This window comes from Leptosomus discolor, chromosome 8 (genome assembly GCF_034619465.1).
Source record: "Leptosomus discolor isolate bLepDis1 chromosome 8, bLepDis1.hap2, whole genome shotgun sequence".
Classification (NCBI taxonomy): Eukaryota; Metazoa; Chordata; class Aves; order Leptosomiformes; family Leptosomidae; genus Leptosomus; species Leptosomus discolor.
Window position 1 is genome coordinate 26,927,893 of NC_141398.1, and position 72,089 is coordinate 26,999,981.

Here is a 72,089-nt window from a genome sequence, read left to right on the forward strand (position 1 = left end):
CTAGCCTTTTCTTAAAAGCTAAAAAAATTGAGATTTCACAGTTTCTATTAGTCATCTGTTCCAATAGTTCACCTACCTTATCCTTAGAGGTTCAATTTGCTTGTAGCCTAAAGTTCTCTTGCTTCAAATTAAACTTATTGCATCTTCACCTCTCCCTGGAAACTAAGAAGAAAAGTAGATCACCACTCTTCCTATTATGCCTGTTAGTATGTATTACACTTTTTCAAAGTCTGCTTTTATGCCCTCCCCCAAATCTCGGTTTTCTAGACTTGGCAAATACAATTTTTTTTAACCTTTTCACAAGTCCTCTGCTCAAATTTCTTGCTCTCTTCCTGGCAGAAGTTTGGTAGTCTGTCTATGTCTCCTTTAAGTTGTGATGTGCTGCCTTTCTGTACTGAGGATGCCAGTAAAAGTGCTTCACATACATGACATGAGCAACTTTCTCAACATCCTGTTGACACAGCACGGAGTGGCATTTTCCTCCTTTGCAACAACCCATGCATCAAAGTGTTGGCTTCTATTCAGTTTGTGGTCAGCTCCTTTCCTACAATGCTGACTCCTAGGCTGTTACTCACCTCTCTGTGCCTGGGCATTTGATTTTGCCATTCCAAGGCTTGTGCTTTCCACTTGTGCATATTGAATTTTCTGGTATTGATTTACTACCATTTGTCCAATTGATCAAGATCATTTTGAATTCTAACACCATCTTCCCAATGTCTCCCAGCCTGATGTCATCCTCACATTTTGTAACTGTATTGCACCATCCAAACTGTTAGTGTAAACATTGAATAGTACTGGTCATGAAGCAGGTCCTGCAAGACCACTTCATGTTGACAGCTCAGTTTGAGCTACTGATAGTGGTACTTTGAGTTGTTTTCCAGTCTATCTTGCTTTTATTTCACCTGGGCCATATTGCCTTATGTTGCCTTTGACAATGAGTTATGGAGTTTTGTGAAGCATTTTACAAAGGTTAAGATGTATTTCATTTTTCATATCTTGCATCTGCTAGATCAGTTATCTTACCAAAGAGAGGAAAATCAGGCTATTTTGTTGTCAACTTGTTCTTCACAAATCCATGTTGCCTATTCTTTAGCAACTCATTATCCCTCAGATCCTGAAAAATTGTTTTTTTGTTCTAGTAACTTTCCCCATATTGAACTTGGAATGAAGGCTCTATAATTCACTGGTTCCTCTTCCCCACTGCCCCCTACCCATTTAAATATAACAGTTTGCCAGTCCTCTAGGAACTCACTCATCTTATATAATCGCATGAAGATAATCACTAATGTTTTGGATATTGCTTTAGCTGGTTTCTGAAGTACCTGGAGGTAAATTCTGTGTGGACTGATTAATTTGACAAGAGATTTCAAACACTTAGGTTATATGGCTTGAGAGAAGACAGAACATAATAAGTAAATATCCCATCAATTTTCACTGGGCACTAGATAAGGCTTTTGGCCGAGATCAAACTAAGTTGATGAAGTGAAAATGGATCCATCCTATTTCTTCATGTTTCCCCCGAATTTAAAAAGAAAACATGTAGTAAAAGACTGAAAATCTGGGAGAATTGAAGGTTGTATTTATACTGCTACGTTTTTAAAGAGACAAAATTATTCTTCAGTAAAAAGGAGAAATCAAAACTCATGCTTCAGTGCATAAACCAGTCACAAGAGTCAAGCAAGGAATTCTTCTCACCATTTCCAGCATCTCACAGCAGTACAGTCTTATTTTTTATGATTAACTAAAGATTACATATCAAGCAGTATCACATTATTGTCCTCAACATTGAGCACTGGTGCTTATTCCCATTGTTCTTTATTTTCCACTTTTCCTTCCCTTCTCTGAAATGTCAAATATAAAATATTTAATTAATCAAATTTGTCCCACAAAGAGAAAGAAACAAAATTATACCCAGGCTGGATTTTTCAGCTTCACCTGGAAGCAAAGTTCGCTTGAGCAACCAACTTGCAAGCAAATTATTTAAGTTTCAATGCACATGTTTTTCAAGTCTCATACATTTTCTGAGCAACCCATAACTCAGTATCTCAGAAAAATACCTTTTTCTCCTTTTCTTACACCTTCTTTGGTTAGAATTTCACTTGTGTCAGACTAGAAGCCCATTCCATTTCCACTTGGGAAATACTATCTCTCCAGCTTCTTGGTATAATCCTCTTTGCTGCTATTAATCACAGCTATTCTGATGTCAAGTTGGTTTTGTCAGAATTTCCTTCATTTCTGAACTATCACCTCTAAAGCATACTGAGAGGGAGTTTAACTATTTGGATGTGTTGGTTATTGGCAATTTCCAAAAGCAAAAATCTCAACATTAGAGCAGAGATCTGGTTTGGCAGGGGAATCCTGATATCTAGAAAAGGTACAGTGCAGAACTTGCTAATAAAAATGCAGTAAGAAAGAACAGATTTAGCAGCGACATGGGAAAAATGTTTTTGCTGCAATGCACACACAGATGGGCTAACAGCAAAGCTGCAATCTCATTTGAGAAGTTCTTCTGCATTATATTTGAATTTGCTTTCCTTTAAGCCCTCCTGCATTTTCTGAATTTCCTTGCTGTCTTTTGATTGCATATTTGCAATTCTGTGTCTGAATTCTTTAGAATTAAGAAAGGATCTTCAAACTATTTGAGGAATTACATGAAGTGACTACTGACAGTAGGAGAAATGGGCCATGATGTCCCATGCACTTGCTGTCTGTAGGGTCTTCTTCACACACTGGCTGATCCCTCCCTACCTAAAGAGAAGGTATGCTAGATACTAAAAAGGCCCGAATGACCTGCTGGTGACCACCAGTGAAGAACAGTGAATGGAAGCCATACCTTACTCTCAGGTCCATACTCAGAGCTCGTACTGGTGTACACCACTGGATCGCTACGAAGGCTTTCAGAAGTGGGATGGTCCCTGGAATTTATATGTGGGTAAAATTTTCCTGTAAGGCTATTAACAAACAAGCAAAGAGGAGCAGAAATACAAAGCCTGGTTTATTATGGTTATGTCTTTGCCCCATAACTCTGCCTTCGTGCACAAAATAATTCCAGCTCCTTCCAGCTCCCTTGCCATACCTGCTAAAACACCTGAGTTACTACGCTGGAACTCCATGCAAGATGATCACTTGGTCAAAGAGATTGTATAACTGCCCATCCTTTCCTCAGTGGGGACATTAATCTGGGTCTCCCTTCCCTACTGTACCTGCTAATTCCCAGGGAGCAGATAGGAATACAGTAATCCTTGGGATCTCTATCTGGCTTTCACAGTATTAATGGAATATCAATGCAATTATATTACTGCAAAACCTCATTTTTTTGGGACATCAGACTCAAACCAGCTGCAGAAGATCCTGCCCTGTGAAGGACAGCAACCAGATGGCTCACAGCAGATAATGAGAGGATAGGAATTTTGGCCAAGAATACCTCAGCTCTTACAAAAGCTGCTATTACATCATCATCATTAGAAATTGAATACTAAGACAGATGGAACACAGGGTCTTGGAGTCTCCTTTGAAAGATTCACCTGTAACAAACTGCCAAGCCAAGAGTTTGCCAGCAAGACAAAGCCTAAGAAATCTTCTATATTCTAGTAAATGCTAGTTCTTCTTAGCCGTTAAGAAATCTGGGTAGAGGAACTGCTTCATCTAGGATACTCACCTTCTGAAATGAGAGGGACTGGGAAAGCTGGGAACATCTCCCAGCAGTGGATTATGAAGGAGATGGAAAACAGAGCCGTCTTCGTGAGGTGTATTGTTAGTGCAAGGGGAAGTGGTTAGTGGCCTGCTACACCCCTTAAGACACATACAAGTCTATCGTGCCAGATGGGATCCACCCAAGTGTACTGAGGCTGCTGGCAGAAGTGCTTACCAAGCCACTTTCAATCATTTATCAGCAGTCCTGGCTAACCAGGGAGATCCCAGTTGAGTGGAGTTTAGCAAATGTGACACCCATCTACAAGAAAGGGTGGAAGGAGGATCTGGGGAACTACAGGCCTGTCATCCTGACCTCGGTGCCAGGGAAAGTTATGGAGCAGCTCGTCTTGAGTGCCATCACACACCAATATAGAGGACAACCAAGTGATTAGGCCCAGTCAGCAGGGTTTTATGAAAGGCAGGTCTTGCTTGACTAACCTGATGTCTTTGTATGACAAGGTGACCCACTTAGTGGCTGAGGGAAAGGCTGTGGACATTGTCTGCCTAGACTTTGGTAAAGCCTTTGACACAGTTTCCCAAAGCATTCCTCTGGAGAAACTGGCTGCTCATGGCTTGGATGGGTGTACTCTTCACTGGGTAAAAAAATGTCTGGATGGCCGGGCCCAAAGAGTGGTAGTGAATGGAGTTCAATCCTGTTGGTGATCGGTCACAAGTGGTGTTCCCCAGGGCACAGTATTTGGGATAGTTCTGTTTAGTATCTTTACCAGTTACTTGAAGGAGGGGATCAAGTGCACCCTCACTAAGTTTGCAGGCAATACCACGTTGAGTGGGAGTCTTGATTTGCTTGAGGGTAGTAGGAAGGCTCTTCAGAGGGATCTGGACAGGCTGGAACAATGGGCTGAGGCCAGTTGTATGAGATTCAACAAGGCCAAGTGCTGGGTCCTGCACCTGGGTCACAACAACCCCATGCAACACTAAAAGGCCTGGAGAAGAGTGGCTGGAAAGCTGGCTGATGGAAAAGGGCCTGGGAGTACTGGTTGACAGCCAGCTGAACATGAGCCGGCAGTGTGCCTGGGTGGCCAAGGCCAACAGCATCCTGGCCTGTATCAGCAATAGTGTGGCCAGCAGGAGTAGGGAGTGATCATGCCCCCGTACTCGGCACTGATGAGGCTGCACCTCAAATACTGTGTGCAGTTTTGAGCCCCTCACTACAAGAAGGACATTGAGGTGCTGGAGCGTGTCCAGAGAAGGGCAACAAAGCTGGTGAAGTGTCCAGAGCACAAGTGTTGTGAGGAATAGCTGAGGCAAGTGGGGTTGTTTACCCTGAAGAAAAGGAGGCTGAGGGGAGACCTTATCACTCTCTACAACTACCTGAAAGGAGGTTGTAGTGAGGTGGGTGTTGGTCTCGTCTCCCAAGTAACAAGTAATAGGACAAGAGGAAATGGCCTCAAATTGCACCAGGGGAATTTTAAATTGGATATTAGGAAAAATTTCTTCACCAAAAGGGTTGTCAAGCATTGGAACAGGCTGCCCAGGGAAGTGGTGGAGTTACCATCCCTGGAGGTATTTAAAAGACATGTAGAAGTGGTTCTCAGGGACATGATTTAGTGATAGACTTGGCAGTGCTAGGTTAATGGTTGGACTCAATGATCTTAAAGGTTTTTTCCAACCTAAAAGTTTCTATGATTTTATAGAGGACAATTCACTAATACCTCACATACACTCCCTGTGGAGACTGCAACAACTGAGTTTGAAGATGAAATCTAGAGGCTGGCATGCAAAGCATCTGAGGTTGTTTTTCAGGCTTTATGAACCTTACTCTTGCTGTATTAGAATGATTCTTGGACAAATGAGGTCAGCATGTCTTTCTTCCTTCTTACTTTATTCTTTCAGCTTGAAAGTGTCCTATGAAGGCTAGGCAGTCATATTCTGTATTTCTAGAAACAATTTGAAGCTAGGTGCTAAGAACAAGGTAGACTCTAACAGTTCAGGTAGAGAAAGAGGCTGTAAGACTACTTTTTCTTTTGCTTGTTTGATTTCATCGACAGCAGCTTGAAGTTTGCTTGAAAGTGTTTGTCCTGTTGTTAGTAGCATGTGTTCGTGCTCAGACAAGGCAATCGGTGAAGTCAAGAGAAGATACAGATGCCAATGTTGTACAGCTGAAGCAATGTCAGACTCAAGAAATATGCATTAAAGATTTTCACCTCTTAGAGCACCTACAGCTATTTTGTAGGTTAAAGACAATCCTTTTGCTATGAATACAGAGAGTTTTAATAACAACAACAACAACAAAAAAACCCCCACTTTGTGCCAGTGGGTGCATACAATCATTATGAGAGATGGGCAAACATTGTTTTCTGGTTGGAAGAAGAGATGACCCATTCATTTCTTTGTCTTTAACAGCTGCTTTCAGAAGGGGGTTGTTTTGGGTCTGTTTCTGGTATGTCAAAACACTGTATGAAATGCCAAGTTAACCAGGAACACAGTTATAATGAAACTAGGAAGTTGTCTTCACCAGCACACAGGCCCTTACCTATCATTATTTTGGATCTTCAGGAATGGGAAGAAATGTTACCTCTTCCTGCTCCAGGCAGACAGCTTCTTCTCATGTCTGTCTTCAGACAGGAGGTAACACTTTTTCCATTGTTGGCATTTAGGGGGTATCTGAGAGCCTTATCATCTATCCAGGAGCTGTGGGATAAGAAAGAGTCCGGTTTTCACTGCTGCACAGAAATACGTCATTTTAGGGACTAGCATACCCAAAATACAGTGTTTTATAGCTAAAGAATGTGATTTGCTACCATAGCCACCATGAGCACAGACAGGGACACCTCAGGTTCAAAATGCATTCCAGGTGTGCAACAGGAACGGGAAATGGCAGATCAGGCAAGGCAGGAGGGTGGGAGTTGGACATGGGCAGAAGGAAGCAAATGAAAAATAGAGGGAAGGCATTAGTACATTTTTTCTCAAAGAGGATTGTAACAGTTGTGAGTAGATGCTGTTCAGGACATAAGTATTCCACTGCCTAGGGCCGCAGGCAGCATCTCTGAGCTTTATCCCTGCTGGCCTCTCAGCTTGCAGAGCTTAGGGGTAGTCACAGCAGTATTGACCATGTCATCTTCCCATTGCCTTTGCAGAAACCCTGGCTATCTGACAGGCAGCAGTTCTTTGCCCCACACCTGACCCATGCTTCTCCTTCTGCCTTTTATATAGCATGGGAAGTTTCACCCTTCCCACCCAACCCTCTCATTCTTGACAGGAAACTACAGATTTTGTTTATACTGCTTAGAAGCCTTGAGACAGATCTGAGCAAAGGCTCCTGGTACAGCTCCAAAGCAAGCAAGAAAGGTCATGTTTTGAGGGAGACAAGGGACTTTATGTTTTAAAAAAAAAGATATGTGCTTCAGAGGGTTATCACAGGTTACATGAACATCAAGTCACAATTTAGAGTCACTTGTACAGGGTCTTTCCTGACAGCGTGACAAAAGTAGTCAGAAGATTGTGAGAACTAAAAGGAATTTTCCCTAAATAATGAAAGTTTAATTGGTATGGTTTTCATACGTATTATATATTTTTGCACATCCTTCACTGAAGAGGGGTTGTTTTATCTAGCATTTATTTAGATTTTCCAATGTGTTTGCAATGCCTCACTTAGTTCCTATTGAGACTGACTTCAGCAGAGCTAGTTAGACCAGCATGGAGCTTTTGAAACCATCTTGTACTTCTGTCCTGCTCTTTTATGTTAGTATTTACAGTACCTCACATTGAGTAAAAGCTGGGGATCAGATCCTCCCTTGGTGTAAGTTATCAACATCATTTTCTTTGGAAATGTTTACTTTGTGATTGTATGTGTGCATTTCATTCTTTTTGATCTTTTTATGTGTCTATAATCATAGGGCTGGGATTTATACGATGGGACTCCCTCTGTCGTTCTGTGGGATTTTTCGCTCTGCAGGCACTCTGTAGCTTTGAAGAACTTCAGATCTTGAGCAAAATGAGTTCACTGATGTGTCCCAGGAGAGATTGTTGACTGGTCTGTAGATGTAATTTTATGACAATGAATTGTATTCTGAGTTAATGTTTATGCACCATGTGGTATGTTGTCAAGTTTCATTGTATTTATGAAGATCTCAATAAAATGAAGTAAAAATAAAAAGACATGTTCAGGCCCAGTCTATTTTCAAGAAAAGTAACAAATGCCTCTAGATTTTTCCTTTTAATTTAAACTTTGCCGGTAAGTATAAGAATAGGTAATAATGACAGTAGGACTGGCCTGGGCCAGAGATAAAACATGAAGTTCTGGAATTAGTTCAAAAACATTTAGGACTATAATCAGACAGCCTGTTTAGAGGTACCTAACTTAGGTACTGCAAGCATTAGGATTTCTAAAATGAGATAAGTATTGCATAAATTGCTTAAGAGATTTTAGGTCCTGGCTCAGCACAGCCTCCATCCCTGGAGGCTGGTGTTAGGCACCTATTGTGGGTGGTCTGCCTCATGCAAAATACAGTCTACACTGACTGGCGCTCCTGCGAGATTATTGCAAAGGCATTTTATGACGAAGCTGTGAGCAATGGAGTGTACAGGAAACCTAAGAAGTAATCTGTGGAAACATAAAAGAATAATACATTTACTGGGGGGTAAAAAACTGCACAATACTCACTCCCCCACCTTGGTTTTAAAATATCATAAGAAATCTAAGGAACAAAGTAAATAGCTCACTAAGAGAATTCTTTTCACTCAAATTTAATTTCTTCCTACTGTGGTCATTACTGAGTTGTTTGGTTTCTTTTGGCAAAATAGTGGGGGAAAACTCTTTAAATGTGTCATTAAACACAAAAATAATTTTCCATTAACATATTCCTAGTGCAGTGTATATGCTGCTAAGAAACAATAATATGTATATTAGAAATATCACATGTATTTGTGTATTTATGTACAGAGTAAGTGGAGGGGGGAGTTTAAAAGTCATTGCCTCTTTCTCCCCCTATTTCTGTGGTTAATATGCCTTCTGCAAATGAATTGCTTCCGCTCAGGCGATGTGCCTGCATAGGGTCCACTAAGGTCTGTAGAATTCTACGTAAGTGCTGGGTCCACACAGCAAAAGCCATGGGAAGGACCAGGCATAAAAGATATAAGCATGTAATTAATTTTATGAATGCAGATAGTCCACTCACTTTCTGGAAGACCACTTGCTCAACATGACAAATACAGTAAGTATGCGTGTAAGCCTTTTCAAGTCTGAGCTTTTTGACTATAAAATCCTTGGTGTTTATGTAAATATGTATCGAGCACAATACATTTCAATCCCAGTGGAACTCTCTGTATGCCCATATGGTCATCTAAACTCTTAATATTTTCATCCTTTCTTTGGAAGTGCTGTTCTCTTCAGAATTAACAATATAAATGGGTCACTTGCAAGAAATGCTAAAAGTTGGTTCTGGCAGATATTTCTTTTTCCTTTTCATCTCTGCCCAGAACTAGATATTCAATTAGGAATAGTTGAATTACAGTACAAATGTGTGTTGGGAGGGGTCTTTAAAATTGGAGCATGAAGAGTAGCTCACACGTGGAATATGCTTACTTTAATTCATAACATGGGCTAAGAGAAATTTATATTTGCATTGGTGGAAAGTGTATTATTGTGACTTTTGTGTAGAACAATTAGGTAGTTCCTTTCTACCGTGTATAGACCACAAGTAGCACAGAGTTCAATCAGATCTTCATGGGTCTTTATGAAGCCAAAAGCCATATTTGTAACTGTTCAGTGACAAGAAGAAGGGTTTTCAGCAATGTTTGTGAGGCAAGAACAGAAAAAGTAACCTAAACAACTGAGCTGATAATCAAATATTCATCACAAAAGCAGGGGCAAGAAAGGCATTCACTTTGGGTCAGGGATCTAAACTGCAGAAGCAGCTAAGCCTATTACAATGCTGTACTCAACTGTGGGTAACAAACTGAGTTCTGAAACATTGAATTTGTTCTTGAACAATAAAATACCCTCTGCAGAAATCCCACAGGTTTTGGTCATGCAGTCTTCCTGGGCTCAAAGGTTTTTTTTTTTTGTGTAAGGAAAAGATTTCTCTCCTTTTTACTGCCTTCAAATCCTTTGCGCATCCTCATGCTGAGCCATGAAACGTGTTTCTATAATGTATTTCATACGACACACAGAGGCTTATCAGTTCTGTCTTTGCAGATGGCCTTAAGAACCTGTTATGAAGGGCTCCAAGAAACAACTCACATTGAGAGAACATTAAAGGTTCAGTTCTGCCCCACTCAGTCATGCCACAAGCACCTTTCTGTATGACTTTCCCTGCAAGGGACTACCCAGCCTGAGACAAAACAGACTCTGCCTCAAAGCTTGTGTCATCCGTAGGCAGCAAAAACCAGTAAGGTCCACTTAAGGCTAGAGATCCCACCAAGCTAGCATGCTCAAAGCATATGGCTATCATCCTAACCAACTGTAATGTCTATGATCTAAGTGACCCATACTCATCCATCACACTCAGCTGGTGACAAAGCTATCTGCATGTGTCCTCTGAAGGACTCAGTCATCCATAACCTTAACTGTAGCTCAGCTGTCACTTGTGCTACCACACAATTCAAATCCTAAATGTATGTGAGTGCCTTTTACACTGCTGAGAAATACTTTGCTTGACCGTTAGGCCTTTCAGATCAAGAAACCAATAGTACGCACCTGGTGTTGGTGAAGCTGCAGGAAAAGAACCCCAGAGAGGTCAGCAGCACCTCAGGCCAGAAGTTAACAAAGGTCTTTTCCATTCTTTTAATACCAGCTGAGGACCTGAGATAGAAAAAAAAATCTCGTTCTCCTTCAGTCTCAGAGATAGAGGAACCATTCTTGATTAAATACTGTTGTTAATAGTAGTAATTTCCCTTTAGGTAAGAAGCAAAATGTATGAGTTTGAGCCTTCTACCTCACAGTTTTGGAAAAGCAGGAGATACCAGAAACTCTGGTATTTACAAAAAGATTCTGTGCCACCTCAACGCTAGTGCTTTCCTCCATTCCTACAAATATGTATGACATTGTTGCTGTGGGCTGGCAATAAATGGAGAAATTACTGGTACTCAGGGAAGGAACATCCTTTTACAAGACTTCGCATCATTTAATGGCAAGTTTCGTGATAGTTGCCATACCCCAGAACGAGACTGCATTGGGAACAGGAAATGCTCTTAGGGATGTTGCTCCTGGGGGCCACTGAGTTGTACACTGTTTCCAAGAAAGGTTCCTCATGGAACTGCACTGCCATCCCGAGTGACATTCAAATGACAAAAGCTGTTATCACAGAAAACCTGAAGCATTTATGTCCCTAGTCTTGACCTTTTGCTTTCTGCTGATATAATGCACATACACAGAAAAAGCATCCTGATGATCAGATTTCTTTTGCTATTGGCCTCATTACAGTTATACTGGTAACTGCAAGTTTATTTAACTATGTCTGGATAGTACCTTGCCTGAGCGCTGTTGATCCTTGTTGGCTAAACTTAATTGCAGGAGACATCTGGCATCATTAGTTTTGAATTTGTGGTTTGGGAGTTCACCTACAAACACAACTCTCATTGCCACAGGAACTGGTCCATCATGGTGTATCACCTCTTTTGTCACATGAACAAAAATGTAACTGACTTGTTCAGTAGATGGAATTTCTTCAAGTAAAAACTCCAGGCAGGACCTTAGCCACTGGATCATAGCGTGCTTCCCTTTTCCCTTCCTCCTGCATAGAAGAGGAGGTGCTGGGTTCACTCAAATCACGTTGAGGGGTGGTGGGAGGCCTTTCCCCACATTTACGCACCAGCAGAACATGAGTTGTCAATAATGTCCCCCTGACTTTGCTGAGAAAAACTTGCTGTTGACAACATGCCAAGAGCAACACGGACATACCTAGTACATGAAAAGGACTTCAGCCTTCTTTCCTCAGTGCAAATGTATATTGGCTATTGGGAGATAAGGATCCACAGAACAGAGACAAGCACTCCACACACAGCTCTTGGATTCCTTTGACTGCAGGTATCCAGCAAGCTGAGCCTTGTCCCTGCCTCTCACAAACAGCTGCCAGCTCCTTCATGAAGTGACAGACACACAGAGATTACTGTGGTCCTCCTAGGCTTGTACTGCTTAGATAAATCCCCATTCTTTGGCGTTGCAGAAAATAAGCCCTAGCACATTACATAGCCAATGTCTAAACAACTAGCAGTTCTGTACATTGCTCTGCTTAGAAGAGATTTACCATGTTACGTGCTTACAGTTTGTCCTTTCATTGTTGTATCTATTGAGCCTTTGGTTGTAAACTTTTCAAGGTAAAGGACCTGTTAGTTGTTTGCTACACTTCACAACTGTATGGACTAGCAACACTGTGTAGTCATATTCCTTCTGGGCTTTATACTTGGAAACATTATTTTGTGTAGAAATTAGTCTAAGATAGATAGGTATTTTGTCTTTACTTTCCCCGTGGACATCTATTTCAGACTTAAGCTGCCTTTTTGAGATTTCAGCCAACTTTTGGATTAAATTCTGAATTTCTGTTTCAGTAGATTTCTAAGTGTACCAAATTTTCTCATTGTACCAGCTTGGATGCTGGGGAATTTCCAAATGTTCCCTTCTTCTCTGTTGAAAACATTGCATTATCTTAGTCTTTGCTTCAAAGTATTATCATGCAAATCTTTAAAATATTTTTTATTATTTTGAAATCTGTCAAGGATTTCAATCAGAAATATTTGACAGACATCTCCTACTACATTTTATTTCCACAGGATAAAACAATTAATTAAGCCTAAAGACTTAAGTATAGAACAGCAGTAAAATGAAGTGTGAACCACTTGCTTAAGCCTCAGAGCCCCATATGCCTTTCCTAATGACTCTGTTTGTCCTAAAGTGTTCTTAAAAAGAAGAGCAAAAATACTATGCCCACAGAGGATATATGGAGTGTTTTGAGAGAGTAACTTAAGTGCAGCACCACATCATTAAACTCAGCAAAATGGTGAAGGAAAGGTATGCTACAATCCATAGCCTGTAGTGAGGTCACCAACTAAACTGACTTCATGGCAACAAAAGATCCTAGACTGATGAGAAAGTGTCCTCTGATAGAGGTCAGCATTCCTCTGCCTCAACAGGTCTTTCAGGCTTGTGGCAGAAAAATGTGTTAGCTTGACTTGCTTGGACATATTGCACAATAGCGTGTGACCACCAGCCCTATGAAACCTCTTGTGGGTTATAAAATGATTAACTGACCATTCAAATTCTAGAAATGTTGCATTTGTAGCAGCAATCAGCTCCTCAGAGAGGAGGCAGCACAGTGTGAAACCTGAATTCAAGCAACAGGGAGGTTGAAAGAATAATTAAAATTAGAAATAACTTGGAGCTGCTAGAAATTATATTCAAGGTTTGCAATATAGCAATAATATCTGTATTTATGCAGACGTGTGTGCATGCACGTGTGTGTAATGAAAATGACATAGTTTCCAAAAAGACAAATACGGTTGCCAAAAAGTGTACACCAGCTATTATAATTTTCCAGAGTGAACTGTTTTTAAATGTTCTCTAAGGACTTCTGGTCATAAATATTTCTAAAGAGTATGCACTTAACTCATGCCAATCAATACTATAAAGCAACACTACAGCTAAGTTAGCAAAGTACTCTTACTTATTGACTAAATCCTGATGATTCTTGTATCTAAGCCTCCAGTTCTGCAGCTTATATGGTAATTGTATTCCTAGTTTCAGAAGGTGTGCATTTTTATATAGATGATTAAATATTTTATATCGTATTTGCCTATTGAGGAAACTCTTTTGCCTTGGGGAAAAAAACATCCTCCTATGAATTTCTTTTAACTTTACAGGAGACTGCCATTCTCAGAACCAGGATCTCTCTTGGACATTTTAAAGGACTACACACAGGACCTACTTTCTTCTCAAGGGACCTAAGATACTCTGTTTTCACTTTTCAGTCAGCTCTAGTACACAGATGTGGACTTCAGGTAGAATGAGAAATGCAAAGAACTTGCTTGGACTTGGCATCTCCTTGTATTTTTGGGGACTGATGGACCTTACTACAACTGTGCTGTCAGGAAGTGCCAGATCCCTCACTGAAGGGCAAGAAGACAACCTGTCGGACAAGCTGCATCAGCGTATCAAGCGGAGCTGGGTGTGGAACCAGTTCTTCGTTTTGGAGGAGTACACAGGGACTGACCCTCTCTATGTCGGCAAGGTAAGACCCACACCAGGAGAATATCTGGCACAGTGTATACACCTGTGCAACTGCTGTGAAACATGGGAATTTTCCCTAAGTCTTCTTTTGTCTTCTTTCTAGCAGTGAAATTTTATCCACATTAATTTCAGTTCTGCTCCCAAAAGCTTTTGACCATCGTCACCTTAGTTTGGAAAGAATTTCTGTTTCAAGGAGCTGTCCATATATTTGCCTGTTTCAAAGAGATCTGCTGCATCAGTCATCATCTGTAGTTGAGGTAGTGTTAGAAAATCTGCAGTGAACTTTTCAGGGACTCTTACAATGTCAGGGCAAAGCAAGGTTATACTGACATATGAGGATTAGGAAAGAAAGGGAGAGTTTGTGATCATGCTTCTGTCTGTGATCAAGTCAGCTGGAAGCTGAAATTCACAATCAGATTAAATATCCAGTTTCTCTTGAAAACTGACATTTCAGGTTTTGTTTTCTGCAGATCTCTACAGTCAGAGTAGCTTCTTGCTTACCACAGTTTGACTGTAGGTTAATTCTATAGACTACAGAGAAGTTGCTCCAGATCTAGAAGGGTAGAGGGACAGCTCATTAAATCCAACTATGAAAGGTCCTATTTTTGGATCCCTTATACCCCAAGAACCTGTACATATCAGTACATATATGTGTAAAATGGATCCCTAAGCTCACCCCATCTACTTGGTATTTTGCATTCACTTTTCCATAGCTCCTTGAGGAACAAGCTGATGAAAATCAGACCAATGATGTATGCCATCACAATCTGCCTCACTATAACCATCCTGCATTTTCTGGGTTTTAAGTGTCTTTAAAGACTCTGAATTGTTTGAAGTATTGACCCTGTTATTCAAAGGGTTATGGTCAGCACCAAGTTTACTTCTAGCCTATGCCAAGGTGACAAATCTGGAAAAAGTGGGGAGGGGGAGAGTTAGTGTGCTTAAGTGTTTGAACAATACAATTAAGATTTTACATGCCTAGAATATCAGATACCGCTATGATGAGTGCAGTCTACATACATGGAGATGAAAAATTAAGAACTAAGAAAGGATGTCAGAGAACAATTCCTTCAGATTTCATTGCTTATTTTTACATCATCAAGGCTCCTTCCTTCCTCCCAAGCTATCCATCTGCAGAAAAAAAAAAAAAAAAAAAAAAAGAATCACATATCCAGATGCCCATTTTGGACTTGTATTTATCATTCTAAAACCCCACAGAGCTAAACTGTGCCCTCAGTCACACCAGTATAAATCAAAATGAATCCACGGGCTTCAAAAGACCTCCTCCTGATTTATCCCTGTGTGACTGACAGCAAGATGTGCTCTCCTTCCTCCCACAGCAATAGCATTACTAGTGATTGCTGCCAAATGAGACCTCATTAGTCTTCATTCATCTCTGCACCTAGCTTTTCAGCTCTTGATATCTCTATTGATTAAAGAAATTAATATTTGTTTTCATGCAATTCCCAGCTTTGGAACAAGGGCCAGACATACTATTTCACATATTTGGTTTCATCTGAAACGACTCCAGACTTGCACTGTGAGCTGAATTTTAGCTAAAGCAAGTGCTGGAAGAAACCAACCCATCTTTGTTTTAGACTTCATTGTGTCATTAGGAGCACAAAAACTTGGCGTGGTCAGCAGTGCTCTTGAGCTCGCTGCTGCTCAGCTCTGCTGAACGGGGGGAAGCAGATATGACTGTTCATGGTCTGCGTCCACCACACAAAGGCCCAAGCTGCCGCGTCTGAGCTCTCTGCAGGACTGCCTATGCCATGGCTGTGTTAGCATAGGGGTGCACAAGGGCTAATTAGCTCCCATGGTTAACAGGGCCAATTAGCACTGCTGAGCTGACATGGCTGGATCTCTCTGAAGACCTCCTAACTTTGCACTGCTCTGTGTAGACTAGACACCAGGGAACTCTGCTGCCACAATGGACCTCTGCGGGTCTAACAGTTCATCTTCTCCCGTCCCTGAACTGGGTGCAGAGCAGCCAGCCAAGCAGTGGAGTGAATGCAGTGGGGGCTGCCCTGACAGAGAGGCTTTCCCTCATCTCAAACAGCCAAAGCCACAGGCTCTCAGAAGAAGCTGCAGCCCAACATGATTCGTCACCCTGTCTGCGTTTGTGCTGCCCATGTCTTAGGGATCCCTAGGAAAGGGGTCAGCAGGGAATAGACTGTGGGCTGAATTAATTGTTCTGGCAGGCCAGAAATTTTTCATCCAAGTCACCCCAGCCTGACTCAGAAATAGCTCTGGAAGGGCTTGTGCAGAGCGAGGTGGAGGTGCAGAAGGACTCCCAGCCTACTGCTTGCTGCTAGCACCAGCCCTCCAAACAGCCCATGGCTCCCATGCCTGGCCAGGCAGAGCCTCTTCTAACTGACACCACCCACAACACCCTGAAACATCCTGCTAGCCAGACCTTGCTCTTATCCATCTACTCTCTCCAAGCCCATGTCAGAAGGAGAAAGAGTGCACAGCACAGATCCAGTTGTATATTTACTTTATACTCTAAAGGCATCCCATAACAGAGGAGCTCTTCTGATGCTTTTGTGCAGCTGTTTCTGGCTAGCTATGTATGACTGGAGCATCCCAAAAAGCACCTTGACTTGAACCATAGGTCCAGGCTTGCCTACTATGATTTTCAAGGTTGCTATGAAAGATGTACTTTCCTACATAACGGTAAGGCAAGGTGCAAAATATCTTCTGGACAGGGAAATGAAAAGAAACTTCCTGAGGTGAAGTCAGTACAATTTTTGCTTTTCGCCAGTGCTCATGATTCTAATTTGAAGTATTTTAGCTGCAGAGGGTTCCTGGTCCTGTCACAGATAAATACGAGGCTTCAGCTTTCCTAAAGGTGGCCATTATTGGCTAATAGGATGAATGAGGGAAACCAAAGCCCACACATTTGCTATAGCAGGTATTTTCCACACTCACCCAACAGCCTAAACTGTGTCAGTAATTGAACAGGGGACAGACTTCACCACTTTGCCATGTCAGACACGCTCTAACCCTGTTTCAAAGGAAAGAGGCATTTGAAGCACAGCAGCTGAATGAGTGGATAAAATGCATCCTTTCTACAATCACTGCAGATCAACGAAACTCACTCATGCATCCTCACAAAAATCCCCTGCAGGTGCTGCCTCCCTGGAGGTAGAGAAGGGAGAGCACATCAAGGATGGAGTCACAGCCTGGTTAGCGGAGCTGTGCGAGTCCTCCCGTGAGCTGCCCTCAGCAGCACCACTCTCTTCCATGTCCCCTTTGCTGGGAAATGTGTCGTTCAGTTGCAGATGTAGCCTCCTTAATCTTTTGCGCTGTCCTTATCAAAAGAAGCAACCCAGGTTGACACAGTTAACAATTTCTCAGGAGTTAATTAGCTTTATTCCTCCCATAGTCCATTCCTTAATATGGAGGAGAAAGTACAAATTAATTCTTCCTACTTCTGTGCCAGCCACAAGGCAGCACAATTTATTGCACCACCCATAAAAGACAGCCATCTTAAAACTAGATCACCTTTCCAACCCAGTAACTTCTACATACACCCAAACTGCAGCATCCTGATACTGGGTTTGGTGTGAGCTTCAGTCCCTTCAGACACCAAATTCTTTCAGATTTATTGCAGTCTGACAATATTATGTCTTTTATGCTCTTTTTTTGCTTTGTCTAGAAAGAGCAGGTTATATGAGAAGCTGCAAAAGTGCTGCTAGCATTTCTTACTGCCTAGCCTTGGTTGAGACCCAATGTTTTTACAAATCACAGTTAGACAGAGATCCTCTTGTACTCCTGATTTCTTATTAGCCTGCCATGTTCATTCCTTGTTTGCTCCCTACACAACCACATTCATTCCAAATAGGGCTTTGGACCGAAGATGTAATTTAACCCATGAGTTTGATTCAGTATCTTCTTCTAAGTCTTTTGAACTCTCCCAAACATCTTCTGCTATTTTAAAAGATGCTTTCTTTTTCTTTTTCTTTTTTCTTTTTCTTTTTCTTTTTCTTTTTCTTTTTCTTTTTCTTTTTCTTTTTCTTTTTCTTTTTCTTTTTCTTTTTCTTTTTCTTTTTCTTTTTCTTTTTCTTTTTCTTTTTCTTTTTCTTTTTCTTTTTTCTTTTTCTTTTTCTTTTTCTTCTTTTTTCTTTCTCTTTCTCTTTTTCTTTTTTCTTTTTCTTTTTCTCTTTTTTTCTGTTTTCTTTTTCTTTCTCTTTTTCTTTCTCTTTTTTCTTCCCTTTCCCTTTCCCTTTCCCTTTCCCTTTCCCTTTCCCTTTCTCTCTTTTTCTTTATCTCTTGTTTCTGTTCATTTGTTTCCTTTTCCTTTTTTGTTTCTTTTTCTTTTCCTTTTTTTCTTTTTCCTCTTTTCCTTTTTTTCCCTTTTTGCTATTTCTCTATCTCTTTTTCGTTTTTATTTGCCTTTGCCTTTTCTTTGTCTTTGAATTTGACTTTCTCTTCTTTCTTTTTCTTTCCTTTTTCTTATTTAACGAGGACATGTTGATGTTCCAAAACATGTTTTCTTCCATCAGGCCCAGCTCTAATTCCCCAATCTGTATCTATCTCAGCAGCTGCATTCTTTCAATGACACACTGGTGCACTAAAACAAATGCCTAAGATATAGCTTAGTGGTTCTGAATCAATTTGAAAAGCTTTAATAGTGTCCTCCTCCTGGAAGCATCCTGTTTACTAGCTCCTCCAGTGATAATCTCTGAGTTATGGGTGTTTAGGGTAAATAATGACAACCGCTATCTTTTTTTTAAATTAATCACAAGATGGTGTTTCCTGAAGATATGCCAGTTTGCAGTCCTGGCACCTGCATGTGAATTAATACACATGGCAGTCATCTAAATTTAACTGTTTGCCACTGCCAGATTTTTCTGGGCTGCTTCTTCCTCCATTTAGCTGACACATCACCTGAGAGCTGCCAGCATTCCTCTGAAGGACCGATGTCTCGCAGGTGCAGTAGCCACTGCAGAGACCAGTGGCAAAGCAATGAAATGAAATATCAATGACTTGACATGGCAGTTGTCACAATGTGCACCTTCAGCTCTTGCAGCCCCTTTGCAGTGCTGCTGCCCTTAACACTCAGAGTCCCAGCAGTCATTAAGATGGGCCACCTAAATACAGACCTGTCTGCAGGGTGAAACGTGCCATAGAAAACCATATAGATCCCACCTCACCTTACCCTAAAATCAGGAGTAAGCCCAAGTTTTGCATACGTCACGTGCTGCATTCTTGAGTGGCTAATAAGGAAACCAACCTCCAGAGAATGAGCATCTTCCAATGAGACCCTTCACTGGGGGAGATGGTCTTTCAGCTCCCAAATCAATGGGACCATGTGCCCTAAAACATTGAAGAGCTGGTCCACTGGCATTAGAAATGTTTAGGTCAGATAAACCAATTTCTCCACATCCCTATAAAACTCTTTCCTATGTGATAAGTCATTACGTAGTTTTCAGTGTGTTCTGAAATAGCTCAGAGATGAGCTTTCTTCTTTCTTGAGAGAGCAGCATGTAGTCAAAGGCATCAAGTTTGAGTTCTGCTTTTCCACACAAATCAGACATTTCTATTTGGATTCTTTCTTACAAATCCTACTAATCCTGTGTTCATATATTCAGATCATTATTCCGAGATTTTTCTCCCCAGTACAAATATTTACCTATGTTTGGCCCCATCCTCCACAATTATTCCCATATGTCCTTTGAGCTTACGGAAGCATTAAACACACACTTAATTCTGACCATATTTCTTGAGATAATTAGCTCATACATGCATTTTAAAATGTCCTTAACTGAATCCAGCCTACTTTGATGACTTTTTTTATTTATCTCTTCTTTATTCATCTCTCAAAATGATAATCACACTGGAAAACAGTATTCGCACCTGAACCATTCTTGAAAATCCCATTTTGATTATTGCACCTCAAGTCTATTGGCTTCCTACCTTTTGGGACTGAACCCATATCTGGGTATTGGTCTTTATGCTGCATTCCTCAAAAGCATGGAAGTATGAGCATACTGTTAAGTATCTTCATAGTATGAGTGAAAATAAGTGATTTGTTTGTCTTTTGATAGTCATTCCAGTATTTCATGGGAACCAGGTGTTTAACAGAATGGTAGTCCCCAGGATGATTTGTTTCTCTGTTTTAGATGATAATTAGCACTGCATTTACTTTTCTTCTGTTCTGTTGCATTCACAGCGATCTGTGGCTGCTCAGAACTAATTAGCAGTCATGCAATAAATCAGTTTTCTAATTCCCTGGGATGCCTCTCATCTTTATAGCCTGCCATGGACACAATCAAATATTCCTCGCTGCTTACCTTACATACTGTTTGATAATAATTCTTTCCTGAAGATGTACGTGTCCAGCCTAATTTTTATTGCTAAAATTTTCATGGGAAAACTTAAAAGATTTCTGAATCATGGCACTTACTGAGTAGCCCTCCCATCCTGCTTTCCCCTTGATCCCAAACAGATTTGCCTTATCTGCCCCAACATTATGCTACCTCTGGAATATCTGACTCCTCCTAAGCCATGTGAGCAAGCACAGTCTGTAGCTTTGTTGATCTCACCTTATCCAAGCATAGCAGTGAGGCCTTCTCAACGGCCATTGCAACCAGGCAAAAGATAATTATGTGTTGAGTGAGATTTCAAAAAGGCACAGAGCCTGTTCCTGTTTGGGTGTCTCTGCCATTTCTTCTGGCACAGCTGTGGGTGCAGAAATGGGAAGACAGGAGAGGGTTTTTAATTGCAACTCCATGACAGACTTTACTCAGTATTTGCCTCTTTCAGCAAAACAAGTTCATTAAAACCAGCTTGTGAGTCCCAACAGTGAGACCAAAATGCTCAGGATGCTCACGTGCTTAGTTTTCTCAGCAGCTGCTTGCCCAGCTCATAATCTAATTGAATCCTATTCCTTTCCACAGCTCCACTCTGACATGGACAGGGGAGATGGTTCGATCAAATACATCCTTTCAGGAGAGGGAGCTGGCATTGTGTTTACAATTGATGATACGACAGGGGACATTCATGCCATTCAGCGACTGGACAGGGAAGAAAGGTCGCAGTACACCCTCAGAGCACAGGCTCTGGACAGGCGAACAGGCCGGCCAATGGAACCAGAGTCGGAGTTCATCATCAAAATCCAAGACATCAATGACAATGAACCCAAGTTCTTGGATGGACCTTATGTAGCCTCTGTTCCAGAAATGTCACCTGTGGGTAAGGCAGATTTTGTGTAGCTTCTTCCCCACTATAAGCAAATTGGAGATGGTCACCAAAACATAAATGCCGTGACTCCTTGGACTCAGCTTTTGCCCCTTGAGCAGGAGCTGCAGGACAGGAGAGCTTCCCCTGGGGTGCCTGACTGCCACAGTAGATGGATAGCAGGCCTTACACCACTGTCAGCTAGGACCCTCTGAAAGAACACATGTCAAGAGAAGCCAGAGAGCTGAAAAAAGGATGTAATTCAAACATGCCATCCTCGGACAACTTGCAGTAACATAGTGCCCCTCCTCCCTTGCTATCAGATGGTAGCAATAGTAATGACTATTAGACAAGCATTACATTCCAGAAAATAACATGATTTTAGGAACCTATTCTAGCTCATACTGAAATACTGTCCAGGAGCCCTTGAAATCATGGAGACATTATAGCAATTATTAGCAGCTTTGCTCCTTCTAATCTGTGTTAGCCTGCACTAAACAGAGTTCAGTGGATCCCAAGATTCTGGTACTGTTTGCTCTCCACTTTTAGAGAATGGGATCATGTCAAAGACAGTCCTGTTATTGCAGTACAGAAGACAAACAGCAGCCTTCCTACCTACACGAGCCAGGAGAAATCATTTCTATATAACAAATCCAATAGTCACATAAAATACTGTTTTTCTGGACTTTTTTCTTTCTTTTGGAGTTACTTATTGCTTTTTGGCTCTGTGACGTCATTACAGAGATAATAATACCATATAAGTCTCATGCCCTGAAGTTAACAGATACGTTTCAACTTCTCATTCTTCAATATTATTTTGAAATAAAGCTAGAGACAAGCATCAAATACTATAGTTCCATTCAGAAATAATGTTTCTTAATGGTATTGGCTAGCTTGAATCCAGATTTATTTTCCAGTGCGTATCTAGTAACACTGGATTTGTTTCTAACACAAAACATTATGTAGAAGGCTAGATACATTCATACAGGCATTGTCTGACATTTTAAGGAGTCAAAATTCACATGTATTTCAAACAGTTATGCCTTACCTTCTCCTTGTTATTGATAAATTACATCACCTGCAAGTCATTATTAGCTTCAGAGGAAGCAGACCTTGAAAACCAGTTGAAGAAAAGAAATATATATGCATCTGTGTGAGTTCTAAAAGGCAGGGTGTAATCTCCAGGCGGAGTTTTCAATGTAAACTGCAATCCCACAGACAGATTATCTCAGAGATACAACCCTTCACACTCACTATTTGTGTACAATTTCCACCCCTTAGTCAACATACAGCATCCACGGGCCTGCTGCATCAGTTCGTGATTTTTGTCAGCACAGCTATAGATCTTACTTGAGCTGCCTTTAAATAACATTTAAAATCAAGAAAAGGGGAAAAGAAGCAAGCAATGTATAACTACCAGCTCTCTGTAAACCATAAAGAAGTACTGTTAGATCAGCAATTCTGTAACTGTGGTCCATAGAATACTTGCTCTTTTATTATCTTCATATAGATGCACTATGAATTTATGCCTATTAATTCCTTTAGTGCTAAAGAGATACAAGTCTGAGCAATAAGTACAAGCACTATGAGCATCAAATGAAGAAGTTCAGTGAGAGAAAGCTCTTGTTAAGCATTTCAATTTATTTTGAACTGTGTACTTTTCATGCCGGCTCTTTATCCCACAAGGTCTTACCTGATGGGTTTTTTTTGTCAGGCACCTCTGTTATCCAGGTGACAGCGACAGATGCTGATGACCCAACCTATGGGAACAGCGCAAGAGTAGTGTACAGCATTCTCCAGGGACAACCATATTTCTCTGTGGACTCTCGGACAGGTATGTTATTTCATCAGGAAATGAGGCGGTGTGAAAACCAAAATAAAAAGTTTCAAGCAGAAAGAAAAGGCAGTGCATCATGACTGTGGTCAGAGAAACATATTTCTATGGCTTGGAGCCAAATTAGAGCTGCACTGTGTGAGGGCTAAAGCAAGGCGGTGGTAATGAGCTCCAGAAGAAGGACGTGGCTTCTGCAGTGATATATTCATTTGAATGACCATATTCTGCAGCTCGGGATCTGAGTGGGTTTGGTGCCATAAATATTCCTATTGGATTCTATCATTGCCACAATGTCTTTAGCGGATCTAGTCGGTAACAAGACTTAGTGGGGAAAAAAGCAATCAATGAACCAACTAGGACTGGAAAGTGCAAGCTAAAGGATGCAGTTATCTGGAGTAGTTTTACCTAAGGTTGTTCTTGTTAATAACCTTAAATTTATCTACATGCCACCCTCTCTGTTTTGCTTGCTTTCTCTCTCTCTTTTTCTGTGTATATCCAAGGTTTATATCCAAAAGAGGAATCTGACAGGTTTTGACAGTTTCTAAAGGGCATCTGTAGTTCTGAGGTCAGAAACTCATGAGACGATAGTCACTGCTGAGCCCTAGGGGACAAAATAGAAAAAACACTGCATGATCTACTGAGAGTTAGCAGTTTATGGAGTAGGTGCTGTAGCCAGAGACAAACATGTGTGGCATGTTATTTCCTTATCTCTTTACAATATAAATAAAACAGTAATGTTCATTTTGTAATCAGGTTATCAACAACAGAAAAATAAAGGCATAAGCATAGATTTGCTAAGTACTGAATGATTTCTAAGAAAGCAAAGCAACAGTACTCAGGGTCAGATCCAGCACAGATTTAACCGCTAGAGTACAACATAGGCAGAAAATAAGCCCTGAAGTCCAAAATCATGTACTTGATTGGTATTTAACCCAGAAAAGGTCTTTTTCCCAAGCTGTTAATTTCCCAGTCACTTAGACCTGCATCTCTGGACATGTCCAGAGCTGCCTCAGCCTTTACAAGTGGGCAACGGGGCACCCGTGTAGGCTACATGCTGTTGTGAGCCAGAAACCATTTCCCCATCACAGGCACAGGACTCTAACCGGCTTCCCCAGTGCAAACCCACCTGCAGGGTTTGGTAAACCACAAAATGCAATTGCAACTCTCATGTTCTTCTAAAACAGAGCTAGAGCATAAATGGTCACCAGCTCCTTTATATTGCTGGGTAGTGATTAAAGCACCCAATGTTGGGCAACCCATTTCAATACACTCCTCTGCTAGAAGCATTTGGGGTCCTTATTCTTCACCTCCCAACACAACTTGGTTCCAGAAGTGTGCTCCTGTTCCCGTTCTGTCACTGGCCTCACAGGTGCTGAACAAATGTGTATGTGAAGGCACAGCTTCAAAGGAAAGCTAAGAGCCTCCTCCTCCCTCTTTCCAGCAAACTTTTACAGCCTGTCCATGATCATATTCCCCTAGAAGGTAAAAACCATGGATTTAAATCCCCTCAGGCAGAGTCGGCAAAGGCCTCTGAGTCTACTACTTCCCAAGAAACCAGCTGGCTGTTACAGAAAAGAAAGGACATCATCTCTGCTCTTTACTGCATTTTTTAAGAGAGCAAACCACACTGCATTTGATGAAAGACATGGTACCAGCACCTTTATTTTGGAAGATCTGAGGATTTGAGCTTTTCCCATAACCCTAAGAAAAGTTTTAAGGTTCATCACCATCCTCAGCATTTCCTTGCTGACCAGTTGTGCACAGCAGCATCAGAGGCTCCCTGCTCAGCATGGCTGCTCCTCTGGGTCCCATTTGAAGGAGTGTGAACACCCGGCCTAGCCTTGAATCCTGCTGTCCTGGACTGGCCCTCCTTTAGGGACCAGAGGTCCCAAACATGCGCATGGCAGAAGCTTTTAGGCACTGGTGTCTTTTTTTTAAATCTAGCCTGTTCGGTATTAAGGACAAGCCAAGAGTGGAAATTGCCTACAAAGTATTCGTATATGGAGAAAATACCTCCCAAAATGCTAAGCATTTTTGTATCTTATTTATATCTATGGGAGTTCAGGAGCTACAGCACTTCACAGGAGTCACTCAACTTTGCAGGATGAGGGTCTTAAGGCCTCCACATAGCAAGATGAAAAGAGTACACTGTGAATTATTCAGTACTGGTCACTATTTCTTCCCTTCTCCACAGTGATAATTGCCAATGCAATATCTTTTTACTGCTTTTTTACTAAACCCATACATCGTCTTTCTGCTAAAAAAAAAGACTAAATGCAGATCACTCAAGGTAATAGTGTCCTAATGTGCAAGTACCGCAGGTCGAGCCATGCGACTGGGACAGTGCCTGGGGCTGACACATACTTGCCCCCCACAGAAGGGCACCCCAAATGTGTCACAGCCCGGTCTAGCAAGGGCCGTTGGTGCCCTGGAAGGTGTCCCCCGGCAGCGCGTCCCCCGGGCTGCATCACCGGCCGCTGCTTCGCTGCCGCCGAGGGACGCCGGTGCGGCCGAGCAGCCTGTCGTGGAGCAGGGCAGGGTGTCGGAAAGGAGCGAGCTGCCGGCACGCTGTGGATGAGGAGGTGCTGAAGGCGTGAGGAATGGGCCGCGCTGGGAGGACTGGGAAGCTGTGAAGCGTAGGCCTGCGCGCCTCCCTCCCGGCGGACAGGCGTGGGGCAGGGCGGGCCGCGGGGGGCAGCCGGGTGGGAAGGACAGGAGGGCATTCGCCGCCGGGCCTGAGGCGCAAGGGGCAAGGAAAAGGCGCATCCAGACCCTGAGGCAGACACCCGACCGGCTCGGGAGAGGCGAGTCCACAGCGCCCGGCGGCGGTAGCCGCTTCCATGGTCCGGGCCGGCTCCTCGCCATCTCCGTCCAAGAAGTGTTGCTGCCACCTCATGTCCGCTCGCAGTAGTGTTACCCCGAAGGAAAGGGACGCCCTGCTGGGTGGGGGGAGCAGGGTGACGCCCCCCTCAGCCCCTCCCGGCGCGGAGCAGCCCGCCCGCACGAGCGGTACCTAACCAGATCCTGCTCTCGCAGCCCCCAGCGTGGGTCCCGACCGACCCCAGCGAAGCCCGCGGGATTCTTCTAGCTTGCCTCCAGGACTGCCTGGGTAGGGACACCCTGGAAGGCTCGCCCTGATGTGTCTAACTAGCCACATCACTTCCACCTTCTGTGCGGGCGTAGTTACCCTGCGCAAGGCCTAAAGTGAGCGTAGCGCACTCTGTCCGAAATGCTTTCCCAGCCGCCTTGGAACGCAACGTTCTAATTTTGGACAGACAGCCTGCCCCACAGCTGGTGCGTTTTAACTGGCCTTCTTTAAAGTTCACACCTTCTGTTAACCTGCATTTAATTTGGGTGAGTTTCACTCTGCTTGGAAAGGTGAGAGTGAATGCAGAGTCTGGTCTCTTTCCTGACACAGGGAACGCGATGCAGGAGCAAGACCACCCCGCCTTGTTTGTGTACTCTCTAACTGCCATTTCTTTTGTTCCCAAAACCCCCCTCAATCTCACAGGCTTAATTAGAACAGCTCTAATGAACATGGACCGAGAAGCAAAAGAATATTACGAAGTGATTATCCAGGCCAAGGATATGGGTGGACAGCTGGGAGGATTAGCTGGAACAACCACAGTCAACATCACCCTCTCTGACGTCAATGACAATCCACCCAGATTTCCACAGAGTGAGTAGCCGCTGCGCCAGGACAGGCAAAAAGGGGCGGCTGAATTGTATGGCTGCTGTTTGCTCTCATTACAGCCATTTTCAAACTCAGGATAATGACAATTAGAGATGGGGATAATTTCAGATCAATGAGGGAACTTTCATTCAGTCTAATGTCAACACGCAAGCATTCACCATCTTGTCTTCCAGAAAAGGTTTCTGACCTCCAAAATCATCAATAACAACACTTTTTTTTAAAGGTGGGAAATTAATTTACAGAAAAAAGGAAAGAAGGAGATCTTTTGTGTTCCTAGACTGCTCGTGGCCGTTGCCTTTGGCTGCTAATTGCTGCCCTGATTCTCTTTTCATCGTATCTCCAAAAGGATGACTGTCAAATCAGGGACATGTGGCAGTGCTGGAAGTTGAAAGATAATTCATTCAACACTCCAGCCAGGCCGCTGCAGGGGACTGTCTGGTAGCTGTGCTGCCAGCGTAGAGTGTGTTGTCATACAGGCTGCTCTTCAGGAAAGGTTCATCTAAAACTTGGCAATATACAGTTACACCCTAAGATATATAACAGCCACAGTTAATGGAGTGCAAAAATAGGCAACTCCACTCTTACCAGAAACATTATTTTCTATTCACAGAAGTGAATCTCAAAGCAACCTTTTCAGCATTTTGCTCTTTCTTTTTAAAATTCTTTAGATCAAATTTGTCTACATAATTCTATATTAGCGTTAAAAACTTAAAAGAAATTTTTTCAGGTTTGATTGAACTAAGTCTTTTAACGGATGTACTTGTTTTGTTGGGTTTTTTTTAAAGCAAGCTGATTCTTTTGGTGGTGTAGATCAGTCTCAAGCCATTTTGGTTTTGCCATTTTTCTCATCTAGCTGAGAAATGAAAACTCCTGCAGTTATTTGCCTTGCTCTTCCTCTTCTCCATCTGTTTCTGCACGTTGCACTGCTAAATCAAAGCATTCCACTAAGATCAGCAAGAAGACTCAACTTCCACTTTTCTTCTTCTGTCAGAGCAACTCATTGAACACACATTGCCAATCCTGTTTTGAAAGTGGCAGGAATTGTAACTATTTGATACCAAATTCTTGATTAAGAAAAATGAGAGTAGATCAAATCCCATCCTTGGTGTTATTCTGCAGTATAAAGCTCAGTAATTGGTGGAGTCAACAGAGAGAGTGCAGCGAGGAAGGTTTGAACATAAAGTGTGATGGCAGAGAAGTATTTTAGATACAACTTTTTTTTTTTTTTTCAAATGTACTTTTAAAAAAGCAGCTTGCTCTTTCCCCAGGCTTGCTGCTAAGCAAATTAGTGATGCACCAAATATGCTCAAGACAAGGGTTGTAGGGAGGGGTAGTATATTTTAATAGATTAACTGGTAAATTTGGAAGAGACAGGCAAGCTTCTGAGCTCTCAAAGCCTTGTTCAGGGCTGAAAAGAAGTTTGTATGGACTTGAGAAAGGCTTTGTGGTGCTTAAAACTTGTGTGCTTATTCCCACTGTACAAGCTCATCTAATAAAATATGCCTGTCCTATTAAATTTGTTTCATATCCTGCTTTGCATCATGGCTGCAACAGCACTGGTGTTAATTGCCCTATTTTTCTAGTTGAAGTTCCCATTTTCAGGTATATTGCTGTTTTGAAAAGAACTCGAACAAACCTGTAGATATGACAAACACCTAAATAAAACTTTCCTAGGCAAGTCAGTTTGGCTGTGGCTTTTTAAAGGAAATCACACCGCTGTTGCAGCTTTGGGAAGGGTACTAGAGACTCCCTGCAGGCAATGCAGTGTTGTGGCCTGCCCTGATCTGCTCTTTGCATCGCTGTGCAGTTTTTGTTTTCTTTTCACAGTCTGTTTTTTGCTCCCCTCTCCCTCTCTGCTGCTTGTGCCAGAGCATTATCAGATGAGTGTGCTGGAGTCTGCTCCCATCAGCTCCACTGTGGGCCGCGTGGTTGCTAAAGACCTGGACGAAGGTATTAATGCGGAGATGAAATACAGCCTTGTGGATGGAGATGGACTGGATGTCTTTGATATTAACACTGATCCTAATTACCAAGTTGGCATCATAACTGTGAGAAAGGTAATAAAAGTTTTCTTTTTATTGTAATTTATATGGCTAACAGTCCTGGTTACGTTTTATTTGTGCGATATTCCCTTATGCCTGTAGTAACTTGGTTCCTATTATATGACAGTAGCCCCTTTCCTGCTATAAAACACAATTTCTTTAACATTCATTGCTAAAATATGAAAGCAGACTGCATTCCAAGGAGCAACCTTTAAAAAGTGGGGACAGCATAAACATGTCTTTTCCCACCAAAGGAATGTTCTGATTCAGTATTTATCTATTTAAATATTCTCTGTAGCTTAATTATCCTACAATGCAAGAAATTAGATCAATATTTGCATTTGAACTGTACACATTTTTCACTCTGGTGTCCCACAAACAATAATAAAGCATGCCTTAGAATTATTTATAAACCAATAAAACCCAGGCAATTTTTTTTTTAATTGCTGCTTGAAGATCCATAAATGCTAATTAGGCTAGAAGAAGCTGTCTCTAAAATGGCAGCTGTGAAACTGCTAGTACTCTGTACTGCAGGCTATGCAGAATGGCAGAGAGTATTTTGCTTAGACTCCCTGCTATAGGACATTTATTCTACAATCTTACATAAATGCTGGAAGTTCAACTCTGTTTCTAGGTTATGAAATTGTAACCATATTTCTGCCTAAACATATCTAGTGTACTAATGAGGAAGTATATTCTCCATTTAAATAGCCTGGGACTAAATTGTGCACTAAAATGGAACAACACATGGGAGAGATTTGACCCTGCAAGCCTCTGTGCCCTACAGCAAAGCATTTAAGCATATATTTATAGTCACCTTTCTCCAACTCTTGTTTATGTGCACTAGTCCCTCAAGTTAAGCATGTTTTCTGGCATGAAATAGATGTTGAGTGCAAACTCTAATGTAATTTTTCACTCATTTATTGATGTAAGAAAATAGTTTCTTTGGAGAAAATTTGTCTTTTATTATTATGAACACAGTTTTACTAGATGTTCATGTATGTTATAAAAATTTATGGCATCAGTTGTACCAGATACGTACTGGCATTAGGTACATGCTGCTCAATCCACCTAATGTACATAAATTTTTGTAAAATTCTGTATATACGTGTAGTTTTTTATAGTTGTGATCATCAATAGCCAGACATTGGGAAAGTTGTCCTTTGGATCCACTCAAGAAAAAAAAAAAAAAATTGACTAGTGTGGGTAGAAAAAGATCTCAAAATGGGGGGAGTGGGGAGAGAGAGAATTTCTGAACCCAGAATGAAATCTTCTTTGAAAGAAAGCAGAACTTTCCCTTTCATTTTTCTAAGCAGATTTCCCAAACAAAACAACTAACACTTCTATCATGGGCATCAAAAAGTCAGAATTTACAGTTACAGAGAAGGTCACTGCTTGTGGTCTTGTGGCCGCTTATCTCAGCCCACTAATCCCACAAAATGTTGAGCAGCTCCTGAAGAGTTACGGCTCCCTCAGAGCTCCCTGCCTGTGAGGCTGATACTCACGCCAGTCACAGCCTCCCCCTTCTCCCTGCCTTGGCTTTTGCGCTGCCCGTGGGAGGCAGGGTGGTGGGTTACCCAGCCAGCAGAGAGCCCCGTGCCCAGGGAGCCCCGCACCGCCCTCCTGCCCAGCTGCTGCCTGATCAATTGCTCTCTCACAGCAGCTCTTGCTAAATCCCACCTGCATGGCACACCTCTCGGTGCCTATCTCAGCACTGGGGGAAGGAGGACGAGGACAAGGAGGGGTTTCCATATGTGGCCTCTCCTCTTGGCTGAGTTTTGCAGCATGCTCAGTTCACAGGAGAAGGCAACCTACTTGCCGTCTGCATGGGACAAGTGTTGGAAAGAGGTTTGAACGCATCCGTGGAAGACAAATCTGATGGGGGAGGGGGGCGTGCAGTGGTGTTGAGGCATTGGTACATGAGAGGATCACAAGGGAAAGCCGTGGTTACTGATGAAGGAGTCCAAAGCAAACTGAGGTGTCTGAACTCAGGAGCATCAAAAACGTGCTGGCCTTCCACACTTGTTTGATTTTCTCACTTTTTCTAACAAGGTGATTAAGTCTTTTCCTAATACAGTTGGGTTTTATAGGTATTAAGTGTTTCTGTGATTTAACTGCTCTTTTTATAACTTAGCTTTTTGGTGTATGTGTAGTGTTTCTTACACAGTTTTCTCCACATGAGAAACCATGAGATATAATGGCCTCTTTCTTAGTATATGTTTAGGTAGCTTTGCATTGCAGTCCTTGCCAGATGGACAATAAGTGTTGCTTGCTCATGTAAATATATTTTATTGCTGTTTTTACAATGCATAAATATGCAACTGGTAGACCATAATGACTGCAGTAATAGGTAATATGTTTGTAGATCTAGCTAAATTGTTTCTGACAAGTGCTATGCCTGCAGTAGTCACTTATTTACCAGGTGGAACTAAGGGCAGCAGGAGCAAATTTCAGATCATCTGTTTGTACCTTCTGCCACAGGTTGCACAGTTCGTACTGTATTGCTGCACAACATCTCCAGTAATACTGGACAGTCACCTCCCCAGCCCAAGAAAACCAGTTCCCATTCCAGTCTTCATTCCTGACTCCCATGTACTAAATGCTGAGTGAGTTTTAGTTTTATAATTTCAAGAACTCCAGTCTTTCATCAGGCATTCTGATGCAGGACATCAGTACCGGTAATTTTACTGTGGAAGCAGGAACTTTTGTACGTAACTGAAATGTTTCCGCTTCTGAAGAAAGAAGTTGTTGTGGCAGTAGACAGGTACTGAAGCCTCCACTGAATTCAGGAGGTGTTTTGAGGCCCATAGTATATATTCCTGCCATGCCTGAGCATGTGAAACTTCTGCTGATGTTGCTTCAACTAATACACAGCTCATGGCTGCAGAATTGGACAGCTGCACTATTGAGCAGGACAGAAAAGAGATGGGTTATGACCAGCCAAGGAGGACTTCACTGCTACAGTGATAATGTTTGCACTTTTGACTTCCAGTTGCTTTGGCATCCTCCTTCTCTGTTTTCCTGCCTATCTCCTTTCCCCAGTCTCGTGATAGGTCTTCAAAAGAAAGAGCTGAATAAGAAAAGCAAAGGTGTTGGATGGGAACAGCAGTGATCTTACTGTAGTGTGAATGAACCAAGGCTGTGTGTCGTGGTTCCACCTATGACGCTCAAATCCCTATCTATGAATAAAGCTACATGTTTTGAAAACCATTCATGTAACAAAAACGAGTATGCCCCCCCTAAGAAAAGGGCCATTTCTTTCCTGGTACAAAGTTTTTCTTGCTCAGGATCTGTGCCAGATAAGGGCATCCAGTTGTGCTGGTTTTCAGCATTAAAACTCCCCAGATTATACAAGTAAAGGGTTGTGACCATTTAATCACAGCAGGATTGCTTGTAACTTCTGAGTGCAACTTGGGAAGTATAACTGTGTCCTCTGTAAGGTATACTTCATCTGGTGAAAATTTTTTGTGTATTTTGGACTGATCCTTCCGTACTGTCATTCTGGTTTGTCAGATGCTTTTAGTCACATCATATCAAGACTGGTAAATTGCACATTAAATATGGAATTCTCCATTTAGTTCTAAGCAAGTTTTGGAAAGGCCTTATTTTCTTCAGGGAGCTGTGAAAAGGAGAGGGAAGGAAGATGAGAGGTTTATTTATTAAGAGGTTCAGTGTCAGCATTAATTATTTCTATATCTGTGTTCACCAAATGAGTTTTATCTAGATAGGAAATAAATTTCATGAAACTAGTAACAGAGGAATCTGGCCTCCCTTTATCCATTATCTCAGGAAAGAAAAGGAAAAAAAATAAGAGCTATTTCCATGCCTTGTTTCAAATAATACTTGATTATTTCATACAAAGTGGAAGAGCTCCCACAGGAAGAGGTCAGGAGTACCTCATAATTCTTTGAAATTAAACTATTCTCTGGGCAGGGAGGAGGTTCACATCCTGGCACTCACCACACCTGGATTCTGAACCTATGTTTAGGACACTTACTGAGAGGAAGTGAAAAACCCCACTTCTGGGAAGGATGGATTACTGATAAAAACTGGAACAGGATCCTGCAAGAGAGGCTGACAGTGTCCACTGCTCCCACTGGAGCCTTTTAGCACCCGCTGGAGCCCTTTAGCAGCTTGGCAAACAGGGCTCTCTGGAGATGAGAGTCAGATCTCCTCAGGGAGAAAAAAGAATGCCATTTCTAACACTACTGTCACTCAATGCTTTGTCTCCATCTGCAAATATTTACCTTTGTTACCCTTATGGTTAAAAAATCATGGTAAAAACTTATTTCAAAAAAGAAACATCAGTGTGTGTTAAAGGGCATCTTCTGCTTCTGAAAATTAAAATTATATGGCCTAAGTCATATGGCTCAGTGTGCCTAATGCTAGATACACTTTTTTCTCCTCAGCCTTTAAGTTTTGAGAGCAAGAAAAGCTACACCCTGAAAGTAGAGGGTGCCAACCCCCACCTGGAAATGCGGTTCCTGAACCTGGGTCCCTTCCGTGACACCACCACCGTGCACATCAGCGTGGAAGATGTGGATGAACCTCCTGTGTTCGAGCCCAGCTTCTACTTTGTTGAGGTGCCTGAGGATGTGGAGATTGGAACCACCATACAGATAATTTCTGCCAAGGACCCAGATGTGACCAACAACTCCATCAGGTCTGTCCTCTCTTTGTGTGTTCCCCCACGAGCACTCCCTGATACACTCCGTTGATGGGGTGGTGGTGGGGCTGAAACAGCACTGGTGGGAGGGACTCTCTCTTTTTAGGCAGCAGTGGTCGTCAGTGGGCTTAGTCAAGCCAGACCTCACACACTGAGGGGCTCTGCTACAACTGTCAAAGCAATGCAGGAGCTCACCCTTGCCTTTTCTGTGGTATGGAGAACGTCTGCAGCTAGCATTGCAATGAACTGGTCAGGCATGTCCTTATCGTGTCCGTTAAAAACAAACACCAGACTCTTGTGCCTTTGCTGGCACAAAACCTGACAGCATCGCTGAGAATCTGCTGCCATACCGGGGGAAAGGTAATCAGCTCGCTTGTCCTTTCTCCCCCTTCTGTTTCAAAGCATGCCTTTGTCAACAGCTCAAATACACAGCTACTTTTGGAGTAGATTGAATGCATACTAATAAATATTCATGAACCACTGAATTATATAGTGTCCAGCCAAAGCTGCAGAACTAGATGTTCCCATAAGTAGTTAAGAAAGGTAAAGGTGTATTTACAGCCATGTGAGCTTCATAGCTGCAACTCAGCAAGGAGCCAAAGGAGCAGATTTGTGTGATCACAGCACTGTTTTCCATAGTGGCTGCCAAGATCAGAGAAAACTGTTTTTCTCCGAGGCCAGCCCACATACTAATTTTCACAACCTGCAGAAGCTCAGTTAATAATCCCAGCAGGTCAGATGCTTCTCCCATCTGAGAAACTCTTTGGGTGTTGAGCTGCTGTTTGCCTAACCTTGCATCAGTCCAACTTCTGAATTGTGTGTGTTTGGGAACAGTCCTGGGAAATACAGGAGGGAGTTGAAAAGTCAAGTATTTGGAGTTTTTGAAGAAAGTGAAATCTATATGAGCAACTCTGTAGGCTTCAGCTAAGAGATCTGAGTAGACACAAAGCCTGTTCTTCTTGATACTGCTTTCTGTGTTACTGCTTTAATTATTATTTTCATCTCTGATACCTTAATGTACCTGTGTTTTCTACCTACATTATAAGGTTATATTTCTCATGACATTGTCTCAAATTCTTCAATAAAACCAAGTATTATACTGTCTGCAGCACAATTTCATTACCCTAAACATTTTTCCACCCGCATCCTATTTTGCTGATTACTGTCTAGCATTACCCAAACACTGCCGTGTAAACAGCTTTGTGCTAATCTGCTTGAAATAGTATAAGAATAATTCTGAAGACTGTCAGAGGGTAGAAGTGTTCATTGTTATATTTAATGAGTTTTTCTTAGTTTTCTTCAGAGCTTTCCAGTGACTACCCCTGATGAAACAGCACTCTATAAAGCACTGAATGCATCACCAAAGATGTATTTGAAAAAAAAAACCCCGAACAGTTGCAAATATGCACAGATTCCTTTGTAACTCTGCTCCTTCCCAACTTTCTTCCTCCTTTTCATCCCATCTTTCTCCCTTCCCACTTTCCTTCCTTTCCTTCCTCCTTCCCTTCTTCCTCCCCCACACCTTGTATGTACAAAGGTAAATGAATGGGGTAGAGGAAACAAGGGGAAAAAAAAAATATTCTAATGTTATCTAAAATGTGAATGTTAAGAATTATTGTCCTTTCTTCTTATGTGGTCTCCTCCATCCATGCCAACTCCGTGCAGTATCAGTCTGGCAATGTTTTATGCTTGCTCTGCATTCAGTTTGCAGAGGGTAAAGCAAGATAAAAAAGCCAAAATCCCAGATACATATTCTGTTACACAAGATGAAAGCCAACTAAAATTAAAACTGTGATCAGTGACCCTCCTTTTTCAAGTATGGAAAAGCCAGGGCACATTTTGGAAGGGCTCACTAAACTCTCAAATCCTCATTTTTCCAACGTCCAGTATCTGGACTCCCACACTGTGAAATTCTGATGGCTGGAAATATGCCATGATTGTTTTTAGGCAATTAAGGAAGATTACTTAGAGACTACAGTGGAAACGAGTGTGAAGGAGCAGGTATTATTAACAGCAGAACTTATGTGGAGACTCCAGACAAAGACTCCATTTGTGCCTCTTGACACCAGTGATTAATACCGCACCACTAATCACAAGGCCATATTCAATTTCAGATACTCGTTGGCCTTAAACTGTCAGAAATTCTTTTTATAGGCCTCATACAAGAATAATCATTATAGCAAAATATGGCAACACTTGTACTTATTTCCTAAATAAATCAAATGCCTCAGAAATATCTTTATTTAAGAGGAGATGGGAAGGACTGGAAAGGAAAGGGAAGCAAACCTGCCATCCCATCCTCTTTGATTTTTCTGAAAAGAAGTGTAGAAGAATTTCCTAACAACATAGCTCAGTAGTATTTTATATCCCAGTTTAATAAGTCTCTAGATAAAGATCAGGCTGGCATGCTTGTTCTAGTGAATGCATTTGTGCTGAAAGGAGAAAATTCAGAAGAATGAGCCCTGTTCAGCACCCATTATGACTAGTGCTTTCAATTCCCATCAACTTCGACGAAAGGACCAACAATAATGAGAATAAGTCCAGGCTCTGTTCTAGGCTGTGGCATTTACATAGGCGCATGTGTGGCTTTTACAAACCCTGCGAAACAGTCCCTCTGACGGAGTACAGCAGTGACAGCTGTCAATCAGCTGCCTCCTTGCCCAAGTTTTCTGGCCTGCAGGTGCCACCGCAGTCCCCTGCTCACGAGTGTGAGAAGCTCGTTCCCAGCATTAAACTTGCATGGTATTGTCCAGGCACGTTCAGTAATTATGATGAATCAGCCTCGCAGAGGGAGCTGGTTTTTTGGATGGATGATAAGAGAAAGCCAGTCATCATCCCCCTTGCACGGGCATGGCTCAATCAGTAGCATGGTCCAGGATGCAAGTGGAGTTTGTTCCCCTGAAGGAGGAGAGAATACAAAAGCACAAGGAAGGGAACAATTCCTCCCCATCAGCCTAGGTGCCCAGAGAATGAGCTGATGTAAAGTCATTTTAATCTTGTCCGAATTGTGCCCAAGGAAAGGGCATAATTATTTTGCTTAGAAAAAGAAATCACAGTCCTCGCTGACAGATTTCTTCTGTAAAGCAGATGTTTCTGTGCTGAGCTGTGCCTTGCTTTGAGGCTTCTTCCTCTAAATCTTCCAGCTCCATCCAAGTAGTACTCACCATTAAATGCCATTAGCCACACAAACTCCTAATTTTTCAAGCATCTCACTCTGTAACTATACAAGTCAATGGAGCACATAACTAGGTTGTGGAAGAATGTGGATCTGCTGTGCATGACAGTATTCCCATTGGTGGGGTACTTCGTTGGCTATAACATGTAGTTTTCACAAGGGTTGCATAATACTTTTAATATGTACTCTTGCAGATACTCAATTGACAGAAGCAGTGATCCGGGGCGGTTCTTTTATGTTGACATTACATCAGGAGCGCTGATGACTGCAAGACCTCTTGACCGGGAGGACATTTCTTGGCACAACATCACTGTGCTGGCCGTGGAGCTGAGTAAGGAGAATGCAGACTGTGCATAGATTAAAGAGCTACAATAGACAAAGCAGACTGAGAGACCCAAATTCAGCAATTCACATGTTCTTGTGGACTGAGTGGGAAGCCGTATTAACTGAATTACTCCTCTGACATCATCAAGCAGATGCTGCATTTTATTTATTTTTTATGCTCCTTTTCACAGGGTGGTGGGAGGAGTAGGGGCTGGAAATTAAATGCAGAGTGCTGCTTTTTCAATTCATTAGTATTCTAGGGATTTATTTAGAACTCTTCCTGATATGTTTCTGCAAGAGCTGAATCTTTTCAGCAGGGCTAGACAGCTAAAGCAGATGCTGCAAAGCTGCACAGTCCTACCTGGGAGGATTGAGTGGCGCAGGGACGGGTAGCAGCAATGATCCTACACTGCTAGGTCACTAGTTGAAATCTGCTCTGGTTCAGCAGCAAGTAAATGTCATCACCATCTTCTTGCTGCATAAATAATTTGGGCCAGAGTGCTTTGGGACCTTCTAGTATGCTGAATTCGTTGTGCTTTTGGGTTTTACAATGATGCTAAACTCAGCTCAGGATTCATCCATGCCAGGTATTTACCAAGGCTATGAGAACACGGACATGCTGATCATTTCATAGTGTCAGTAAGAAAAATTTCGCTGAGTTTGAAATACTAACAGATGTCAGCATCATAAAGGAGCTTGGGATATATAAGCAAATAAAATCAAAGGTTCACCCAGTCCTCACCTGAAATCTCTTTGCTCCACATAGCTGTTGCTCAGATCTCGGTTCATCTGCTGAGGGGCAGCAGCTTTCCAGAAGCTTGCTGCCAATAGCTAAGTCATTCCTCATGTCTGAGAGAGCTCCATGCACATCCACGCTGTACCAGAGATGCAGGGCAGTTTGAGAGGAAAAAAATTTTCAGGAAGCTTGCCCAAAATGCAATCAGCCAACTTAAAGTTAGCAGAGGGAATATTTCACAAGAGTCGGGGTGACTCTGCCACATATTTGCAGGCTCTTCCAGCACATGATGCTTTTCTGTCCCCTTTTTAGTAGCGAGAAGGGTTGGTAACACAATAAGATCTCCCCCCGCCATCTATTTTGACGCTAGTTTTCTTTTCAGCCACCAGTGGCCATTGCAATTCCGTGTAAATCCACATACACACATGAGTCTGTAAAAGCTGCCCTTGTAGCAGCACTTGAGGCTGAGAGCGATATGAAGGCATGTCTTCCTTTGACTCATCCTCCGTCAACTGTCAGTTTTGCTCTGTACATGTGCAGCACAATATTTTAATTTAGTGAATAGTTTCCAAAATGATGTAGTTGTGCAATCCTGAATAAAGCTCCTAGTTTTAAAAGTTAGATCAGTATTACTAAAAGTGTAAATGCAGACATTCATCTGCCACAATGACAGGTGTGTTAGCAAGATATGTATGGATATGTGGGAAGCTGAAGGATTAAATTATAAATTAGGGAGAAACAATACAGTGTAAGAGTATTATCTTAATGATACAATGTGACACATGTTATGGATACAGTACATCGAACATTTAAGAAAATTTCAGAGTGTAGGAAAATTCTCTACTGTTTATATGAACATATAATTTCTTGCTATAAAGGGAGATATATTTGGAGATAAATGCACAAAGTGGTATAGCTGAAGACAAGAATGCTAATTTTTAAAAATTTTCAGGATTTTTGCACCTTTTCTGACTTCAGTAATGAATTTCTTTTCTTTCTGCTTAGAGTTTCATTTTGTCATTAAATAAGGGAAAAATAATGTTTCAGGGCAAAAAAACACAGTAAGAAAAAAAATTATTCTGTGGTCACTTACTTTGGAAATTGTGAAGATATGTGAATTGATGTATGAATTTACTGGCAAAGAAAGCTAATGAACCAGGGGGACAGAAATATCACAAATTATGTCATGCAGAATGTAAAATTTTCATTGCAATTTTAAGCTTCAGTGGAAGCTTTTCTGTACAATTTCATGTGTTATTACATTTTAAAACCCCCCCTGTACAAAGACTTGACACTATTTTTGAGTTCAAGGAACATAAATTCTGAGCAAAAACATATCTGAACTGCAGAATTACCACTTTCAACAAGCTGTAAATAACAAGCCTATCCTTAAAAGACTTCCTTCCTGATTCATGCCATCAGTACCAAGGCTCAACAAAAAGTACTGCCCAGTCAAAGGGCAACTAAAAAAAAAAACATGGGGCATTGTCTAAAACTTTTGTTATAGAAATAGTCCCATTGAACTGAACTAGCTTGAAGTCTTTCACAGAATTTGCTTGAAAAGGATGTGATTAGATGGGAAGCTAGGATAGGCAGAGAGCAGCATTTGCAACTTCACTCTGAGACATACAACCCGCAAGCAACTGCAGTTCCAGATGGGAAAATGTCATTTAGCACAAGCCAGTAGCGAAAAAGCTGCTTTACCTCTTGAGCAGAGTGAGGAGCAGCCCCTTCCTGTACGTTGCCTTCCTTTACATTGTGCCTCCTCCTTCCAGACAACCCCTCGCAGGTGGGCAGCGTCTCCGTCATGGTTAAAGTCCTGGACGTGAATGACAACGCACCGGAATTTGCAAGGTTTTATGAAGCTTTTGTTTGTGAAAACGCGAAAGCGGGGCAGGTGAGAAATGCTAGTAATGCCAGGGGCTGGGGGGGGAACACTGTCCTACGTGGAGACAATGTACCAGAAAAGGTGAGCATTGGAAAGAGGGCTCAGCTAACCACACATTTCATCTGAACTCTCTCAGCAGCTCTCTGTGCTGCTTTCCAAAGGCAAGCACATTGCACTGAGATTCACGTCATATATAGGACCTGTTTTTTCTCTCACAGTAGTTTCCAGGCACTTCATGGCTGAAATAAAGCCTTCTCTTGGGTAGGTGCCAGCAGGCAAACACCTGGTGTGTCCTGTAGCATCAATAAAGAGAGGAGAACTGTTATGAGAAGTGCCACAGAGTTAACCTAGCCCACGTGACAGACAAGGCTTACTGTTAAAAGACACTATTTGTAAGAGCCTTGAGCACCCCTGGACTTACGGGAGCTGGACATAACATACTACACCAGCTTCAAAGGGGTGCCAAACTGAATCTGCCCTGCTGTGACCTGGAGAGAACAGAGAGTCATAGACCACACAGGACTTCCCACTCCGCACACTGTAAACCATCAACTCGAAGCAAGCGGTGAAGCCTATTTGCTCCTCTCCCTTCCAAAAGCCCATCAAAGCCCTTGAACAAGGTCTGCCTGCGTCACAGATAGCCATGAGCTCTCCCTCGCTGGAGATGGTGCAAGCGCTGCTGCTGATCGCTTGTGGGGAGGCGATCTGGTGCTTCACCGCCCAGCGTCCACAGTGGAGACTTGTGTCTTCCAGTGCAAAGCCGACTAGCATAGTTTAACCACATAGATGCACCACTTATGATTTGTGAAGGACAAATTATGCTAGTAATATCACTGTGTGTTCACTGAAGCTTATCCCAGCTTACTGTGATGAAATAGCTACTCATTGCTGGGACAACTGTCCTCACAACTATCATACACAGGATAATTTCATCTCACTAATTTGCTTAATAATATAGGGAACAGAAATCATTGCCTAGCTTTTTTCCTTGTTTTGAAGGGTTAGTGTCCTAAATAATAAGCTTTCTGAGAAATGCATGCTAATTTCTTCCTTTAGTGAAGAAAATAAAATTCTGTCACTACATTTTGAAAAGTTCTGAAGTCAGTTTTAAGGTGGTGAATAAGACTTTATGGGTCTGCCATTTGCATTTGAATCCAAAAATAGTTTTTGAATGCAAAAATCCAGGTGAAGATTTATTCCTTGTCTAAAAAGCTGTCAGAATATTTATTCAGACAGAGCTATAGCTCACTGTGCTTCGAGCTGTTAGACCTACTTTACTAAGCCTCTATAGGTGAGGTGACAAATCTCTTACTGGATTTAGCATTGTCTTAGTTTCTTTCCATGGTGTTATTTATTGCATATGCAGAGTGTCTGCATGGTTGCCTTTTCTTTCTTTCTTTTGCATTGACAACTTGGGAAGAATTTAATTGATTTAAAATTAAAAGAGTGATAAAATAATCAACCTGAATTCTTTTTCTACCTGCAAAATTAAGCCAAAAATAAGTACAGGCTTTGTTACAAGCTCTGTAATGCACAATGAATCTTCTGAATACTCTGGGCCCTCAAAAGAAAAAAGAAATGCACAACAAGATAAGGATGCATGAGAGAAAAGTGTTTGTCATTTGAAGCAAACTTCTTATCTCCTCCTTTGTTTAAAAGTGATTTGCATGATCATAGCAAAATAAATGAAGTCCGCAAGGCTTTGAGTCTCTTCTTGATTTGTCTATTGTACATCTGCAAGACAGTTGTATTCAAGTGCTCCAGTTGCTTATATTTATATATATAAAAATATGTTATCTGTTTATTTATATTATATGTATTTTGCTTCTCACCTATTTCTGCTTGGTTCTCATATTCTATAGCTGATCCAGACAGTGAGCGCCATCGACAGGGATGACCCACAGGAGGGTCAGCACTTCTACTACAGCCTGGCTCCAGACGCAGCCAACAACCCCAACTTTACTCTAAGGGACAATCAAGGTAATCAGAGTGGACACAGACAGTTAGCTACTCTAATTTCTAATGCCCGAGTTGGACTTGAGAGGCTGTGACTTATAGTGTGTGAGAAGACTGCCATTTCAAATAATACCGAGTGACACCTGCTCCTTAAAGGCAGTGACAAAATGACATATTACTTAATACACTTGAGGGTTATATGATATTTTCTTCTCTATAAATATTCTCTAGAAATAGAGCCCTTTTTCTTCTTTGAGGAAAGGTGCCAGTGTTTTGTGCAAATTCAGGTCTTGTGGTCAGGCTGCAGGCATCTGGGATTAATGGAGTGGAAATTGCATTCATTCAAAGGAGATGCTTAAAGGTAGGGTAGCAACTGGAACTAGGAGACAAATCTGAAGGGAATTACATTGCTCTTTTTGTACTCTTCATGTTTTCTCCGAGGCACAGAAAGGGAAGGTTCTTGTACTGTCCCAGTCTTTTCCCCCCCCAGCACTTTTTTTCTGCCTCTTTGCACATCCTCATGTCCCTAGAAAAGGGAGGGCAGTAGAGAGGAGATGCAGAGCCTTAGGGGGGGTAACTTGGCGTACAGCTAAAAGTCTGTGTAAGATGAGCAAAGTAGAAACTGAAACACCAGTGGGAAGACTCATGGCAAAGCGCTGGCATTTGAGTATCCTAACCAGTGGAATTTGCTTCTTTGGGGAGGCTTTGGTGGTTTTGGAGCCTGCAGGAAAGCCCCACCACGGCAGGCCTTCGCATGACTGCTGCTGATAGAGGATTTCCATGGGCAGACAATGGTCTTGAGGTCAGGTCCACACTAGTCTTCACAGGAAAAGACAGATGGCCTTGAGTGACCTGGTGCAGAGCTTTGAAGGGGCTGGATTTCGTTAGGAGTTTAGTTTATAAAGTACCACAAATCAGGAAGCAATTCTAGAATAAATGGGGAGAAAGACTGACCACCTGCAGCACCCATGGCCAATCTCCAAGCAGAGTGCCTGCCCCTGGTCCCACACATGCCTACTTGTCACACTTACTTCCAGAAGCCCCTATCTGTGCCTTTGCAAGCATATGAAAGAGCAACATGGAGGCTAACAAAGAAGCCCCTGCCTTCACTAACCAGACATGCCTTAAAACAGACTACTTGCAGAGTCTGGAGCGCTCCTCCACAGCATGCTGATGCTTTCTCATCCCAAAAGCAATTTTTTCCTGTAGTGTCCCTGAAGCCGCCACACACAATTTCTTGCATTTTTATCCCCTTTTCTCTCCCATTGTCTCCCTCTTTTTTATTTTTGAATATATATTGCCAAAATAAGTGAACAAATGAAACACAACTATTACTAAAACATTGGGCAAACTAGGCTCATTTCATCCTCAAGGCATTGTTCTAAAAAAAGAAACTCACAAAATTCCCAGCATCAGATGCACTTTTTCTGTCTAAGGCCATACTTGGAATAATTTATAGTGACAGCAGTGACTGAATGGCTGTGCCTCCCACTGTCTGTAAAATACCAGTTTTCCAGAGATATAAATCACAAAAAGCTTAGGGTACTATTGGTTACAAATTTGAAATAAAAATGTTAAGTATCAAACCACTGACTATTTGAAATATACACATTAAGGATTAATTTACTGCCTTGGCAATTTGGAGTGCAGTAGTTATTTCAGTAACAATAATTTATATTTATATTTTCATCTCAGGACCACTAAGGACTATATAAATTATACGACTTAGTCACAGAGCAGGTAGCTATACTGTATGTCACAGGGTGGCAAGACAAGAAACAGAACCTACCTTGCTAGTCACAGCCTGTGCACATAAACATGAGGCAGCAATGCTTCCCTGGCTGTGCGAAGGAGCTATTAAGATTGACAATTGTGCTGGTTACTTGGTTGTCCAATATAGCAGTAAGAGAAACTGCAAGACATGCAGCCTTCCTGGGAACAATTAAAACTTTGATTTGTACTGAGCAACAGATAGATCACAGTTTGCATTCTGATGAGCTGTTTTACATATTGCTTTGGCCCTTGTCATTTTAGTCTCTGAGAACATCTTCAATCTATTCATTCTCCTCATATCTCTGGCAGCCAGAGAAATTCTGTTGTTCTCCACTTTATAGATGGGGATCCAGGACAAGAAGAAATTAAGCTACTTACACGCCTGGTTCCCTTTGAGTTCAGTAAAATCAGTGGGAGATAGACAGGTGAGTAACTGCAAAGATCTGGGCCTAAAAGACTTCCCAAGGCCATATAGGATAAATGTGATGAAGCAGGACATTGAGCTGGGGTCTCCCGTCTTTTCGATTACTGATGTAGGGCATTGGCAAGCCATCTTTCCCAGCTTCTAAATCCAGGTGAGATTATGCTGGAAAAAATTTGGCAAAAGAGGCTTGCTATAATAATGGGATGAACAACAAAATAAGCTCACTGCATTTCCAGATTGAACTCTGAGCTGGTCTTCTGCTGACCCTTGACTGCTGCCCTCCATCCAGGAACTGATGAAGAGAGTGGCCATTTTAATAGGTGCAGGCATCAGTATCATACCACCACCAGGCCTGTCCTTGGAAGCCTCTGTCGGTCCTCCTCACTGCATTTAAATTTGTCCTAGGAAAATTTTTAGCTATTTCTTCCTTCCCTAAAACTGTGGTCTACTTCACACTTTGGCAGAGTGCAAAAGCAAAGCTGAAAATCCCCAAGAAAACATGTAACCCCTTCCTCCAGCCAATGGTGCCTGTAATGCCTGCTTCCTTGTGCTCTTTCTCCCACTCCTGGTGAAATATTTCTTTATATTATTCCTAACTATTCATAATTATTACAATTAGTTTTTAAAAACTAGCAGAAGTTCTGTGCTAATCACCCCCAGTTCTTGTACAGATGCACACAGAAAGAAACCGAGCCTTTCTTGTGAGAAGAGCGGTAGTTAGCTCTGATGTCAGGGATGGACCTGCATAGTGGTTAATTCCCCGGACCTCTCCAGCGAGGTACATCACTTCCAGCGGGGCAGAAAACTGCAGGAAGAAGATGCTCCATGGCATGCTTTCACAAGCACATGAAGACACCGGCCTGCATGCTGTGGGAAGTGGTTTTCACCTCTTGCTGATCACACAGGCGCAGGACCTGCCATGCTGCAGTCTTCAGTATCTCTGCTCAGCACTGTAGCTAAGTTCTACCATCCAGCCCTTTGCGAGCCAAAGATGCTGTGTTGGAAGCTGTGATGCAAAAATATTGTGCATTCTTACCATGTTGCCTTTTTTTTTTTTTTTTAATATAATAGGGCTTTCATGCCCTCACAATCTCTTGTCTCTCAGTGGCTGGGGCTTAGCAGACATCAAATTTGGAAGAAAGTTGTGTATTCCGGTTTCTACCATGCTGCATCACATTCCAGCATGTCCTTCACACTGCAGTAACAGTCAAATCACATTGGCTTTTGATGAGTCACACAAGAAGTTTTGGCACCAAGTATTGCAATTGCAGAGTAACAGGTAGAGCAATTCCTTAAGGATGATTTGGATGCCTGCCTAGTACAAAGCAAAACAAAACAAAAGGGCCAAAGTGTAATGCCAAGAGTCACCAAGAGAATTTTATCACCAAGATCATTTAAGACCTGCACATCAGAGCAAATATGTATATATATATATGTATATATACACACATATGTCTTTCAGTATTTGATTACAGAAAATTGGTTTTGGCCTGAAAAAAGAATTATGGTTAAAAACACTTGAGATCTCTTACTGGATGATTCTGCACAGCTTCAGTCAGGTTCACTTCCTGTGACTTCTTGCACGGGCACAGTATGACCAGCTCAGAATAATGAAGTCTTTTTCCCTGACAAAGAGCAATTTTACATAAAATGAAGGTTTGCTGTCACCTGAATAGAATTTGTGACTTCCATTGTAAGTCAGTTTAAAGAGAGTGAATCTTTCACCCAGTAAACAGAAATGCAACCAAATTACTACACTGTTAAGATGACTTAGACATTTCCATTGACACAGCATAAATGCAGGCACTTTGCCATTTTCTGCCCTTTAGGCTGCTTTTTATCATGCTAAAACAGGCTCAGTGATGAAAAGATGTGGTATTAATAGCTGGGGAGCACATACTAGAGGGGCACATAGACAGCCTGAAGGAGAGAAAGCACTTGTGTATGCCCCAGGAGAGAGGAGGGGACAGTTTGCAGGAGGCAAGGGCTCCTGTCTGCAGCACACCCCTTGCCCAGCAGCCATGGGAGCCACAGGGTGCTGCTCTCTGCTGGGTTTTGGGACACATTTCCGAAAATTATCTGTGTCTGTCCACACCACCTGCACATACTCAGAGCTGCATGGCATATCAAAGGGTGGTGGAAGCAGTAAACACTGACATATAATGAGTTTTAAGCAACTTTGGGGATTTAGTCTTGCACCTGGTGATTTTCCTCAAAGCTGCAGCTCTTGAGATCACATGATCTAACAAGACACTACAATTTCACTGTATATTCCCATACAGACATGTACGCACACTTCAGAATTTAACAGTTTCAGAGTAAAAGCTTGAAATGTCATTGACGTGCAAGAAATAAAAGACCCTGAAATTCCTTTAAAAATATCTCACAAATTCAAACTAATCTCCTGAACTGTGGAGCCCGATGTCTCAATACTTAGGTGCGCCAGTGCTGTCTGATGGCGTAAGATTTGCAGCACAAAGTATGGAACTTGGAGCATAATTTAATTTTAGCAGGCAAGTCTAGTGAATCTAGCTTGAGTTTGCATATATTCCATAGCTGGATGTATATAACACTCCTGATTTCACTCCTAAAAGCCATCAAATCATTTCTGATGTTCAGACTACAGCAGATAATACAGATGATTTATCTGCATGCAACCTGAGTCTTTTCACTGAAGAAAATCACCCAAGATTTAAATTTTAGCAGTGAATTGACAGGGAAATTCTGGAGCTGGAACAATCCCATGTTGATATTTTTAGTTTTTTCACAGTCTGGTTGTGATCAGAAGGTTTCTTGCCATTTCCAGGTAGCAGCCCCATTGTGCCAATCCACCTGGGAACGGCATCCTGCATTTCCAAGCATAGCAAATGTACATTGGTAACGACCTGGAGATGCAGATGGCCAGACTGTGACCTCTTTTGAACCAAGGGAACAAGAAACAAAACTAAGTAGTAAAAGAAACTGCATGAACTCAGTTCCTAAAAATCCCACCGCATCATTGCACAGGGTCAGGGCTTGTAGGTCTGCCAAAGAGAAGTACCCATGTTCCCCATTTATCTTTGCTGGCCCAAGATTTGCAGACATGTTTGTAAGAAGGGCCAATTTTCCTGTAGGTTCCTTTAGACTCCCTGGTGGCCCAAATCACATTGGAGACATTCAGTCTTGCACTCTCCTAAACTCTGAGGCCAAAAAGCTTGGAAGTCAGCACTGGCAAAATCATCACTAATCTCCAGAGATTTTGCCTTGGCATTCTTGAGATGAGAATTGAGAAGAACAAATTCCTTAGTCTGATTTCTTTCTGACTAGGAATCTTGGTGCACAGCTTGAGGAATTTGAGAGAGGGAGTAGACAGGAATTCAAATGCCACTGGGAATTTCTGACTTTTTTAAAAAAAATAAAACCATGCTGAATATGGAGGGAAAAGCCCTAAAGGGAGGAATTTCCCTTGAAATGACCAACAGCAACTGGCCATTAGGTCACTCTCTTACTATTTTGTTTCAGCAGCATCATTTTGATTCCTTTTGATTTAAGTTCTTCTAAAAAACAAGCAGTCACACTCAGTGAAGCAGAACGGTCATATCAAAGCAGAATAATTTTTACAATGATGACATAAAGCATTCTGACTTTTTTCAATGGCAAAAGTGCCAGTGAAATTGCATATATTTCACTAAAAAATGTTTAGTTGCAAATTTTCATGTCGCTGCTGCTTTAAGATAGCAAGCTGGTTTTTTTTTCCTTGGTATCCTTGTTGCCTCAAGCAGGTGACTATACCATGTATCAAAAAACATGAAGAGTACCTTAACATGTCTGCAAGGGTTATACACCAGCATCTCCAAAATGGTGGCAGTGCTTGAGTGAGGTCTAGAAAAGCTGCTGAGCATGAACAAACAGGGACAACAAGTTGCCTTTGACTGTTCGTTTCTGTCTTGCCTTCTGAAAGCTCTTTTAGCTAAATCTGAAGGCTGTGAGTTTGCTTTGGGCACTTTATGTCAGAAGGGGTAAAGGGAACTCCTAAGGTGTGTGTGCCTTGATGCCTTGCAGGTTTGGAGCTATGGCCTGAGAAGATACTTGAATGAGGGAGGCAGAAGCAAAATGCTGATTAGTGGCAAACTGATAAAAAACAAAGGAAGGACAAGAAAGAGAGAAGACAAATGGATGTGGGTCTAGGGCTAATTTTTTTAACCTTCCTTCTCTGCTGAATGTATTTCCTCTGCATAAAAGCTTTTCTCTCCGTTTATTTTCTACCCTTAGACAATACGGCATGGATTTTGACAAGACGCTCTGGCTTCAGACAACATGAGCAGAACACCTTTTACCTCCCCATCCTGATCAGCGACAATGGCCGCCCTGTGCTGAGCAGCACAGGCACGCTGACCGTGCACGTGTGCAGTTGCGATGATGATGGCACGGTCATGTCCTGCAACGCAGAGGCCTATGTCCTCCCTGTTAGCCTGAGCAGAGGGGCACTCATTGCAATCCTCGCCTGCATCTTTGTCCTGCTAGGTAAACCCTTGGCTTCTTCTTGGGAGGGGACAAATTCTTCGGTTCTGGCCAGGGGGTTGCTGATCCACCAAAGGTGAAGGACACAAACACACACATACACATCTATGTATATGTATATATTGTACATAGACACATACACACACTTAAAGGGCCAAATCAAGGACCAGATGGTGTAGTCAGCTGCCTATGGCTTCAGACTCTGGGGTGTGGGAATGGGGGAAAACTGTGGCCTGCAAATATTTCTGACAGATGCCCAAAGTGCCAGGGTGGCTAGTATGGCCCTACTTATGTGGAAGGGGTATGCCAGGAGGAAGTACTGAGAGCTGTGGCTGGGGACGGGTTAGTTTTCATCCTCAGCAGTTTCTGATCATATGCTCATGGAGGAAACAGGATTAGTAAACCCAGTTCCACCTCTTGTCTTTTGGCAGGAGATCTCCTCACCTCCATCGTTTTTCCTTTCGTAGCAGCACATTTAAATGGTGCCTGTGCTGCTATAAAGGGGCAGAGCATCTTGCACGTGTTCTGCCTTCACAAATAAATTTCATCCTTTCTTTGCCCAGACCTTCTATGTTAGTTGTTAGCATCAAAAGAACTTCAGTTCCCTCATTCACTCTCTTGAGTCATGAGATATTAGTTCGAAACACACATTCACTGAAATGTCAGGGGACCCAGTTTGAAAAACAGTGGAGTAAGATACAGGAAAAATTCTTTGAAAGTGCCTCAATTCTGGCTCTTCAAAAGAGTCTAGACACCTCAGTTAAAAATTTCAGCGTTCAAAACCTCTGCTGAGTTCTAACCCTGTAAATACAGTCACCAGGTGATGGCACATTTTCAATTGTAAAAGGTTCTGGTGCCTGCATGACCACTTCTCCCCGTGCTAAGAAGCATGGAGAGGATGAGGAGCACCAGCACTGCAGCAGGCTTGCAAATAAACACAAAAATGTTTTGGAGCAGACTAAGGGGCTGGCTCTGTGTTTTGCTGTGTGAGCAGACATATGACCATGGTTCCTCTGCACCCTGCATCTATGCAGTGCCCAGACCAAGAGGGATCCCCAAAGCAGCCTGCAAAACCCAGCTACACAGCAGGAAAAAGTATCTCTATGGAGCTGCGTGCCACTGCAGATGAACTGTCACTGATACCTGATCTGGCTAGCTTAAAAGTAGCTCAAGTATCACTACAGCAAGCACTGCTGGATATACATGTCTTAAGTGTTACCAAGAGTTAAGAACTAAGATGAGAAAAGGGACAGATTAGCAGGACCTCAAGCTACTAATTTTGACAGGGGATGGGGGATTTCTACACCCCTCTGCCTGCAGACACCACAGCTCTTTAAATCCAAGGGACTGGCTGAGTCCACCAGGGGGAACGTAGGGCAGCAGAGAGTCTGAAGCCCTTGCAAGATCTGCCCCCTCACTGATGGCCCCATGTCTCGGTTGCCTCCTGCAGTGCTGGTGCTCCTCATCCTCTCCATGCGGCGCCAGCGGAAGCAGCCATACATCATTGACGAGGAGGAGAACATCCATGAGAACATTGTCAGGTATGACGATGAGGGCGGTGGGGAGGAGGACACGGAGGCCTTCGATATTGCTGCCATGTGGAACCCACGGGAGGCCCAGCTGGTGGTGAAAAACCGACAGGACATGCTCCCTGAAATAGAGAGCCTCTCCCGATACGTGCCTCAGGTGTGCATCATGGACAACAATGTCCACAACTACGTGCTCGCCAAGCTGTACGAAGCTGATGTGGACCTGTGGGCGCCTCCTTTCGACTCCCTCCAGACATATATGTTTGAAGGGAACGGCTCGGTGGCAGAGTCGCTCAGCTCCCTACAGTCGGTGACAACAGACTCAGACCAGAGCTACGACTACCTGACGGACTGGGGGCCGCGCTTCAAAAAGCTGGCCGAGATGTATGGTGCCACAGACAACAGCGGGGCTCTGTGGTAACGGACAAGAAATGGCAGAGGGGTTTCATGCAAAATGGTGTCCAGTTTGGTCCATTCTCATCAGATGCTTCCATGGGCGTGGGGGAGGCCTCCTAAAAAATAGCAATACGGTGCTTGGATGAGAATGGGAAGAATGGTGCGAATGAAGGTCTCTCTGGATCAGCTTTACTCAGTTAAATTCAGTCACATTTTTGAAACAGTGAGAAGCAGAAGGAAGAAAGCGCTTTTTCCTGGTTTTTACAGTGAAATCAGAAAGCTCCACACCTGGAATATAATGACATTACTCTCTTTCTCTCTCTCCCTTTCTCTTTTCCTTGTACACGGCAGCTTACTGAGCTCTATACATCTGAGTTCAAAGATCTGTAAAATCCAACTGTAATCTCCGACTCACTGAGAAATTGCCAGCACAGAAAAGTTGTTCCCCACCAGTTATTTTCCCCTGTTAAAAAGGAAAAAAAAAAAATTGCTTGCTAACAAGAGAACAAAAAAAATCCCACAAAGCAGAAAATTGAAACTGGAATCTCAGAGGGCTCTTTGTAAACTAAACCTCCTCTCTCTGTGGCTAACAGAGTCCTTTTTTAATCCTTTAGAAACAAGGCTGAGGGTTTTTTTCCACCTGGCTGAGAGGGCTGGGGAAGAGGCTTTGAATTTCTGCTCTAGTTTAATGGCTGATCTATGAGTCATTGGAGTTAACACTAATCCATCTCCTATCAAGTTTGTGTAAATTTATTCTCATCTCTTTAAAACCATGACTCCGCTAAACTGCTCAGAACAAAACCAGAAAATCTGCCTCTTTTGCACTGTAGATGTCTCTTCCATGTGCCAAATGTGAAGATTAGATTCTACCAATGAAAGCCAAATAAATTTTAAAAGAAAAATATGTATTTGGTAACTACATGGGTTAGATGGGCTTTCCTAATCTGTGTGAGGTCAATCCAAGGGATGTTTACATACTGTAGATAACCTACTTGAACAAATGAAGTATTATAGACCAATAAATGGATGTAAGAAAATTACATGTATAAGTTTTGTATATTTGTTAATTTTGGTAATAAATATGATGTACTGCCTGCAGTACAGTACCTTAGCACCTCTTTTAATAAAAGTTAAACAGAAGGGAAAGTCTGATGGCAATTTATTGACTACTTTGCACACAGCAGTTGGTGCTTATCTGTGGCTTTACTTGCCTTGAGCATCAAGAAAAATATAGTTCATCAGCATCGTGTCAAGGAGACAAGCCTTCAGTTTGCAGGTTCAAGCAGACTGTCTGCTTCTTTTATTGTTGTTCATTTGGACATTGTCCTTAGCAGTGAATCAGCCCAAGTGCAGCCCACCAGATCAGTTACTTTTCTATTCCAACCATGCTGAAGTCAAAAGAATGTCTTGGCTATTTTTTTTGAAACATGAGGGCTGGGACACTGAGAAGCTTGGAAACAGGCAGTGACACAGCCCTGACAGAACCTCATGGCTCCAGAGATGTGACAGACTGTAGCATGCAATATCCATTGATTGTCATTCCTACTCTGCAAAGTCGTGAGCCTGGATTTTCTCGTTTGCCTGTGTAAATGGGAAGGGCCAGGGAAATTATACTAACACATGTTTCATGGAAGGTGGTGAAAAACTTCTGAAAAGCAGAACAGTCTGCAATGGCATTTGCAGGTTTCTTTCTAGCTCAGGACTCTCTCCATCTCAAATTGCCCAGAAAATAGATATTATGCAGATATAACCACCCAGTAACCCCACTTTTACCACGTGCATACTGTGCTCTGTTGCAGATGCACACAAAACACTGCTGACTCTACTTTGGCTAATCTTAGGCTGTACCAATTTAAGACGGGTGCCTTGTTCCCACGGACTTGTACAAAATCATGCACTGCTGGCGAGCCAGGCAGCCAGCAAGCGAAAAAAGTTTTAGTGACTTCTCAAACATTTGCTCATCTGATGCAATGAAAATCTGTGCCTTCACAAACACGTCATGGGTTCTGCTTGTCACCTGAACCTGCCTTACACCATTGCAGAAAGAGCACTGAAAATTATGTGATAATGATTCTTTTACTCATCCCATAGCACTTACCCTCACATATCGCTTTAGATTTTATAACGCTAGACAAAGAACTGCAACCACCATGATCAAGGAAGTGGTGTACACTGATGGTGTACTGTTGTTGAGAGACTTCTGAGCGCTTCCTCACCTCCTGACACAACAGGAATCACAGAATATAGGGCAGGAAGGAAGACAGAGAGGACATCTCTTACACCATTTCCCTGCCTGAATTAATCATCACTTTTATATATTTTAAGCAGATGCCTGCTTATTCTTAAAACTCCCATCTGTTAAGGCTCTGTAACCTTTCTAGGCAATCTTCTACTGCATCAATACATTCAGTGCTGAAAGCCTTCCCTGGGAAGTACAAGGCAAGTATCCCTTGCAGCCATACAAGCCTGCAATGCACATAGATGACTGTCCCTCTGTAGAGCTACAGTTTGGCATTTTCAGACCATTACTGCCTCTCCCTTTAGTCACAGTCTACAGTAACAAAAAGCCTCTGGATGGTTCTTCATGGCCTCCCATTGTAGGAGAGCTTCTCCCAAGGTCTGGTTTTACTCCACAGAAGCCCCCAGCAGTGGCCTCTGCAAGACAGGCTATGCAGGCTGACACCAGCTTCCCGGGTTGCGTATCAACTGGTGGGGAAGGACCAACAACACTTTCCTTAGGTGCTTGCACTCGCATCACAGGGGAGCCTGCAGGGAGAGTGCTCTGAAGCCACCTTCCTAAGCTGCATGTCCCTGTTACGCTATCTGATTATCCTCAGGTTTGCCTCAGCTTGTGAGCACAGTCAGTAGCTGGACAGATTGATGCTGTGACACTTACCAGCTGGTGTTTAGTAGGCACTTGGCAGCCTGGGTTTGTTTTTTTTTTCTGTTTTATGGAACAGGTGACTGTGTTTTCACAGTCTGTGAAATCTCTATGCAAACAACCGGCACTTGCATCTATCAACCTCCCACAAACAAAACTGAAGAACATTTTGGTTTTACTGATGAGCTATAAAAAGGATACACTTACAGGCACATCAGGGCTTAGCAGGCCTGGCCCAAAGTAGAAGAGGCGAGAAGACTGTAAGCCCAAAGGAAATGTATGGTGCCACAGATTGACAGTGAAATAAACAGTGCTGATCATACAGGTCCTCAGCCTCCTGCCCTGGGGCTCCTTGAGGGCAGGCCTGGCAGTGTGCATGAACATTTGCAGCACTACATAAAACCTGCTAGTGGTTTGCAGCCTGGGAGCTAAGCCTGCCATGGTGGAGAGACTAAGCTTCGCCACACCAGCAGACACCTCAAAGTGACAGCCCCCGTCCTGCATGGGACCTACGCTCTACCAACAGCCCTGGTGCAAAGGAAGAAATGTCAGCGGGCCAGGACAAGATCTCATATGCCCAGCAGTGTCCCCAGTCCCCCTGTGCTCCAAGGCTGGACTGAGTGCATAGAGCTTTTATCACTATTCATTTCATTTTGTTTCTCTGATGACATTTTTTTTTTAACAGCTACCAGTTCTCAGGAAAAAAAAAAAAAGAAAGGACTTACCACCCAGGAACAATCCCTCGATCTCAGCTGTGGCTGAAAAGAAATGGTTCAGAGGAAAAAATAACAGAGGGTGTAAGTCATTTTACTAATTCCAGTCATTTGAAAATTGAGCATATGGCCTAAGCAACCCATCTAAGCTCTCTCTCTAACCAACAGAACTAGACAAAGAGTGAATCACTCCCCCTGTCTTGGCCATCTGTATGATGCTATGGCCCTCTGGAGGTGCTTCTCTCTCAGTTAATGGCCTGTCCTCTGGGGATTTATCCATGCCATTCAGAGCCTGGCCCTAGGCATGACATTCTCAAGCCCTCTGCTCTACATTTGGTTTTATGAGTGACCGTGGGCAAACACTACAGTCTCTGATGTTTCCCTTTTCCATTCCTATCCCCCACCTCTGTCTTGTCTAGGTAGATTGCATGACCTGTCATCTCTCATGCTGCATTGGTCATCATATCTAGGCTCGGAGTTGCAGTGTTTTTTCAGCTGTCTGTCAAGAGCCCGGATCTCTTCAGAGCAAAATGCAGAACTCAAGAATGCATAAAAAGAGTTAACATCATTCTTTCTGGTGTAAATTTTCTTGCAGTGCTGTGTTTCATTTGCTGCTGCATTGCCCATTTATCCAGCTTTATTAAGTCCCTCTTGATTTTGTCATTTCTCCTCCAGCTTTTATTGCCCTTAATCATTTTATGCCACCATCACATTTGCTGCCTACGATCCCCTTTTAGACCATTCATTAAAACCAATAGTGACACAGATCCTTTGGGGACCTGAAAGTTATATTTTGGTCACCTTGAAATTGATTTACTAGCCTGTGCCTGGGTTTTGCTTGGTGCAATTGTCATACAGCACAAAATAGAACCTGCTTCATTGCCTGCTGCCTGACCACAGCTCCAAGGAACCATCAAACCAGAGGGACAGTCAGAGGTCTGCCCTGCATATACACCACATCTTACCTGTCTTGGCAACGAGTAAAAGAAATGAGGCATGTAAAAAAAAATGATGCCTGACAAACTCCAGAAAACTTCCGACCCGGACAGATTCAAAGTTGAGGATGTTCGGTTGCTTTTGCTATTGAGCTGCCAGGGTCTTATTACTAAGGTGCTGTCAGATGTGATCACTTTGGTTTATGCTAGCTTAGCTATCAGACCAAACCCAGGAGAGGCTGCTGCTCCCCAGAAGAGAAGGTAGGTTCAATGACAAGTGAGTACGGCATGTGAGGAAATCCATACCTTGCTGCTCTCCCTTCTCCTGTCTGTCAATATGTGAGGCAGCTCATTGCATCCTGCTCCAGAAATAGCCCTTAATGTATTCACATGTAGCTGGTGTAAACAGGGAGTGGGTCTGTCCAGGACATCCTAATTTGTACCTGCTGAGATCTGCAGCACTCAGAAGAGGAGGAGCTGTCTTTCACTCAGTAGTGTCCTGTCTCTCTCAGGACACTGCATATGGCATCAGAGTGCTCCAAGGTAGCCACTGCTACAAAACAGCTGTATCACCTAAGGGGTTCATTCTCATGCATAGAGGTCAGTGATTTACCTCTCATTTGGCCTGTAATGCGGTATTAATTTGTACCAGTACACCCTCTTTAAACAGACAGAGGAAAATTAGCAGGGACAGCACTGAACCTGGGGTGGAGTCAGAGCTATGATCCAAGGAAAGCAATAGTGGCTGGGGAGTCTCACTGCCAAACCAAGGCTTCAGAGACAGATTTTCAGTTTTGCTTTCCTATATCAACCTTCTAAAGATCCTGCCCTTGCTGATATGCAAGATATTTTACTGTTTGCCTCAGCAGTGGCAAATTAGGCCACCTGCATCACTGGCTCTGAGCAGAAGCAGCAATGCAATGCTGATACTGTATTTCCCAAGAGACATTAGAGTAATACGGTGGAGGAGGTAGAAAAGAGTCACTTTACAATGACTTTTGAAAAATCATGTGATTTTTTTTTTTTAAAGAGCTGATACAGAAGGCAGTACACTGTCTGAATACCATTTCCAGACCTAATTTGTTATTAAGCCCCCCATTAAGCAACGCACCTCTTGGGGTACATGAATTTTCAAACTAGCATCTTAATATCTATAGGCCAGTCCATGATGACTGATCCTATAAGTGTTTTTCTCAAAGATGCATGACCCACAACATTTAATGCTAGAGGCTGAAGTGCTTGCCATGCCATATAACAAAAAATAATAATGCCAATCTTTATCATAATGGGGGGTCAGATTTTGTTCCTGTTTTGTAGGAAGGGTGAAGGTTCCCAGACTCATCATGGGGCTTCAGAACTTGCACCCCTAGTTAAAGGCTTCTTATTTCCAGGAGTTCATCCTGCCAAGAAAATGTGGGTAAGTCAAAGTACAACAAGATCCTCCTCAGTGCCAGAGTGCCATGATGAGTGCCAAACAGGAGATTTTGCCTTTTGCACCATGTCTAGAAGAAGAAAAATTTGGAAAATGTCATTTGGATGCTGTTTGGAGCATGCAATGAGTCTGGAGCAGTGTGCAGTGCCCTGCTCCTCCCAGCACAGCTTAATGCTCTTGGGCTCCATTAACACCAGTCCTTCAGCACAAGGGCTACACCTCCCAGGTGGGAACAACAAATGAAGGGAAAGACAGTTCTTCTTGAAACCAGTAGTGAAGATAACAACATAGCCAAAGGAACCTGTCCTCCCTCTTGCTCCCACTCTCAGAGGTACAGCAAAACCTCTCTGCACCTCTCGTACCCCCTTTACAACGGAAAAAAGTGTTCACTGCCATCATCACTGCAGAACACCAGAGCCACTGCTGGTCTCCAGTGGGTCTCTAAGTGCTCCAGACTGCCTTAACCTGGCAAATCATTCAAGCCTTAATCAGTCAAAGCAGTTATGATGGAGAAATCAGGAAATACAAGAATCCCCTTTTTCCTTCAAGTGTAAAGGTGTTCGCCCCTAGACAGCCTGAAATGTAGTTCAGAACAGGAGAATTTTTACAGCCTCATAGCCTTCATATTGCCTTCCTGAGATACAACATGCATTGCCGTGAACTTACTAGAAAAGTGTTTCCAAGCTCAGAGGAGAAGAGCTGTTCTTCTCCCAAGCAGCAGTTATAACACAGGATGGGTTGTTTGGGCTTGTCTGTCTTTTTGCATGGTTCTTCTTGGAACAAAGGGAAACAATCTGTCCAGAAAGGCCATTTCTTTTTGAAGGATCTCAACCAAATATTCTGTAAGGTCATAAGTATCATGGATGGAAAAGGTAGAAAAAAAGAGGTACAAAAGAATAAAGTGACTTTTTAATAGTAATAGAAACAGAGACCCAGCCTACATATGACCTCTTCCAACCTTGGAGTATCCTTTTGGTTTAGAAAACTCTTGTTTACTTTCAGCTTGGAGCCACATTCTCAAAAAGAATACTAATTAGATGAGGTATGTGCTTTCAACAGCCTCAAAATTGTGCCTACTGACCATGTCTTGCATTTAAGATGTCCGCTAGAAGTAAGAAAAAATATGCATATTTTTCCTGTAGACTGTATGCTCTTCTCCTGAGATTGCAAAGAGTTTTGAAAACCTTAGTTAAGTAAGGCCCTCATATCTGAGAGTACAGAATAGTCATAAGGTTTTTTTTTTACAGACAGATAAACAGAAACAGAGAGAAGTTTAAAAAATTACAAAAGTTTCAGAGGAAATCATTTTAGAAATGGTAACCTGTCCTAACAGTCTGTTGATCTAAGAAGATCTCCTTTTATGACATTGTAAATTATGCCTATGGCATAGGTGGCAGTTGAGCAATAGGATTTGGAGCTATAACTCAGGCGCAAAATTAGCTTTTACTGATAATATGAACCTGTCTATGGGTTAAATAAGAAATATAGTCCCACAACAGAAAATTATCTCTGCTACTAATCCAAGAAATCTTCATTTCCTGATTCTTGTGTATTTGAAACTCTTCATTATTATTCAGCCAGCTGTCCAACCACTAAAGAAATCAAAAGTCAATGTTGCATTTACAACTAAAGAAATCAAAAGTCAATGTTGCATTTACAACTCAAAACAGATGAGTAGTATAAAAATGTGTGAAAGCTCTTATTAAATCTTATAATCCAGAGTTAATTGTAAAGTGTTTTCCTAAACTGTTAGAGTGGCAAACAACCACAACATAAATTATGTGTAATTTTGAGAAATTAGAGATGATGTTAGCGTTTTAGAAACATCACTCACAGTGAGAGCTCCAAACTGACCGATTTATTAAGATACTCAGCCTCCTTCATCTTCCCTGAAAAATTTCAGCCATCTCATGGATCTGTTTGATAAATGAAGAGCACATTCAAAGATATGGTAAACCATTGGCTTTGCTTAGAAGAAGAAGAAATAAAACAAGTGTTTTCTGTCAGCATTCTGCAAGAGAAACTAATGTCAGTAAGGAAAATGGTTCCATCCCACAGGTAGAGTTAGACTGTATAAACCACTGCAGCAGCCACCCTGATAACATGTCTGGTGAAGGAGAAAGGCTGAAAACCTTCCCCGATGATCCCAATATCATATTTTTATATCTGGGCTCACAGAAAGTAAGGCATCTCCCACCACCACTTTGGTGAACAGCCATAACCCTGTATAAGCCACATACCAACAAATGTGCTTTCCCAGATCATCACTAACAAGCAACACCAAGGCACTATGAGACTTGGGGTCTGGTTTCGACTCTGATGTTGATGCTACATGTATGATGAATTTCCATGGTCTTTCCGTGCTGAGGCTTTCCACCCTGCAAGCCATAGGGATAACCATCTTTGCTACCCACTCTAGAGTAGCATAACAATCTGAAGAGTTTTAGTATTTCTTTAAGCAGACTGCTAAGCATTTTAGGGCCCCAGGCACATGCTAGATAGGATAAAGCTGCATATTTCTTTTCAAAAAGCACATAGCCTTCTAGCTCTGGGAAAAGAGGAAAAGAAGGATGACTCACAAGTAGCAGATGTTGGTAGCAGACCTCTTAACACGCTACTGGAAGGCACTCAGATTGTAGTAATGCAGGCTCCCTTAAAGCCTACCTAGAATAGACTTGAGCAAAATATGTAGCAAGCCAGATCCTAATCCACTCCCTTTGTCTCACTTTATCAGCTGTAGTCACAATATTTTGCTTCTTTGTCAGACCTTCTCTCCAAAAACATCAAAGCACACAGTAAATACAAATTACAGAAGCAGCACAGCACGCTTGATGCATATGGTGACTGTTATCAGTAGCCCTCGGAGAGTATTACATGTTAATACTATTGCTAAACAAAATAAGCTGAATGTCTTGGTGCAGCCCAGCAGGATTTGAGACCAATAATACAGCAGAAACCATTTTTCCAGAAAAACTTAGAACAGATCTAAAAATTAAATGCCCAAGCTCTTTCTACAGACAATAGAAACAGAGGAGGATTCACCATCAAGAAAACCTTGTTATCTTAGACACCCTTCTCAGGAGAGGAAGAGTTGGCCCCTAGAGGAGTGTTTTTTCTCTCTTCCCCAGGCCATTGTCTGCTGGCCACACAGGAGGTGTCCACATGGGCCAGAGGTGCCCAGGATATCCTGACTTCAGGCTGCACATCTCCAACAGGAATGAAGAGAGGTCTCACTGAGACATTAGTGGAGGAGACACTAGTGAAGACTAAAATCTCAGAGGAATCCAAATTGTCAGGTTGGGTATCCGTACTGCTGCACACAGTGCTTCACAAGGGTGTACAGCCCAGAAAGGAGGTGAATGGACCTGCCACTGCCAGTGGACATACCTGCTGTCAGCACCAATTACCACCACCTCTGCTGCTCAAATTGACATGTGGCAAAAACAAGCTGGCCAACCTCTCTTTTTATTTAAAAGATGTTTGTATTGAAGACAAGATGCAAGAACGTGGCACTGGTTTTGTACATAGTTGTGGTAAAGACTTTCTTTAGACCTGCAGCAAGTAATTTATTCTATTAGTGTCAGATCCCTGTGCACAAAACAGAGATAATGGTCTCCTCCACCTTAGCTACTCTGCCTGCAAGGCCAGAGGAGCATCTCTCATTTTATGTGTGGATAATGGCTACTGCAATTTATCAGAATTATGACAAGAAAAATTATGCTATTTAGCTACTTTTGCTGTAGCATCCTCCCTGCCAGCCTCTGCCTGCCGCTCATTGCCCTGTCTCTGCAAGTAAATACTGTGATAGTGTCTAAAAGCAAAACACAGCTGTAGTGAAATATCCGATCAGCTTGCAGCCATTAAACAAACAGAATGCCAGCTCTTTCCTTTTGTTTAAAATATCATTACTGGGAACAAGTCATCTCTCTTGCTGCCTTTGTGCTTCAGTGCACACGTTAGGCTTTTAAACCTGACCTAGTTTTGGCTGGAAAGTTTTGCAGAGAGAGAGCCTACAGACAGCATCAGCACACACGTTATTTTCTGTGCTAATCAATACATTATAAAAGCTGGAGCATCTCCCTTTGCTGAAAATAAGGCAAGGGATCAGGAGCCGCAGTATGGTCAGGCTCTAATGCTGCAACTTATTGTGTGCCAACTGCACCATTGCACATGCTGGCCTCCTGCCTCCCCTCATCCCTTTTGACTTCCCTGATGTTCCACATAGCTAATGATGTGCACCCCAACCCTACAACAGCTCTAATGCCAACACTTCGAAAGCGGGAAGAGTTTTGCTTTCCCTGCAAGAAGCAACTGGTGTCGACACTGCAGCAGTGTTCGTGCAGCCTGGTGAAGAGTTCAAGGTGTTTGGATGAGCTGAGTCTTTCATGACTGGACTCTCATACCCTCAGGGCTCATTTGTTTTTAACTGTGCTCAGGGTTTCCTCAGTGCTGAGCTGCTTCAAGCGTGGCTGATAAGGGGGTGATGCTGTGCAGTGGACAGGCAAGACAGAGTTCACAGTAAATAATAACTACCTTGCATTCATGATAGCCCTGGCAAAGTGTAATTAATTCACGAGGCTTACACTGGAGTGGGTGGGCTCATCTAGAAACATCAACACCAGAGGGGGTCAAAATGCATCTGATCATGAACCAAGACCCCCTGGAGGCTGCAGGTACCCCAAACTGTTATCAGGTGCAACTGACCCCTCCCTCTTGCTCCCCGCTGGCCTCATTGGACCCACGCAACAGGTCAGCCAAGGCACGCAAGCACACAACTTAGATGTGCAAGTGGACTCGTATTCAGGGGCAGCGCAGCTCACATGAAAAGGCAGGACCCAGCATCTCAGGGCTGGGGAGTGCGAATGCAAGAGCAGCAGGAAGCAGGAGGGAAGCTGCTGTGTGATCATGAGATTTGAGGCACATCGGAGAGAAAGTGCTGTTTAAAAGGGCCGAGAATCAGACAGAGGAGAGAAGCTGGAGGTACTCAGCTGTGAGGATGTTCAGTTTATACCTGCAAAGAGCACATTCAGAACATGAGGACAGAACAACAATAATAGGAAAACATTGATCCACTTCACATCCTTTTAGCTGAAGAGGAAAAGGGGCGGACAGTGAAGTAAGGACCATGTTAGAAATGCCTGAACAAAGATTTGAGGATGAACAGAAAGTAAGCAGCTACTTCATGTTGGAATTTCCAATGCAGGCGAGGAGGTTACACAGTCGTACAAAGTCACGGGCCAAGAGAAAGAGGCCCTCTATCCTTATACTCGTGTTTGCTAATTTGAATATTTCCAGAAATTCTTCTCTGGTAAGTGTTCAATAATGAAGCTAAAGGTTGCACAACAACAAAAAAATCATTGATTTATATTTTTAGTGTCATTAGTACCAAGTATCCAGATGAAGGGTAAATCACACCAGAATTAAAAGGAGATTCAGAGGATAGTTAATCCTGCTGTACCCCTGATGTTGCTTTCATAGGTGGGAAGAGTTGTATAAGTCACAAGCATTCAAAAAGACACAAGTCAGCTATTCCCCAAATTATTAAACTTTCTTTGCTTTATCGTAATATGTTTAAGAAAAAAATTGTGATTTTTTTTTAACAATTTTCCACTAACACCAGCAACTTTGGAGCTCATGTCCCAGAGCTCCCAGTCATGAAAGCTTTGCCACTTTAAATAATTAAAAGGTTGAGCTGCCTTTTTAGAAGGCTGGGTTTTTAACAAACACACAAATTGCTTGAGTTTTATGATGAAATCCCCAAGGCCAGCAACACTGACCAGGACTCCTGAAGTCAGTTTTTATTATAAAAGAAGAGACTGATTTTCCTAGTATCTCATACCTAGTTAATCCCTTGACAGGAGGGAAGGGCACATGGAAAGAGAATTGGACTGGCCCAGGCTCATCACCCATTTTATGGTGCTCATGCATGCTAAGAGGCAATGGATTTCAGGGGCCTAGTGCCAGGAAGACCAGGCTGAGTCAGCATCACCTCCAGATGGCTGCATGACATCACACCCTGCTGCACTAACAGGACACAGAGAGAAATTGGCATCATTTATTGGACCAATGTTCTGATGTCCAGCCTTCAGGACAACATGTCCTGAGGCATAATGTAGTATACGCCAAAGTAAGACACGTTTCTTTTGGGACTCTTAGTTGTTCTGCAAGTAAGCAAGGTCTCCAGAACATAGGACAGACCTATGTGAATAACCTCCTGAAAGATGTATCAAACATGAGGCACTCCAGCAGCTATAAACATCTTCATCACACAGCATTGAGACTTACATGGAATTACATAAGGTCTACAGAATCCACTGTCTAGCACCAGCTGCTTATTGGCAACCCACATCTGTGCTAGAGCAGCACAGAGGTATTTACGGGATGCAGTCCATGCTCGTATTTCCTATAGCATCTTTGCTTTCTTGTCTGTTTCTGAAGTCTGCAAAAATGTATTAACATCCTCCCCATCTCAATATAGTACCATTTGTTTCTTAGCTTGTCTTATTTCTTGAACTTAAGTCTGCCTTTAAAAAGCAGCCATCAAATGCTCAAGCAGTACATGGGAGGGGAAAAAAATGAACAGAGGGAGAAAACAGATTTCAATTTCCAATTTTCAAGAGGCTAATATAAAAAGTAAAGGGGTGGGAGGGAAGAGTGAAAATTCCGCTCATAAAACTGCCCCAGCAGTTTCTTCCCATGAGCAGCAGTGGGGCTGGATGACACATTCATAGGTGAACCAGGGCGGGGAGGGAGGGTCAGTCCACATGGAGTTCCCTCACCGCAGAGCCCCCTGCATCCCGGCTCCAGCATGCAGCACAGGCTTTCCGAGACACCCTAGCAGATGGTGGCAGCACTCATGGTGCCCAGCAGGTGACAACCTTCAGCCCCAGGGCATGAACAAAGACCTAAATCGTGCCAGAATTTGTGGCCATAAAAATAGCCAGAATTACACCGCCAGCCTAGCCATGCGGCTGCAAAGTCAAGCCAAGTGGTCTGAGAGTCCTCCACAGGGTATTTCCAAAAGTAGGCATAGCCCTCACTCGTTCAGGGAGGGTTTTACTAGGGGGAAAAAAAAAAAAAAAAAAAAAAAAAAAGAGAGAGTTTAGGAACATGTTTCACTCCCAGGTTTCTGCAGTCCCTGGCAGAATTCCTCAGCACCAGGAGTAGGCATAAGAAAGCACAACTGCAGAAATGCTATAAAGCACCACCAGGTTAAACCAGGCTACCCCTGATTTGGGCCAACATTGTTTTTGTTTGATAAGAGCTTATGTTCTTACTTCTAAGCCACCAAGAACCCCACCAGCTTCCATGAGAAAGGACCACTTGGCATTTGGCAGACATACTTTGGTTCTCACGATTGTGTAACAGCCCAAAACACAGTGCATCCCACAGACTGCACAAATGGCTGCATTCCAGTCAGCTCCAGTAGTTACACAGGATTTTGCAACAGAGCCTGTAGAGCACCCTTAAAGGCAAGATGATAACTTGCACAAAGACCAAAACTTGGAGAGGAAAATAAGCAGCCACTATGAAACACACAGGATCTTTTCTATTCAACTGCTCAGTATCTACATTTAGCCCATATCTGGGGCTAAACTATAACAGTTTCTCTATCATCTGATGAACTCCTCACCAGCCAGGAAGGTGAATCAGGTAAAGGACAGAAGACCCATGGGTTGAAGCAAAAACAGATTTAATGGAACAGCACTAATATCAACAAAGGTATACAGAGTTATACTCAGCCAGATGAATATGCAGCAGCTACAATCAACAGGAGAGCAGTCCTCAGCAGTAGGGAAAAGCCAGAGGGGGAGCAGAAGGAACCTCAGAAGAAACCCCAAAGGAGCTCCCTCTCCTCAGCAAACCTTCCCCCTTTATAATGCCCATGACATGATGGGATGGGCTACACCTGTAGCTCACTCAGGTCAGCTGCCCTGGCTGACTCAAAACTGCTGACAGCCTGCCTAGCATGGCTGGGCTGGGATTCTGCCCCAGCCAAACCAGGACACCCAGTATGGTAGACATGCTCACGTGAGGTGTTGCCATCATATGTGTAATTTAAAAATACAGGGCATGAAGATGAAGATCAATCCCACTTTACTCTAAAGAATAGGCTCATAAATTAATTACGAGGTTTCTTAAATGTTTTATAGCTCTTATAACCATTTTACAGATGCGTAATATATTTTATAAGTCCATCAACAGAAGATTTAATGGATAGGCAATCAATCAGCCTGCATGATAACTAATTAACCATATATTTAAAAATCTCTCAGTGTGCTATCAACCCTTGATGCTCTGGCCATGAATGTACCCTTAGCACAACCAAAAGTACAAGGAACAAAAAGCCAGCTGACCTACCCAGTCCCTCAAAGCCGTTAATCTTGAGCTCTTAACCTGCAGCTCAAGGGTGAAAGAGTGTAGCTAACCTGGTAGCCTGCCCCTGAAAGTTCACAGGATCCTGCTCTTCTGGAGCAGTGGGAAACACAGCATCTCCCATCTCATTACCTGGATTTCCAGTAGCAAATGTTTCTGACAGGGCTCTCTGCTATGTGTACCATGACTCTAGGACACTGATACTCATCCTTTGCTCTTTAGTATTAATACTTCGCCTCTGCTAAAGGCCAGCTAGGAGTCATAAAAGCACCTGGCTGCTTGTTTAAAGAAAGTGACAATGAGGAAATGCACTTTTCAGCACTCTTGCAAGACAGCTCTCTAGTTCCCACACACAGTAAGCAAAACTCTCATCCAATAAAATATGTATCAGAGGAAAGATGACACTCAGCACCCACTGACTTGGGACTGTGTCCTTTAAGAAAATAATTTGCCCTCTACTCCAAGTCCTACATTGAGCAATGGCTAATTCTGTGTATGGTAAGTCCACTTGTTCCCATCTTTCAAGGGAAGAGATTGGTGCCAATGTTTCTATAAGGAAAGCAAATGTAACCAAACCCTCAGGCCTGTTTAGATCCACGTGAAATGTCTGCACTAAGTGCAGCCACTGCAGCCCTCACCTGGTTAAGTCTGCACTGAGCTCACCTGCCAAAGGGTCACAGATTCTGTGAAGGAACGTGCTTCCCAATCAGTTTTCCAGATTCAGAAAATATTTGCAAACATTTGAAAAGACACATATGCAATTTTAAACAGACACACACATCACTCCCACAAAAAAAAAAAAAAAAAAAAAAATTTTTACAATCCTTCCCTTGCATGAACTTTCAGAGTCCCCATGCATTACTGGATACTGCTGTCTCATAGAAAAGGTTCACATGCTGCTTAGCTGCAAGCTGGCTGCACAAAAATTCTTTTTTTCTCAAAATAGTAATCCCTGCTTCATAGCAGGGCTAGAGCAGAACACTGCAATACCAAACTGTACTTCTTACAGTAGGAAAAGCATACTCCCTATGTATGCTGCATGTCATTGTGGGGTATAAACATCTTGGCACTTGTATATTCAAATGGCAACAGCAAAGTGGCCATTCTTCTCTGCAGAATCAACTTCCTCTAGGATCTTATCATTGGATCACATTCACCATCTGCCTTTTGTGATGATCTGTACACACACACACAGAGGGGAAAAGAAAACCCCAAACTAACCTCTGTGACTGTAATGTACCCACACTTAAAAGAAATCACCATCTAGCCATTGTCACAGACTGGGGCGATGCCAGGATTATTTTTTCTGCACTACATGTGCAACTCCGCTTCCCTATCCAACTGTGTATTGCTGCCAGTCTGATTACTCAGACTCACATCACAGGGGCCGTACAGAAGTTTTTAAAAAACTGAGAAGGAAGGGTATAACAGCGCCGCAAAGAAGTGAGCCGAAGGCACCCACGTTTAAGAGTGGCTGGATTCTCTTCGTACAGGACACCTTATCTTCCCAGCCAACAGCCTGTAGGAAAGGCAAGCAGTGTATATTGCACAGAGACAGACTTCCCCGATGAGTGAGCAAGCTGGCAAACTTGGAAGGCAAATAGGCAGTGTGAGAAGGAACAGGCCACAGCCAAGGGGTTGTTTTCTCTCAGTCTGGAGGAGGAGGAGAAGCCAGAGCAGCCTCTTCAGTAGAAAAGGAGGTTAACAGTTATTTCATTTTTTTGTACACAGTGGTCTTACATGTTTTGTGGTTTCAAGTGGTCCTTGGAGAATTTTTCAGAGTTGGATGGGGTGACATGGTGATGGTAACAGCCCCTGCTCTCACTGAAACCAGCACACTCATTTTAAAGGCACATGTTTGGACCTTAAATTTTAAAAGCTAGAGAAACTTTCGCAGCATATGCCTGCTACTGTGTACAACAACTTCTTCCCTAGAATTTCTTTAAAAATCCTTTACCTGCCACTTCATTCAGAAAGATTTCACCCAGCTGGCACACATGTGATGTCCTTCAATTTAGTTATTCAGAGAAGGACATGTAACCCAAAAATCTAGCTCTTCAGCTGGCTCCAGCTGCTGTAGCTCTTCTACTTAGAGTCCAGACTGTCAGCATCAACAGCTTATAAACAGAAGAACAAAATTACAGACAGCCCTTCCAATCCCATGCAGTGATCCATTCAGTTATTGAGTTTGCTGTTCAGCACTTTTTGAGGCAGGTAGTTAAAATTACTGGAAATTAGTGTAACTATAAATTGCTGGAGGAAGAAGCACAGCTGAAACTAACAGGAAAAACAGTTTTTCTAGTGAGAGACAGCAGAGCTTATATGCAAAACTTCTACACTTTGAGGCATTTCTGATTGTAGTGGACAGGGATGATCTTGAATATCTGGTGCTTTTTATTTTCGCTTTCACAACCAAAATTAAACTAGCCACACAGCAAACCCTCCAAAACCAAGACATCTGATTTTGCAAAACCAGAGACAAGATTTTCTGCCCTACTCTAACAACTCCTCTAATTCCTTTGTGTGAAGAGTCTTTCACAGAATTTCCCTGTTGCTTTCAGGCATTATACACATCCTTTCTAATCCTTCGTTCTTTCATTGGGCTTCTATTTTGAGCAGGTTCCTTAGCACTAAGGCAGGCATATAATGCTGTTATTGCCATACCCTTAATTATTCTTTTTTTCTTTTTTACTCATAAGCACTAATTGAGTCATGATCTCTTTGCAAATGTGACTTAACCTCCTGTTCTCCTGCTTGCTCAGGCACCTCAAATAAAAAAAGTAATGGCACTGGTAATTAACAGAGGCCTGGCAATATAACTTACCTCTCAGCCCGTGACGGGTAAAAGTTCAATTGAAAAGGTGTATAAATGCGTATTAAGTGAACCAGAACTAAGCACCAACCAGACATACAAGAAAAGCACGAGCAGAAAAGGACTGAACTTTAGCTTCAAGTTGAAGAAATTGGACAAACGTAGATGAGCTTTAATTTTCCAAAGACCAAGAGAATTGTTAGTAGCTAGATAGGCAGACAGACAACACATGCACATACATTTCAATTGCATGTGTCACATAGCATCAGCCTACAGAGGAGTGTTTTTTACCTAGGAGAACATTTTTGGAAACTTGTAATCAAGTATTCATAGAACACCTTTGCATTGCCTGGCAGGAAAGAAACCAAGAGAAATCAAAAGATACATGGTACACAGATGCAGTTCAGTCTAAAGCAAGCCAAACTGAAAAAGGTGCTGCTCCGTATCCACTCTTAGTGGTGTTAAGCCTTTGTAGTCAAAGGGAAGCACCAGGTTGCATAGAGGCTGCTCCTTATGAGAGAGAAAAAGCACACTCAGCACAGAGAAATACTTCTAACTGGGAAACACACACAAGCAAGGATGCAAGAGGCAAGAAAAACTCTTCCAGATTTCTTACTGGGGAAACCAAACCTGTGGGTAATGTAGATGATGAACACTGTAACACAGCATAAACAGGAGAACAACCATGGTATAAGCTTACTAGTATTTTTTGCTCTCACTTTTAATATTCTTTGCTATTCCCCTGCTATTCCCCCTGCTATTCCTTCCTTTCCCCTTACTCTTACGCTATTCATGGGCCAGTTAGAGAGCCTTCATGAAGCAAATTTTATACCTGTGAATCTCCATCAGTTATAATCACAGATGTGGAGTCCAGTGGATGAAGAGGCTGCCTTATATTTCAAAGTTTAATGAGTTTCATTCCTGTTAATATTATACTTTATTAAAATCCACGGTCATTTTTCCATTCATTTCATTTATAAATTAATTCTTTCTAATTTTCTAAAGCATTACATGACCAGAGACTTACGTAGGTCATCGCAAATGAGCGTCAGTAAAACCTTTGTAATGCAACATCTTGTATTCTGTACATCTTGATCATGACCCTCCTACAATTTATAATTGGAATTCACAAGGTAGGGAGGAAGAAAAGGGATAATTTTTGTAGCTTATGTTCAGAGAATGGTGAAAAATTAAGGTGATCCAGATGACAAAAAGAGCTCTTGTATAGAGGGAACGTTACGCCTACGAACTAAGAGAGCTCTGCTTTGCTTAGTAACAGGGAATAGTAAATAGACAGAAAGAGTAAAAACCCTAGATGTTACACTGTCTTCTCTTTTCTTCTGTTTCTGCTTGAAGACTGATCAGCATGCCAGAAGGCAATCGTGTCCTACAGGTAAGTGGAATAAGAAACCAAGAATATTGAAAAGCATCTGTCTAAGGCTGCTCACAGTGTACCAATAGAATATCTGAAGCAAAACTGCTGAAAGTTTACTAGGACATTTTTGAGGAACTAGGATATCGTAGGAGATAAATCACATACATAAAAATAATTCAGCCAGTACAGTACATACCTACCGAATTCTATGAGAAAACAGCAGAAGCAATAAAGTAAACAAAATAAAGAAGGCACAGAGTCCACAAGTGCCAAGAGGCAACATGGCAGTCATTGAAAGGCTGGGCTTTTGTACCACCTCGGCAACCAAAAGCCTTAAAGAGTCACCATCAACCAAATCTTAACTGGAAAAGAAAGATCGCAGCTGTATCTCAATGTTTGATATCAAAGGACACATTTGCAGTGAAGCATTTTTGGGAAGTGTCATGTTCCAGTCTCTGCAGTTCTGACCTACAGCTTTCACCAGGACGTGCAGTGTCCTGCAAGCACTGCCACAGGAGAGGCAGCTAGCATCCCGCCAGCAGGGACATCATGCAGCAGCTGGCCAGCCGGTGAACTGCTATCAAAACATGAGGGCTTCTTCATTGAAGCTTTTTCACAAAAAGGCCCAGCAAAGCTGAGTAATTTACTACCCGAGCACAATAACTTGTTAGTTAACAGTCTCTGAAGTGCCTTCCTGCCCTGGCAATGTGATAAGAACAACAGTATGATGACTTTCTGGTGCAAGCAATCATTGCAGAACCGCTTTGTTCTCCCCAAATAGTCAATAACACATGACAAGTCTCAAAGGCCTACCTTACACAAAGAACAACAACACATAACGCCCAGGGCTGTATTTCCTTTGCTCTCATACTGATTCATCATCCCACTGCTGCAGCTTAACACACTACAGGGACTTTTCAAGAATTCGAAGTTAGTCTTGGATATAATTTTTGATGTTGCACACGAGTTAGTTGAAACAAATAAAACAGTGTGAAAAACATTGTTTTCCTGCTCCAAAGTGTTTGCACTGTGGTATCAGTGCATTTGCTATTGCTATGCCCACCCTACTTTACACATATTAAAAAGATTCCCATGGAGCTGCTCACAATTTACAAGGAGGAATTCATTTTTTAGCTGCATAAGTGAAAGCTGCAGGCACTAGCTGACAGCTCTCAGAGCTCATTATACATTGCTTCCTCAGCAAAAAATAGCTCTGTATGTAAACCTGCAAATTTTGGATTACCAAACTCTAGACATGTAGTTATTATCAGATTAACTCATCTAGTTGGAAGTAGCAGTCCTGAAAACACCCAAAGATATCATTATTTTGTTCCAGGGAAAGCTAAATTGCATTAAAATCTCAGAGGATGTCCAAATAATTTGCAAAACTAGTATTGTCTGAGCTCCAGGGAAACATACAGTATTGTAAAGCCAATGTAAAGAAGGTTTTATAACTCTGATGTTTCCAAGGTCAGGTGGTAGTATCAAATACAAAGTGTGCTGACTGCTCCCTAGTGTAGCTGGAAAAAAAAAAAAAAAAGAAATGCAATTTCTGGCTCTGCTTTTGGTCTAGAGGAATTCAGAGACTGCGAAACACTAAGCACACTGCTTACTGCAGTGTCAGAAGGAACTCGGATGCTAGAATGGTGTATGGCCCTGTACAGAGTAGAATAACAGCACTTTATGCACATACAAATAAGACAAGATCCCTCTTTAAATCTAATTATTTGAAAACATAGGATTCTCCAAACACAAATGCATTGCCCTTCACTGCACGCACAACTGCTTTAAAAAGCAATTATTATTCACAAACAGGAACCTGAACAGTTTGGGAAGAAAAGAATCAGAACAGTTGTCAAGGAACTGAATTTATTATCTTGTTAGCAAAACAAAAAGAGAGAATGAGACCATATAAATATGGCACATACGTGTTTCACTATTCAAATTCAAGTCCAAGAACTATCAAGCATTTATGGTGATGTTAACCACGGTCTTAGCAGCCACTGATTAGCACACAGCTAGTTAATACAGCTCTTCTTTCAACTGTGCGGACAAGTTTTCAATGACTGAAAATACTACGTTCATTTTCACATGATCTGGAACATTCATTTTAGGACCTTTTTGAAACCTAATTTAGCAAAATAAATGATGTTACCCTTTGACTCAGTCAAAAGTTCTAATGTGTGGTTCAAGCAGATATTAAAAACACCCGCTCCTAATGTGGCAGTAAGAGTTATTCACTTTTCAAACCTCAGCTAGAAGGTACTGCTTCTAGCTCTGTCCCACAGTGGGGCAGACATAAATGCACAATACCCTGTGATAAAGGCTGCTCTCACTCCATTTTCAGTCTCAGCGGCAGTGCAGAACAAACAAATGTTAACAGGACTTACTAATACAGACAAAAAGCGGGATCAGACCCCACAGCTCCACCTAAGCACTTTCTGGAACAGTCATTCAGAGGGGTTTTGGCTGCCTGAACATAGGCATGAAGTGCCATTTTAGATGCCCATATGTACGTGAGACATCCACGTGGGGCTGATACACATGACATGAGGCTGCAAATCCACAACCTTCTGCGGAAGCAGCTGGAGTATGAGAGAGAGAACACATTTGAAAAGGCACTGTGACACCTCTGTTTTGAAAACTGGATCCCATTCCCTGCCTTTTAAACCTCCTTTCAAATGCAATGTGCTCAGAGTACATTCACTTGCTGCTTGTATGTGTGATTTACATCATGCACTCTCTGACTGGACCACTTTATAACAGTTCTACCTGCCCTGATTTTATCCTACGGCAATTTTTAGTCCAGATGAAACAGTCCTGTGAAAAGATCTTTTGATTCTACTATGAAAGAATTAACAACTTCATCCACTGCTTTTCCAACAGAAAAATTTAGAAGACTCAGTCTCACAGATGCATAGAGAGCTTGAAGCCACATGACACTGCCAATAACCTATATGTTTTTTACCTTTTAAGTCATCAGATTGAATACCATTCAGCTTGAGAGGATGGCATGGCTCAGTCCTGAATGAAATGAACTCTCAGTCAGGGCTATGTGCTGGAAGAGACTAGAAAAAGTAGAATCCAGAACAAGATTTTCCTTAAGCAAATGGACACTGTCACTAGCAATACCAGGAGGACCAGGCACAGGAGGGACCAGGGTGAGCCTGTGGTTTTCCATGCCACCGCACAGCCAGGTATTAGTAATGGCAAGAAAGCACAGGCTTTCTGATGTAAGAATTTATCCTAAGCATGTTCTCTGGACGATCCAGAAAGTCACTGTGTCTATAGGTGCCCACCCACAGACATGACAACTCTGTTTCCTCTTCTCACCCTTCCTCAGTAAACTGCACTTGGTAGAAGAGCAATACAGTGACTCAGCTACACTGTGTGTTCTCTAGTTCATATTATCCTCTGTGTATTTCACCATTTTCAGCACACAGCTGCTCTAAATAATTAATAAGAAATAACACTGGAATGCTTAGCTGAGCTAAAGTGTTTGTGAAATGCCCATCAGCCCTGTTTACTTTCATTTAGTGTCTTTGTTACACCAGAAATACTTTTGCT

The 72,089-nt window shown here is 42.4% G+C and overlaps 1 protein-coding gene across 1 annotated transcript; it reads left to right on the forward strand.

The window, feature by feature from the left end:
• The first annotated feature begins 13,634 nt into the window (after positions 1–13,634).
• CDH20 (cadherin 20) lies at positions 13,635–50,023 on the forward strand. Its single transcript, XM_009955847.2, has 11 exons — positions 13,635–13,877; positions 20,782–21,076; positions 22,776–22,895; positions 26,407–26,574; positions 28,459–28,646; positions 33,041–33,294; positions 36,667–36,803; positions 39,308–39,429; positions 41,283–41,400; positions 47,825–48,076; positions 49,524–50,023. The coding sequence occupies exons 1-11, from the start codon at positions 13,635–13,637 to the stop codon at positions 50,021–50,023; spliced, it is 2,397 nt and encodes a 798-aa protein (XP_009954149.1).
• The last annotated feature ends 22,066 nt before the right edge of the window (positions 50,024–72,089 follow it).

Coding starts and splice junctions, on each gene's coding strand:
- CDH20 (XM_009955847.2), top strand. CDS start 13,635: ATGTGGACTTCAGGTAGAATGAGAAATGCAAAGAACTTGCTTGGACTT. Junction 41,401..47,824: donor TACTCTAAGGGACAATCAAG/GTAATCAGAGTG, acceptor TTCTACCCTTAG/ACAATACGGCATGGATTTTG. Junction 48,077..49,523: donor CTGCATCTTTGTCCTGCTAG/GTAAACCCTTGG, acceptor TGCCTCCTGCAG/TGCTGGTGCTCCTCATCCTC.